Here is a 72,089-nt window from a genome sequence, read left to right on the forward strand (position 1 = left end):
ATATTTTTTATTTTCTTTTCCTTTTTTAGCTAATTATTCTCCCATTCGGGTTCATTTCAACTGTCCTCTCTTATACTGCTGTATTTTTCTTATTATTTTCCATAGTTGATTAGAAAAAAAATTGTATAAGGAGTAGAGAGAAAACAGATAAAAAAGATGCAGGATAAGAACTCATAGAACTGATAAAGAAAATCAAAACAGAGACACAAAAGTTGAAGTCCTATAACTATAAAACTAGTTAGTGTAGAAAAGGTGTCCAATCTCTTTGTATATATTATATGTTGATTCCATGAACTAATTCATGTGCTGAAGACCAACGGGAAGCCACACACACACTTCTATCTATAGCAAATTTAGAGGATATGATGCACCCTTATAGATTGAAGCATTCCTTTCCAGTCACATACACCACACCTCACAAACCACATAGGGCCAAATTGTTTTGATTTTCATTTTAATTCTTATTTCCAAACCCTTGAAAGTGGGCATGAAGAAACTGATCCAACCAACTAGGACAAATTCATCTCTAGCTGGAAAAAATTGACCTTAGAAGAAGCTTTGAATTTCCAAATTGAATTAACTAGGGAAAGCTTTCCCTTGTAGGAAAATAAATGAGAAATTGAAGATTTGAATGAAAATTTGAAAAATACCAGAAGAATCCAGGTTCCAAATTCCATATCTCCTGTGGATAAGATGGTTATAGTGAACTATTGAAATTCATTTGGCTAACCTTCCCTGCTCACCATTTATTTCTTTAGTTACATATCAGCACATTACATATCAATGGCAGGAGGAGGAGATGAACATTGATACTGCATTTTTAATTGTTCTTGCAGTTCACTTTGTTCCTATACATCTCTATTTCATCATAGAGATAAATAATCTTTTGCTCAAGTCAAATATAGAGATACCAATCCATCCCTCCCCCCCATCAATCTTCAAAGAAAGAATGTTGAGACAGAAAATAAAAGTTATTTTTTATTTTGTAGACCAGGATACATAAATAAGCCAAAGTGATTCCAAGGCTCCTAGCCCCAATGACTGAAACCTTACTAGTGCAATTGATAAAATTATTGACTTGACAGTACTTGTTGGAAAAAAAAAATTCCCATTCTGAACGACACCATCTTCTCTTTATTTTCCTGAATCTCCCAGATATTATGAAATCTGGAGCTACCTTCTAAAATGCTTGCTTCATTGAAATTATCAACAGAGAAAATTTGAGTCATTGACAATATTTAGTTTCAATAGGCTAAGCGCATTGTTGAGATATGAAGAACAAAGGTTTTATCTAGTTCCATATAAATAACCATAGAGGACTAGATTTTGTGCAGGGATTGATTTTAGGTACTAGATTCAATGCTTCACCAAATTTTCCATGATATAATTGACTGAAAGATGTAAGGTAATAATCTCAATTGCTAATTCCTTTCCCCCCTTAACAAAAAGCAATTAGCCTCATTTAGGTACAATTTCATAGTGCGATCAATTTCATAGGTCCATTAATATATTGACCATGTTTGTTGTATGAGAGGTCTCTTTTCATTATAAGTATAGTTATCCTTAATTTTTTTTCAAACTGCATTTGATACTATGGCTATATATGTCATTCTTCTATGCACAATTTCTCTGCTGAACTTTAAATGCAAATTTTGACCATATGCCATGTGTTACATTGTATGTCTAGGTGACCATATGTAACATCCCATTTTTCATAAACTAATTTAAAAAGAATTATTATTTATAAATAAATAAAGTTTTAAAAAAATGATCATGTTTTTATAAAGAAATAAATAATGAAAAATAATGGTTTGAAGAAAAAAAAAAGATATTTGATTTATTCATTTGATAAGGAATAAAATAGAGTTTCTTTTTATAAAATATTAAAAATAAATAAATAGACTAATAATAAGTTGTGTGTACCCTAGGTATAAATAGCGATGTTAGGTCAGTTTTAGACTGACGATGTATTTTTTTTCCCTCATTTTCGTTTTCTCTCTTCTCCTCTCCAAAACCCTTTCTTTTTCTCGCAGCCCACAAAACCTATCTCAGAAAAATGATGATCTCACACTCATTCACCGTTGGATTGTCGCAAAATTTGAGTACCAAGTTCGCAACACAATTTCGAGCATTCTCACCGTTGGGAATTGCAAAATCATGTCTGAGCTTAGAGGAAAACCCTTCACATTGTAGCCTTTTATTTTCCCACAGAAACCCAAAACTATCTCGGTAAAACTACGATCCCGGTTTCGTTAACCGTTGGATTTTCATGAAATCTAGATATGTTGTTTGAAATTCAATTGTGCTTTCACCGTTGGGATTTGCGAGATAATATTCGTAGATGGAGAAAAAGGAATCGCATAAAGACAGTACAAGTGGAGGCTTCAATCTCTTATCCGTCTCTATGACGTTCGAGAATTCTATCGGAGCAGTCGGAGGAAAAACTGGAGGAATCTCAGGGAACCGCTAGAGATGCCACTATCATTGTCGGAAGACACGTGAGTCCGCTTTGAGGTAAGGGATGAGTTATTTACAATTAGGAATTAGTGAGAACATGTGTAGGGATCCTTAGAGATATCAATTGGAATGAGTTTTGGGGTGTTTTTGCAATTTTCATTTTATCCTTATAATTATTATAGTGAATTATATATGTTTGACAGACCAATTTTTATGAAATTGATATGCTATTGTGTTGAGCGTGAATCCTATAAATCGAGTACTTTTTCTAATTAATATGAATTGATGAAATAAAGTAAGGAGAAGTTTAGAGAGAGATATTGATTTTGTATTTTCTCTTTTTCTTGTTGTTTAGGATTTTATATATAATTTAAAAAATTAATATCATAATTGAAACTGACCAAAATGTTCATATAATTATTTAGAATTTGTGCATTGAAAGCTTACTTTGAAATTTGTGATTCAATATGTTGTATGCTAGTTTATAGATATAGAGGTAGTTATTTATATTAATAATTTATGTAAATAATATTGTAGAGTGTTATAGTATGATTCCAAAAATTATTAAGTGTTGGAGTTTGAGAATATTATGTTTAAATTTCATGAACATGTGTATGTTGTACCTTATGAATATTATTGGGAATGTTATGAGATGGTTGATGTGACATTATGAGATGTGAAATTGTGAATGAGTTTTGGTTGTGAATAAGTGTGTGATTAACTTTTGATGCGACATTATTTGTGTTTTAAGCTGTGAATTGTACAATAACCCGACCAGTGTTATCTTGAGAAAAGTGTAAATGCGTAGTGTTAAAGAGAAAGTGTAGGTTTCCTATTTAGGAACCAGTGTTAAAGAGAAAGTGTAGGTTCCTATTTAGGAACCAGTGTTAAAGAGAAAGTGTAGGTTCCTATTTAGGAACCAGTGTTAAATTGTAGCGTAATATGTTGTACGTGCTTAAGACACGAGTGTGAGGTCGTGGGTATTGTATAATTCACTAGCAGTGTCTGCGTGCTAAAATGATTTTAGGGGTTGGACCTGAATCAAGAGGGAGAGGCCCTGACGAACTCTTCGGAGTGTAGGCCTTGGGGGTCACCGGGTTTGAGTGCTCCTTTAAGCCTATGCTGATCCCATATGGTTGGAGCATTCTCGCAAAACATCGTGACCCTGACTGGTCTCCCTATGATCTTACTTAGTGAGAGTGACCTGGCAAACCCATTGTGTGGTGTATCTTGTTATGTACTCCTAAGCGCCCTAAGGTGGTTTTTCACTGACATGGTACCACATTGCATGTAGGCTTGAGTCTTAGCATAATTGTCTCATGCGCTTGCTAATTGTTTATTATGAAATTGAGGTGTTATTATGTCTTGATCAGAACGTGTGATTCTTGTGTAATGTGATTAATGATTGAAAAGTGTGATTGATGGATGAAAAGTGAACTTTGAATGACAAAGTGGTGGAATTACGTGAATTACGTGTAAGTAAGTTTTATTTGGTTTATATGATATGTATATCTAGTTGTCTTGTTCTCTATTAGTTAGGAATGTGATAACTCACTCCCAGTTTGTTGTTTGTGTTTGGATCCTGTGATGATCTTGAACTTTGTGTTCGGAGGAGCAGATGACTAGGTGAACTACTTTAAGAAATATTGTGCTTAAGGACGTCGGGACACAACGCTCTGATAAGATGTGACATTGGGATATAAGTTTTTATGTTAATTTTATGACGTTAGTTTATTTTATTTCACCTCACTGATTTAACAAAATATTTTTGTAAATTTTGACGGCCTTATTTTGAGCCGAATATGTTTTTAATGAGTTTTATTTGGTAATTGAAGTGAATGTGAACCTTTTACCCATGTGATTTTGTTTACCAATATATTTTATTTATTGATATATATATCGGGGTAGAGGGTGTCACACCATACATCATTAAAGGAAATGTGAATCCTTGAAGTTTCTTCTTTGAGGACCACATTGTTGTAACATGGAAAGGGGTTTGGCAATAACCCTTTGATAAGTGCAATCATTCCTTTATACCACCCCCTAATCATTGTGTCTGGAATTTGGGGGTAAAATCACAATAAACTGATGTTAACATGGGAATTCTCAGAGAATATATTTTTGTAGTCCTTCAATTTCAAAAATAATCTTTTTTTCTCTTGATCTCCATAAAAATAAATAAGCATCACAATTACCCTAAAATTATTATGAGATTTTTTTCATAAAGAGTGACTAAATAATATTTTTTTAAAATTGAGGGGCAAAAAATAAATTATTTCTTTTTACAGCAAATAAATTTAAATTAGAAAACCAAAAATAAAAATGACTCAAATTAAATTTTAGTAACATGTCATAAAAAAATTGATTGGAACTAATTATGAATAGTTGGTGTTCTTAGACCAAGATACATAAACAAGCCAAAGTGATTCCAAGGCTCCTAGCCCCAATGAGTGAAACCTTACTTCAGAAAAATCAATTTTAGAGTTTGCGTGTATCTCTCCATTGCTTAAGTAGGTCCTCAAACTTCTATCATTGGGTTTTAGTTTGGCATCTTCACAATCCTCTTCCTCTCTGCAAATGTTATTTGACAACAAGAAACCTCATCATAAAAAAACAATTGAATATGATAGATTTATTTTAAGTTATGGGTAGGTATAGGTTTAAGGTGAATTGTGTCTATAATTATAGATATATTTATAAAAATATTGATTTAATAGATAGAATACATGTATTAAGCTTTACCAATTCTTTAAAGTTGCCTAAATAAATTCTTTAAAGTCTGATTAATTATTTTGTTCAACATTAGATTTTTTTGGCTTTATAAATAAATAAAAGAATGGCTTGTTACAAACTTTTTCATCCACTACAAAACGCTGCAGAGATGTGATATTTATAGAAAAAATAATTATTTTATATAAATGAATTTCTTAGCCTAATTATAAATATATGTATATTATTCACCGAAAAAAATATGTATTAAGTTTCTATTTTGTTTTCTATTTTAGAATAAAAATTTATTTAAATTGATACTATTTTTGAATAAAATAATTTTTTATTCAATTTAAATATGCATAAAAAAATACTAACAACCTTAAATTAGAACATATAATGAATTACAGATTGTTAATTTAATATATATGTTTTATACTAATGGGTTTTCACCCTTCTTCTTCACCCCCAACCCTCCACTACTTGTATTTTTCATTAAAAATAATCTTCAAATATATAAAATTATTATAGGTGACAATTTTTCTAATAGCTGTATGCTGACAATTTAAACTTGAAATTAATCTTTAGTTAAATTAAATAATTTGTGTTAATTGATTCATGTGTATGGTTTCATTATTATAATGTCCTTGTTCCAACAAAGGCTATGACAAAGCATTTTAAAAAGCCCGGGTTTACTCAAATCCAAAGCATGACCAAAATAGTTGCCAACTAGGGACTAAATGTAGGAACTGATAGTTTTCTTTATTATGGTTTTTGTTTTAAAATTTATTGATAGTCTAGTTCTTTCTAGTCCAGTCCATTTATTATTGCTACAGAACTAGAAATCCTGAGAAATTATTATGATTCACTTACATACCCAAAAAACAAATCAGTACTGTACTCACATATATCAATGGCATAACAAATTGCTCCAGATCATGTATATTAATTTAAAACAAACTTTTATGGGATTAAGTGGAGAGATAAGTTGGAAACTTAGTGCAATAGTCAAAAGAGTGATAGAAAGTAAACCGAAATTAGTAATTGCTATTGCCAGGTCATTTTGAGGTCCTTCCATTCTGACTTTTGTTTATGTTTAGAAGAAATTCGTTGGTTAAACTATTTCTTTGTGCCTTATAGTTCCTATTTTAAATTTTAGTCATTGCACAAGAAAATTGTGAGTTGTAGTAGCCATATGAGAAAACATTAAGTGCTAGCCTCTACACATGCATAAGAATTATTAGTTTATACTGTGATGAGAAATCGCATCCTGTCATCCATGTCATACAGTACCATACTAATAAGTTCTAGAAAACTCATAGTTATACTCAGTTGTTATGACTTGAACCTAAAAATCAATTTTCTGTTGTAATCACAGGTTCTTGAATTGAATAATTAAGTATATTTGGGACGTCGTGTTCGATTTTTTATTGCTAAAGGAAAGGGTCAATATACCTCCAATACAAGGTAATGTACATATTTAATGAAACTTTGCAATTGCTTTGCCTCTGGTGACTGTTTATCAATCAATTATTAACTATATCAATTTTTTTTATATATGCTAATTATTAAATATAATGGATTTTATAAATAATGATAATAAAAATAGTGTCATCTTTTTTTGTTCATTCAGCATAATCAATATAGGCAACAAAACTAGCAGAATCTACAGCTTCCAAGAGAAGCATTTGAACATGGGAAAGTGCTCCAAAACTAAAACATGTTGAGACCAAGACGCTTCACGTTCAACTAAAACATCAACATTTTTTACCTTTTGTGAGGGTATGCTAGAAGTTAAGCAGCCAATCTTCATTCTTGAAAGTCCCTATATATTATAGGTGCATACGAATTACTACCTGTTTTAGGCCTTCCTTGGTAGCAGAGACCAACTTCTTTCCCTTAAATTCCTTAAGTTGACCAACAGCGTACTCATCAATAGCATCAACCATGTAGAGAACCTCGTACCCCTTCTTCCTAAGCTTTTCAAGGAAGGGGGAATTCTCGACAGCTTTCTTGCTTTCACCAGTAATGTAGTAGATGTCATTTTGTCCTTCCTTCATCCTCGTAACATAGTCCTTGAGGCTGGTCATCTCATCACCACTCTTACTCAAGTCATACTTGAGCAATTTAGCTAGCTTTGTCTTGTTCTGAGAATCCTCATGAATACCAAATTTCAAGTTCTTAGAGAAGCCTTCATAAAACTTGTTATAGTCTTCCTCAAAATGTATGTTGATATCCTTAATAAAATGACATGAATTTGTTTCCTTAAAATAAATTTCTATAGCACCATGTAACTAATATGAAAGTCACAAGAGGTAAAGAATAGTAAAGAGAAGGTTAAAAAGTGGTTGTTGAAATTGAGGTTTTTCATTTACTTCTCTAATGGCCAAAGTTGGGATGTAAAAGTTTCGATTTTTCACTTTCGATCCAACCTCCTGTTTGCAGCATAATTGTTGAACATAATGATAAGAACGCCAAACCAAAAGAATCAGTGCGTGTGTGTGTTGGAGAAAAAATTGAAACAAACTTATCCCACACCAAACCAAAGGTGTTGTCCATTTGATCACATAGTCCTGCGCCTCTATATTCCCTTCCTTTTTATTGTTGTGATCTTCTCTTTCATGCACTCTCACTGATGGGTATGAACATTTCTATATCTGTCAAATAATAAGGGATAATATTATCTAATGCATAGCGACAACATCAAGGCTTTCCTCCATATCAGTACCCATATATACCTTTATAAGTTTGCGACCAGTTCTGCCTCTGGTTTTAGATTCATTTTATGATGGTTTGAAACTTTTCTGATCTTGAGGCCTTGCCACTAACACATTTTTAAAACATTGCATTTGCCCTTGGCACTTTATACATCAATTTTTTTCCTGATGCTTTTCCTCTTCATGCTACATATATGTCTTAACTTGAGAGCCAAGACACAAAGTAGAACAAAAATAAAACTTTGAATGGAAGGGAGCAAAGGTGGTCAATTGATGCAATGATCTATGATCTTTTGCTGATTGACAAGCATATATTATATGATTCCCCATTAATTAACCTTCTTACTGTATTTTTGACATCTAATTTTATTGATATTTGATGGGGACTAAACAAGAGGTTTGGTGAAATAGTGAGAATGGACACTTGAATGAATATCATCAATTTGAGGGATGGTTGATTTTGCTATAAGATAATAATGAAAACACAACAAAATTTACTTGTAAATTAAATTTTTTTGATGCTGTCAGACATTCAATTTCTTCAAATGCTTGTGTACTTTAACATAAAGAGAAAATTGTAATGAAAGGAAACTTTACCTAGAGTGGATTGTTTTCAAGATAAGAGGATTAGGATGGAAACCCGAGTTCTGATCATTAAAAAATCAAAGATTGATTAGGTGCCAAATGTATGTCTAATAAGATCAAAAAGTAGTATATAATTCTGTGTTTAAGGGAATACTTCCAAAAATAAACCTATTTGACATGAAACATGCATGCATGGATGCCACCTTAACTCTCAATCCAATAAACACTTGTTTGCATTAACGGCTAACCTAATTTATTCCAACTACCACACACTAAGTCTTCTTTCTCGAAAAACTTTAAATAAATGATTGAGAAAACAAAAGGGAGCAACTTGTGTGCATATTTGGCAACTAAGATGCTAAAAGTACTATTTATTTTTTCAGGGTGAAAATTTCTGAGATATTTTAATTACCATTTGTTCTTCAAATGGATTAAAGGTTAAAAGATCTTAAAAGTCTTTTCTAATACGTACCATAGATGCTTTGCCTAACTAATTGACTTCCCTAACTACTAAAAGTTGACCAATCAAGTATCTGAACTTTATCAGAATCCTGATGGGTATGTGGCCACACATCATATATACAACTCAAAGAATAAGAGAGGAGTGATCCATATAAAACATTGAAATGATAAAAGATACAATGAAAGTAGGTGAGTGCTCTTTATAAAGCTTTTCTACAATAAGTGAGGAGCTTATCTCTTAAGAACTGGTTAGATACAAGTCAGAAGTGTTTTTGATAGTTTTTCTACTTGAAATATAAAGCTTTTTCAGCAGAAAAATTCTCAAAAAGACTTCTAATTAACCTTGTATCCAAACAGCTATTCTCTAACCATCTAATTTTACTCTTAACACTCTTCTTCTACACCTCCATTTAGGAGGTGAGTCATCATACCTTCGGTGGAACCTCTCTCTTATGACCTGAATACAATAGTGTTTGTTGATTTCCTCTCATCCTTTGATTCCAAGGGTGAAGGATTGGGAAGAATCTCTTTTGAGTGAGGATGGGTTGTAACTTTATTGCTCTAATGTTATCGGTCTAGTTTGAATGAATATATTTTATGTATGGATTATTTTGGTTATTGTTGCGACATTGGAACCGCGGATTCTTGGTGACTTTGATGGGCAAAGGCTTAGGAGTGGTTGAGGTTGAGAATTGCATGCCACTAGTAATAAAATTGTTTAACTTCTTGGCAAGTGGAAACACTTCCAATACTAGATATATATGTGCATGTTATCTCTTTTTCTCCTGCGAGTCCATCATTTGTAGATCATGTATATGCTGTACTTGAGGACCATGGGAATGTTATTCTTGAAGTTGATTTAAAAGGTATAGGATTCCAAATTATTATGTATCAGCTAGTACTGATATTGGCCATAAAACAGACCAATTTGTACGCCAGACTTGGACCATTTTCTGCAAATAATTATCAAATATTATATTGATAAAGTTAAAAAGTTATTTATGACAAAATTCATAAAGAAAATGGTTTATCACATTTTCTTCTCAATGTTCATTAACGCGTCGTCTTTTTTCTTTAGTTCACCCTTTAGCTGGAAAACTTGTTTTCTCACATTTTCTTTCTCAGCCTCATCCCCAAGAAGATAACTTTTCAAGTCATTATATTGAGTTCTAAGTGCTTCTAACTCTGACTGCAACACTCTACCCGCCAACTCTTTTTCATACTCTAGATTCTTCATCCTATTTAGCTCATCAAGTGACCTTTCTGCTTCCTTCTTCAATAAAGCAATTTGACTCACCAGCTCATTGCTTTCCACTGTTCTACTCTATAACTGAGCCTCAGATTCCTCAAGTGATTTATTCATAAGCTCCAACTCATTTCTTAACATTTCTTTTTGTTCTACTTGGTCAGATAGGCATGATATCTCCACTTTAAGCTTTATTAGTTTGTAGACCAAGTCATGATATCCAAGCCATTGTCTCCTACTCGGTCACACCTAGATTAATTAATTATACTTTATTTATTGATGCTTTTTAAATAACTATATAGTTAATTTTTAGTTACAATATTGATTTCTTAATTATTTTAGGTGTATTGATTTCTGAACGTTATGTGTTTGATAGAAGTTGTAAAAAAGTTTTTTAAAAATTGGGGCCGGGGATAATTAAATTGATAAAAGAATTACTTATATTTTGTTTGTTGTGTTTGTATTTCCATAATAAACAGTGTAATGTTATTTAAAATAATTTTATAAAAAATTATTAATAATCGTGTTTTAAAATTGATTTAAAAATAACATTTGAAACAATGATATTTAAAAAAAAAAACAATATTCCTTTTGAATATGCTCATTTAGCTTATACCAAACAAAAGGCAATCTTCCAAAGGATGGGACACAGATTCAATGAACTTCATTTATTTTAATTGTTATAAATAAATTCTTTTAAATTTCAAAGAACCAGACCTATAAGTAATCAGCATAAAAATAAATAATGTACATGCTTGTATAGTGGGTCCTGGGGACTTTTATTTTTATTTTTTTTCTTATCTGTGGGGGACTTATATATATACTTGATGGGGTACAACTCATCATGTTGATAAAATTAAAAATATCATGATTTTTTGTGTTTTGCCTCCCTTATTTTTATAAGAAAAAATATATTCTAGGTTCCTATGATTTTACGTTGATAAAAATATATTCTAGGTTCTTATTAATGAAAAACTATGATCAAGTGTTGAAAATGTGAGAAATTGAATGTGATTTGTATGGAGTAAACTCTAATTTTTTTCGTTAAAATTGTAAGCATTTTTTAACTTAAAAAAATTAGTATTTTATTCCCTACTTTGCAAAATATGATTTAGTTTAGTCTATTTTAGTGTAAAATGACAATAAAAATATACTTGCTTTGTAAAAAATAAAAAAGAATGCATGTGTCAATGTGTCAATGACATAATGACAGACAACAGAGAAAGTTACGGTACTTTTATTAGTCAGCAGCACATAAGAAAGAGCAAACTGGTCATCGGAAACAGGACATGTCAAAATTTTAACTCTTAATATGTAAGGAATGCTTGCTTTGTGATTGTGTGATACCATAACACATTCTAGTCTAAATCTCTGGACATAATCTTCTAATAATAGTAATGATAGTAATATAATTATAATACATTAGTGACCTAAATAGCTAGTTTAAGGTAGATGGGACTCGGGAAAGGCAAAAATGTATAATAGCATAAACAAGGGACCAAAATTACCAGTGTCAAAATTCGCAATAATAGTATCTTCACCATATCTGGCCTTCCTAAACAGTGAATCAGAGGGAATTACCCTATCATTCCCTTCCAGGTCCATGAATTTCCACGAATGAGTAGTGTGTAGTTTTCTTCCTTTTTGTTTTAGTGAATTTTTAACACAAAAAATGAGACACCTGTGCAAAAAGTGAAAAGGAAATCAAACAAACTCACCTAGTGACTCTAATAAAAATTCATAACTTCTTTTCTTAACTTTGATGTTGACCTTGAGCAAAAACTTCTCATTTGAGAGCCTCCTCAACAGTTCTCATTGAGCCTGAGCAAAAATTCACCAACAATGACATTGGATGCGGTGTCCAGTGCTTTAGGATTGTTCTTACTGATAGTTTCTAATCCAAGAAAATCCCAAGAATGTGTTGTGTGAAGTTTATTCATTTTGCTCTCAAATACGGACAATACTGATTCATATTCTGAAACACAATTCAAAACGTCATTCAGAGCCTGATCAAGAAAGTGGTGAATGAATTCCATATAGAATATGCTTATCACTATGAAACTTGAAAATATACGGCTCCAAATTATTGGAGGCTTGGAGCCACCCCATTTAAATCGAGAAGCCTTTCTCAAAATATTGAATTAGTCTTCCATCTATTATTCAAAATGTTTCCTTGGCCAATATAGTGGGAAAGATAAAGACAGAAGGGTATAACACTGGAATAAATACCTGCAAGTTGACTAGCTTGCTCTGGTGTAATCATGGCTGAGAAACCTTGGAAGCTTTTACTATAATGGTGGAGTGCTGCTGCTTTTGCTTCACTGAGGCTAAAAAGTGCAAAGAATTTACAGAGGAAGACTATGTTAGACTACGCTATTCCATTCTGAATAAATCAAGCTTAAAATAACATCATTAGTTATAATGAATTCCATGAGTTTTATCTTAAATTGAGTGACATGCCTTCTAGTAACTGAAGCTAGTATCTCATGGTTTGCTCTGATTACAGATTCTGAATTAGGGTGTGAATGATCTCCCATGTAAACTATATAATGCTACATTAATGCAAATCCCAAAGTTAGTTTTGTTCTATATAAGTAAGTAGTTAGGAGCTGCTAGTAATGTAGCTCATAGGCTGTAGATGCATGCAACTCACATTGATAGCATGCATTAAGTTCAAGTGAATATGCTCCTTACCTTTGGTGTGGATCCATTCACCAAAGTATACCCAATGAACAGAAGGCTGAAAGAGCTCAAAATTTTGGCAAACCTCATGATAAGTTGAAGGGGTCCAAAATAGATGCTAGATGTGGAAATGTTGATTCATTTTTTGGTTGGTGATTCACCTATTTTATAGCATACACGGACCAACTTATATGTCATGTCACACATATAAAAATAATCATTGCCGGCTTTATATGTTTCTGGTTATAACTTAGTGTACATTTGGGATTCTTCAAAAACTTAAATGACATTCACAAGAGGAGATAAGATGAATATATATTTAACGAACTAACATCATTTGGACGAATTATAAACAACAATTATTGGATTGATACTTGTATCATTCACGGCTACCTTATTTGGAACTAATACAAATTTTTCAATATTTTAGACTGCAAAGGATGATGGGTGGTTCCCTTGTCTGAACTTTGAGAGTATGTTATTGGCAACCACAAATTGCATATGCTTATAGACCATAAGCTACAGTGCAATTAAGATTCTTAAAAAAAAAATAAAAAGATAGAAAATATAAGCTATATTTCATTACTAGGTGCTTTGCCAAAAATGTTCCATCCTTAGATTCTTTTGGCATGTTTTGTATCAACAAAGGTTAGTTTTGTTAAAAATATCACTTGGGGGGATTCGAACTCATGACTCTCCCTCCTCCCTTCTCCCCTCTCCAACCACTGGGCCATATCAAACTTTAAAGTTCTAGTATTGTATGCTCATACAGAGACGAATGGTTGAATCCTTCTAATTAATGTGGTTTTTCTTTTTTACACTAGTTCTTTTTCATACTTCATAATTTTCCCTAATTAATCCCTCTGCAAAATATGTAAACAAACCTATTTTGTTTTTTAATATATCTATTTGGCAGATCACCTCCTCACATTTGGAACTGATTGTAACTAGACAGCTTACATGCCATTCACTTCTTCAAATTATCAACTGGCCGTCCCTACGATTCAAGCAATTAGAGGTGGCCAAATTTTTTTTGTTTCCATTGATAATTTCAGACCGTGTCATCATTAGCAATGCCTTCGGTTCTCTTACAAGTCACATCTAATAAAGATGACCTTTCCAAGCATTTTTCGCATATATAAACCACGTTTAGGACAATTTATATGCTTTTCTAGGACTAACTTGAATTGCAAAGTAATATCACATTTGGTTGAACAACCTGCTCAAAACTTGATTTTACAGTTAAACGAATATCTTAATTGGCATCTTTAGGGATGAAATTAGTTTGTCTCTTGCGGCTGGGTGAAGCATAGCAGCTGAAATTGTCAACCCTCACCCCAGCTTGGAATCTGAAAAAACTCAAACCTATAACTATCATAAAATTTGTGACATCTACATTCAAAAAGCCGACCAACATGAGTAACTGGAATCACATATTCACATAAAATTTATTTTTCTGATCATTTCATCAGTCTGTTTTTATACACAAATTATGATTAGTAAAAATATGCATTTCACTTGATCCAATAGCTCTGTAGATTACAAATCATAACATGTTTAAACTAGTGAAGATGGTTGAAGAAAAATTCTGTCAGAATTATCCTTCCTCTCCGAACTCCTTTGTGAATCCCATGTTTAAACTAGGAGGTGGCAGGATCTGTACAGCAAACAAGAACATAAAAACTCTTATTCTCTAATTCTCATTTAGAAAAAGAAGTTATGCAGTCCTACTATCATCAAAATCTGCAGCATCTTGAATACCTTAGAAGCAAGTCCTTTCGCAGCAAGATCCTACATTGTAGTTTGTACTGCACTCTGTTGCTTTGGTCCACATGGGATCCACATATCATCAGGATTCCTAAAGAAAAACATGGCATCTTGGGTTTTGCGAACAGGTTCAAATAAAACATCCTTCACCTGTAGAATAGGTCCAATTACCTTTAACACTAATCCAAATAAAATGATCATTATTCTAACCAGGTATTAAATATAGAAGTCAAACTTACACAGACAGATATATCTAAACCTGAAAACCCCTCTGTCTTGCGAGCCAAATGTTCAAAATCACTTTCAGCCAAGTTATGGGGAGTATCTCCTAGGTGCACCTGTTCAATTTATCAACCAAGAAAAAGACATTGTAAGGCCATTTGCTAGGTTCACAATACACAATAAGACCAATGAACATCATCATGTATATTGCCCATGCCTTGAACATGTGTTGGCGAGTCTTTAAATCAGGTAGGGGTATGTATATACGCTTATCGAAATGCCGTTCCCATTGACTCAATAAAAATAAAAAAAGTAAATAGAACTATTGTCTTCTTACCTGGTCTAGAGCATAAGGTGTATTTGTAGTTGCTAGAACAAGAACTTTCTGATCATTGTGTCCTACACCCTACAATGTAAAGTGGACAAACTACATTATGATTAGGAACAAACACGAAAAAGAAAATTGACACCAAAGCTGTTGGAAACCTTGGATCTTCTGAATTAGGAAAATAAGGATGCATGATAATAGTAAATAGTAATTATTGGGGGAGGGATTGAACAGTTTGTTTTTTGAAAAAAATTACAAGCTACTATGTTCAGCTTAAAGAAAGAAGCTAAATACAGCCGGATTTAAGTCGTTAGTAAAAAAGTTGAGTGCAACTTTCTGTATGACTAAAAACCATCAAACAAGTTACTTTCCAGATTTTTTTACCAGCAAAAAATAGTATAATAATACTATAGCCAAGTATAATAGTCAGGTGATGATGGATGCCCCCCCAAAAAAAATAACTGCAAAATGTTCACACCATTAAAATATTGAATAATTTATGTCAAGAACCACACTTTCTATTTTTTAACAAGATAATTATCTAGGATTTTAAAAACTCTGAAAACCAAAAAATACAAAAAAAGAAGCAAGAATGGAATATAATAGATGTGGATATACAAGGCAATATGCACAATGGTGGAAAACTAAAACAAATTTGCAGCATAAGTCAAGGATAAGAACTGCTTGAATTATAATGTTTAGGTAGTAGGCAAAGGGAGAAAGAGATAATAAAGACAATAATATTCTCAGATTGATATTGTGTGTAAGAAATGATAGATACAATAGTCCTAGGCCTAGCTATAAAAGTATGCACCTCTGTATATGGTTCAGCACTTGTATTATCATAAAATTTGTTTGTCAATTGAGTTAGCAATGTATGATTTTATTTAAATTTTCATCAACTGCTGATAAACGATGTATAATTTGTTGTGCTTCACAGTTGTCTACACATTGTTGTGGTTTTCGTGGCTACAATTTACGAGTTTTGTATTGGACAATTCAGACTTTGTTGGTTAACCCACGAGAAAATTGATAGTATTTGAAGCTTCCATTACCGCAGCCATCTATCTAGGTATGTAAGTTAATAGGAATTTTATTTGGATTGTAAGTTTGTTGTTCCATAAATTACTATTATTGTTCATAACAATATGTGCATTGTGAGTGAACCCTAGTTTCCCGTTTGAGATTCCATACCATGATTAATACGGATAGTTTGGATTAGTTGTGGTATGGATTCTTGAATTGTCCGTTCGGACAGTTTGGGAACTCTCTTTTTTTACTTCATTCATAGTTATAGGTTAAGTATGTTGTGGTATATTTGATTTGATTTTGGTTTATTGCGTATTGCTTTGTTCTCCGAGTGCATACTTGATTGTGGTCAATTTAGGTGACCGCTTTCATTTTGTGTATTTGGAGACCAATGCGGAATGCTGCCAAAATTTCATCAAATTTAGCATAACATACTTAACTTGTACATATGAATGAAGCAAAAAAAGTTTGTTCCTGAATGGGATAGGACCCGACCTTCATATAAAAAAAGTGAGACTTTCATGCATATGCCATAATAGACGCCCTCTTGTAGAACAAGAAACATGAATAGAAGTTAGATTCAAGCACCACGCATAAGCGATGAGTATGAAAAGGGGGTTGAAGATTTCTTGAAGTTTGCACAACAACATGCACCAGCTGTGGGTGGAAAGTATTTCTGCCCGTGCGTAAAATGTGTGAATGGAAGGCGTCAGGCATTAGTTGTCATTAGATCACATCTGATTTGTGATGGCTTCATTCGGAGTTATACAAATTGGATATGGCACGGTGAATTGCCAGAGGTCTCATTACCTGCCGACAATGAGGCGGTACCGTTAGAAACCGGAGATCGAATGGAAGACATGATACGTGATCTTGCGCAAGAGGGATTTTTGGAAGCTCATGCACCCTATTATGAAGATTTGGAAACAGATTCCAAGTTATCGTTGTACTTCGGGTGCACAACTTTCACTCGGTTATCTGCAGTGCTAGCTTTGGTCAACTTGAAGGCTAGATTTGGGTGGAGTGACAAAAGTCTGACTGAGTTGCTTGTCTTATTGAAGAATATGCTTCCCAATGATAACAAGTTACCAAATAGTCACTACGAGGCTAAGAAGATATTATGTCCTGTGGGTCTGGAGTACAAGATGATTCATGCTTGCCATAATGATTGCGTGTTGTACAGAAAAGAGTTTGCCGAATTGCGGAATTGCCCAACATGTGGGGTATCACGATACAAACAAAATGACGGGGAATACACTGATGATGTAGCCACATCCAACCCTCGTCCAACAAAGGTTTGTTGGTACCTTCCAATTATACCAAGGTTTAAGCGATTGTTTGCTACTGCACACGATGCTTCTAACCTTAAATGGCATGCAATTGACAGAATAAATGATGGGTTTCTCCGACATCCAGCTGATTCTCCACAGTGGAAGACAATTGATAACTTGTATCCTGAATTTGGAGCGGAACCAAGAAACCTTCGACTTGGTCTTGCTTCGGATGGCATGAATCCATTTGGTAACTTGTCCATTAATCACAGTTCATGGCCTGTTTTGCTAATGATTTACAACCTTCCTCCTTCGTTATGCATGAAGCGCAAATACATTATGTTGTCTATGATGATATCGGGTCCAAGACAGCCAGGAAACGATATTGATGTGTACCTTACTCCTTTGATTGGAGACATGCGCAAGTTGTGGGTAGACGGGGTTGATGTGTATGATGCAAATCAGGGTAAGACTTTCAGGTTGCATGCGATGATATTTTGCACCATCAATGACTTTCCAGCTTATGGGAATTTGAGTGGATATAGTGTGAAAGGTCACCAGGCTTGTCCAATTTGTGAGCAAAACACAAGTTTCATCCAACTTAAACATGGGAAGAAGACAGTTTATACACGACATCGTAGGTTTTTAAAACATTATCACCCTTATCGACGATTGAAGAAAGCATTTAATGGTAGCCAAGAGACTGAAGAACCCCCAGAACCGTTAGCTCCCCATGAAGTGTATGATCGGGTGAAAGACATCGTAACTGTTTTTGGTAAGACACAACAGAAGGATCATGCTAACAAGAATATTTGGAAGAAAAGGTCAGTGTTCTTTGATCTTCCTTATTGGACCAATCTACATGTTTGGCATTGTCTCGACGTTATGCATGTGGAGAAGAATGTTTGTGATAGTTTACTTGGCACCCTTCTTAACATCAAAGGCAAGACAAAGGATGGTCTAAAATGTCGACATGATTTGGTCAATATGGGTATACGAGAACAGTTACATCCGCAATCACAAGGTCAGCGAACTTATTTGCCCCCAGCATGTTACACAATGTCAACAAAGGAGAAAAAATAATTTTGTCATTGTCTTAAAAATGTGAAAGTCCCACAAGGATACTCTTCCAATATCAAGAGCCTTGTGTCAGTTAATGATTTGAAGTTGGTTGGCTTGAAATCTCATGATTGTCACGTGTTAATGCAACAATTGTTGTCAGTGGTTGTGCGTGGTATTTTGCCTAAAAAGGTAAGGGTTGCGATCAACCGCTTGTGCTTTTTCTTTAATGCAATCTGTCGTAAGGTCATTGACCCAAAACAATTGGATGATTTGGAGAACGAGGCAGCCATTATCCTATGTCAATTAGAAATGTACTTTCCTCCATCGTTTTTTGACATCATGGTTCACTTAATTGTTCATCTTGTACGTGAGATTCGGTTGTGTGGGCCCGTGTTTTTACGATGGATGTATCCAGTTGAACGTTACATGAAGGTGTTGAAAGGATATACAAAAAATCTATATCGACCAGAGGCTAGCATTGTTGAACGATACGTTGTTGAGGAAGCTATTGAGTTTTGTTCACAATATATAGAAATGGCTACACCAGTGGGACTTCCTCAAAGTCGTCATGGCTCCACCATGGAAGGTAGGGGCACACGGGGGTTCAATGTTGTAACCATGGATCGCCAACAGTTGGCACAAGCTCATCTATATGTATTACACAACACAGCTGAGGTAATCCCTTACATAGATGCTCACAAACAACATCTGTGTCGTATTCACCCAAAAATGAACATGATGAGGTTGTTGCAAGAGCACAATAGAACTTTCATATCATGGTTTAGACAAACAATCTTCGCCGATGACAGTGCTTCAGACACATTAAGATTGCTAGTTGTGGGTCTAAATATGAATGTTCCAACTTGGAAGGGATATGATATCAATCAATATTCTTTCTACACAAAGTCCCAGGATGATAAAAGTAGTGTGCAGAATAGCGGGGTCAGTGTTGATGGTCAATCAGAGCACTTTTGTAGTGCTGCTGACAATAATCCCATTGAAGCTTGCATGCCTTACTATGGAGTCATTGAAGAGATTTGGGAGGTTGATTACGGTGAATTTAGAGTACCTCTTTTCAAATGTAAGTGGGTCAATGGAAACACAGGTGTGCGTAAAGACAAAATGGGATTCACTTTAGTAGACCTTAAAAAAGTTGGTTACAAGGACGACCCATTCATAATGGCAGCGCAAGCTCGACAAGTGTTTTATGTAGAAGATCCATGCGACTCTAGATGGGCAGTGGTTTTGCAAGGGAGAACAATTTGTATCGGTCACCATGTTGATGGATCAACACTTGATGTCACTGACATGCTATCTTTCTCCAAAGATATGCCTTCAAGTACTGTTGAACAAGAAGAGGATGATGTATATGCAAATCGTACTGATCATGACGAGGGTTTATGGGAGAACATTCGTACGTAACTATGTAAGCACAACCATATAAGTATTACTTAACATTTCTAACATTTTTCATGCATAAATTGCTAAGTTGTTTTGAAAATCATGCACCCTATTACATCATTGAATTTGACATATTTATTACACTTTTTTTTTTCCACAGGGCCATGGAAACACCACCACCGTCCCCGCCACAATCAGAAAACCCTCCTGAGGTTACTTCGAAAAGGACAAGACAATCCACGAGGCTCAGAAGTTTGACGTTTAGATGCTTAGATGGCCCATGGCCAGTTGTGAACGTGAATCCGGCTACAGGTAGAGGGTCAGGGCCTCATAAAGAGATATTTCACAGTTATTTAGGGGTTGTCGCAAGGGAAAAAGTTCCTATTGTACACACGAATTGGAATGTTGTCCCCGACAATCTAAAGAGCTTAATATGGAAAGATATTTTGGTAAGTAATTCTAAATACACTTGTATTCATGATTTTGTTGTTAAGTTACTTTTAAAGGATTCATTTACATACTGTTACATAACTCCTTTTGTTGTGCAGCGCAAATTTGATATCCCTGAAGGTAAAAATGCAAAAAAAAAAAAAAAGGTGATGTCAACAGTTGCAGCAAGATGGAGGAAATTTAAGTCTTGGTTGACTTCAAAATTTGTCTTTGCTGACAATGAAGGTCAACAAATATCTGATCCTACAGCCAAGTATGGCCTTGATCCAGAAACATAGGCGGAATTTGCAAAAAGCCGCAAAACCCCTAATTGGCAGGTTTGTTTAAGTATTTCTGTATCTACAATAATCGATTCAATTTTTGCTTTCATTGTTTTGTAACATATATATGACTAGTACCAGCTTGTCTTTTTAAGGGTATACGAAAGAAGGCCCAGGAAATTCAAAAATTTAATGACTGCCCACACCTACTGTCTCGTGGGGGGTATGAACTACTTGACAAGAAACTTATGGAGGAGAAGAGCAAGTGTGGACATGAGGAACATTCGTGTACTGAAAGCCCAACACTCAACGTCGACCCACCATCCCCAGTTGCAAGACACATGAAGTGGAAGATCACCAGCACAAAGCGGCATGGCCAAATGACGTATGAAGTGGCACAAGAAATTGCAGACAAAATTGTGAGTTCATATATTTTTTGGTTACTGTCATTGCCAAATAATGGTTAGCTAACCTAGTCAAATTTATTTTATTCAAATTCAACAATTGTATATCCATGCTGGATTCATTACAGGAACAAGCAACATAGGGGAGTTTTGTTCCACATGGGCGACAGGACATACTCAACACGACCCTTGGCCGACCTGAGCATCCAGGCCGTGTTCGCGTCGCAAGGACAGGTGTCACAATAAGCCAATACTTTGGCCAAGCCTCACATGCTTCTAGCACATCGTCACCATCGATCAACCAACAACAATTGGCTGATATCATCGGTGGAATTAAGGATGACATAAGAAAGCAGCTACAAGATGAGATAAGAAAGGAGGTACAGGATGAGATAAGAAAGGAGGTACAACAAGAACACAAGCAGCAACAAGAGGCTTGGATGAGGGCAGTTGAAGAAAAACAGTGGCAAATTTTGGAGATGATGAAGCAAGAGTTAAAAAAATCACTGAAAGTAGAGCTATCTCATATTGCATCACATCAGTCAGCCCCCATTGAGGCGTTAGAAATACAAGCTCTACTTGCGCGTGTTAGCACAAAGGGTAGCTACCCCCATTGATGACGATCTGATGGGCTTGTTCATAGTTGTTGGGCAAAATACTGTGCTTGCGGGCTTGGGAAAAGTGTTTGAGAATTCATCCACCATACATAATGTTCGTTATGAAAATGATGTTGTTAAGGTTCAGGTTGTCAGAACATATATGCCTCACGCTGAGGTCCCTATTCCTACATCAGAGGTTCATTATCTTGAGCAGGCCGTTGGCACATTCGTCGCATGGCCGACACATCTTGTTAGGGAAGTAACTAATGAGGTTAGTTTTTTTCTCTTATGAATCTGTTCTATTTGTTGACATGCTTCTTCATCATGTACACTAACTTCAATTATCATAGGTGGTCGTAGGACTCGATAAGCCTCCATCAAAGTCTGTTGGAGAGCCGAACAGGTTAACATCTGTGGCCACAAATGACCCACTAGGAGAATTGGTTAAGAAGTCATATGTGGTTTACACAAAGCCAATGGATTTGGCATGGGACGGGGCGAAATTCGGGTTACCTAATGCCACAAATGGTTTTTTCATCACACATGCAGATGTGACTGAAATCATTTTAGGTGACAAATGTTTAAACATATCTGTACTGCAGCTGTGGATGATGTAAGTAAATCATATTATTTGACTGGTTGTCATATCTTATTGTCCACTCCATATTTGTCTAAGAATATTGTTGATTGTGTTTAAAACAGGTTTATGAATGATTGGAGTACAAGCATTAGTTTTTCTCCAGTGTACGGTTTCCTTGAGCCCCAGTCTATACGCTGCACAAAGGACACGCGTGAAGAATGATGTTCACATTAAGTTTGCAGTGAACAAGTACTTCGCAACCTTATTCAATTTAGCATTGGTCATTACTTGTAGTTTACTAGTCAAAACATTACATGTTAACTTCGGCTTTTGTTATTGTCAAACTTAGTGCAATGAAGAAAATATGCAGTAATCTCCAAGGCAAGGACAATGCACCTCCACCTCCACCTCAATGGATTGAGGCTAAGGTATGTTGTAATCCCTATTTTTTTGAAAATTTGAAATAAGTCTGATGTTTCAATTGGAATGATCCAGCATTTATTGAGCGCTTATATTGCATGTAGAGCCATGTACAACAAGGAGCATATGAGTGTGGATATTATGTGATGCATTGGATGTGGTGCATCGTTAGTGGCGGTTTGAAAAATGAACTCCACAACGTATGTCCTCTATTAGACTAACAAATGAATTTGTGTAGTATGAAATCATACTTAAATGGTTGATGTACTAACTAAATTTTATTTTCTTCCCCTTGGTAGTATTTTTCTGATGGAACAGCATTAGACACTGACACCATGACGACACTACGCAAGAAATGGGCAGCCTATTTTCTAGAAGTTGGAAAATGGATGTAAATTAGACAAATTTAGATGACATAGGAACATTTATCACCTTTGTAACGTAAAATTTTCATTGCACAAGACACATCATTATGTATGGTCATGACTTTTAATTCGGCATCGTTACATGATTATGTGACTTGTTTACGTTATTAGTGTGCACTGCTTTTGGGTTGCATTTTGTATTGGTCCCAATATAGGATCAGTTTTTTTGTTGTGCAACTCTAATTGTATGCAGGTCAGCGTTTGAAATGTTCCTGCTTGGGTCGTTCAATCCGCCGCAACCTTTTCATACATTGGTCCAAGAAATCATCGGAAAAGCTCCTCAGGTGCTGCAATAATCACCTCTCTCCTTTTTTTTAAATTCAAATTTTATAAGTTTATAATTACAAATAAAAATGCTATGTTATTTTGATATTGTTGATGTATGGTATGCCAAGATGGTAGCCTACTATTGATTATAGATTTTATTTGAATTTGATATTGTTGTTCAATGATTTTCAAAAAAGAAAAAAAGCAAACAGAGGATGGTGAAACTGGTTTGAATTTAAGGTGTTTGATAAATAGAGCGCATCTTTTTTGTTTAACAGTGCTAAATTTTCACACTCAAGATTGAATGGAATACATCGATTCAAAATGTTATCCGGTACTCTAGTCTCAGAATGAAAATGTCCTTTGATGAATGATTTGTTGTACCTTTGTTTTGCATTAAATTCATATTCTTTCTCTAGAGACATTGAAAGGGCTCTTGGATTCTTTTTTTATTTTTTATGTGGTTATTCTTTTGCTAGCAGAACCAGGGGTGTAAGAAGAAGTTGAAGTGATGGAACCCCAGGATGAAGAAGAGATCCATAACTGTTTGATCAAGCTGGTTGCTTTATTGTTCCTTACATTGGGTTATCTTTCTAGTTACTTTCTTTAATGCAACATCAATGCAAGTGAAGGAATTGACTCTATTGTTGATATTTCATTACAGAGAAGTAATCCGGAAAGGCGAAGGGATAAGGTCTACATTGGTTGTGGAGCTGGGTTTGGTGGTGACAAGCCCTTGGCTGCTCTTAAGTTGCTTCAAAGAGTTCAAGAACTAAATTATCTGGTTCTTGAATGCTTGGCCGAGCGAACTCTTGCTGATCGTTATCAAATCATGATGTCTGGTGGTGATGGTTATGATTCTCAGAGTAGGTGTTCCCTGCTCTTGCATTGTTCTAATCTTATTCTTAAGTTTAATTTTTGTAAAAATTTTCTGCAGTTTCTAACTGGATGCATATGCTGCTGCCTCTGGCTTTGGAAAGAGGAACTTGCATAATTACCAATATGGGTGCAAGTAAGAATTTCTAATGCTGCATTATAAACCTGGCAGCAAGTAAAAAAATGCAAATGTGAAAATAGGGATGACTGGGCAAAGAAGTTTCGTCATTGGTGGGATGAATTTAAGTCTACCCTGCAACACTACTAGTTTGGTACAAAACTACTTTGGGCTGATATTAGGATAAGCTCCAGATTATTGTTGAAACTTGTCGGTGGAAAAAGTCTTTCTAGAAGGGAGAGGCAGCAACTCACAAGGACAACAGCTGATATTTTCAGCCTAGTTCCATTTGTTGTATTTATCATAATTCCATTCATGGAGTTATTGTTGCCAGTATTCCTTAAATTATTTCCCAACATGTTGCCTTCCACTTTCCAGGACAAGATGAAAGAACAGGTGATTTTATTGTACTCATCAAACAATACATGCTTGACTACTGGTGTGCTTTATTATCACTCAATTTTGGGAAGGCTTAACTTGTAGGAGGCATTGAAAAGAAGGTTAAATGCAAGAATAGAATATGCCAAGTTTCTTCAAGATACTATAAAAGAAATGGCAAAGGAGATTCAGAACTCACAAAGTGGAGAAATGAAGAAGACAGCAAAAGATCTTGATGAATTTATGAACAAGGTCAGCTGTACTTTTCAAGATATAGTTGTTTTATGTTTTAGACACCCCCTTATATGTGCAATACTTGTATCATTATTTTGTATTTATTATGTTATTAAAATAGGTCAGAACAGGTGCTCGAGTTTCTAACGATGAAATCTTAGGATTTGCCAAATTATTTAATGATGAGCTCACCCTGGATAACATTAGCAGGTTGGTGCTTCTACCATTGCTTATGTTCAACAAGTTGTGCTCTCCAGTTATTAATCTTATATTTTGGGGTTCTGCTACTGTATTAATATGCCTATTTGGTTATGAAAATGGAAAACAGGCCTCTCTTGGTAAATATGTGTAAATATATGGGCATCAACCCATATGGAACTGATGCATATTTGCGTTACATGCTCCGCAAAAGATTACAGGAGTAAGATTCATTTATTCATTTTCCCTTTCTGTTAACTCTGGTTCTTCTCTGGTAATTTTCATTTTATGCTTTATGGTGAAAATTTTCTTTGTATGGTGGTTTAGATAAGGATTTTTGCAATTTCTTAGATTTCTTAAATATTTGTTTCACCAATATCTGGATGTCTGCCTCCTCGTTCACTTCTTGGTTAGTCATAGTGCATGTGTCAATTGAAGAATACATGAGGTTCTTACCTTATCTTATTTTGAGAGGGGGCTAAAAGTAGAACATTATTTCATGATGTTGTACTTTTCTATCATTGAATAGAATTTGGTTAGAGCTGAATCGACAGCTCTGATGGAAGTTCAAATGTTATTGTTGTAGGAGAAAGTTATCTTCTTTGCATGGCTTGTTATGCTAATGTTAAGGGAATAACTCTTGTCGGCATTCAAAGAACTTAGATGGTTATTATGGTCCTTTAGTGTCTTTGACTTTTTTAGAGTATGCATTAGTATATGTTTGGTTTAGAGTTTGATAGAATTGATTTTGTGTGAACTAGTCTTCTGTGCACGACACTCTTAGCCTAATATTAGTACTTGTTTGGTTTAGAGTTTGATAAAATTGACTTTGAATTGTTGAATGTGATTGAGAATTTGAGATATGTATCTAAGTAAATCTGAACCACATATTTACATTGGAACATGTGTGTTTTCATAGAAAAGTGCCAGAATTGATTTTCTAATTTTAAAACAGACATTGCCTTAATATATAAATATAATTGATGTGAGCCAAACAATTTATGTTAGTGCATCCCCTTTATGATCTCTCTCTTTTACATGTTCAATTCTGATTTCGCAGAAACTCTAAATTCTCTGCAAGCAAATCTTTGACCCATCCGCCCCAGTTATAATATCCAATAATCATTGTACCCATCCCCTCAATAAAACCAAGTAAAATATTACTTGTATCACAGTGACATCATAATTAAGACTTGCAAGGCTAGAGCTTGCTTTAGAGCAGTAATAGTTCAGCGACATTGGTTATTTTGGGGTGAAAAAGTTACAAAAGCATCTGATCCGAAATCCAATTGTTTCTATTAGCAGTCTAGAGTTTCAACATTAAGACGTTAGCAATGGAACCCAGCCGCCAATTTGGCATAATGAAGGGGAGGAGGTTGGTAATTCAGTCTATGAGATGTCTATCCACAAGATTTTCCAAATCCTATTTCTCTTTCATTTTAACTGAGAATTAAATGTTTTGACGTTCTACGAAACAAGCGCTACTTACATACCCACAATTGAATCCATTACTTGGGATCCTCTCTCTCTTATGAATTAAGTCATTAACCAGTACCAGAACTCTGTGGCCGTTACTCCTCCTGGAAATGAATCCGTCCCAAGTTTTCAATTCATATAGAATTTATAAGATTCTAGTTAGCACTGAAACATGGATAAAGGTTTTTATTTCTTTTCCCTTAAAAATCTTTATGACTAACTGTTGGAAATAAATGTCATTCAAATGCTTAGTCATGTTCTGGCAGGGATTATGATGGGAAAGTGACACCTGAGGAGGTAGTATCTGTTGCTATGTATCTGAAGGACACTCTGGGCAAAGAAGGAATTCATAAGCTTATCAGCAACCTTTCCAAGGATAGCGGTCAGTTCTTGTGTCATTTTCCTCCTTTATCTCATACTGCGGCAATAGATATCACTAATGAAATGTCACTGATGTGCCCTCTCCAGTTAATGCAGTTAAAAATTTCTAATATAAAAGCACAAAACAGCACCTAATGCAACTTAGGCTTTCCTTTATAGCTTTTTTGTCTTTCCTTTTTTTAGCCTTTTTTACTTTCTTCCTTGCTATAATTATTATGAGCCACGTGACCAACAGCTCCTGAGAAAACACTTGTGTGTGAATGCGCGTAACTATAACTTACATTATAACTAAAAAGAAAGTTGGGTACATTAGTTCAACTCATTGTCAAAGACAGTTTCCCAAGCCATCTTGGGACTTCAATGATAAATTTCTTCACAACTGAAAATGAATCATTCTCTAAACCAAATGAAAGTCAGTCACCTCCGTGATGGTTGTTTGAATTGGACCTTGTGCATATTCTTCCATGTATGTCATAGTTCTTTAATTTTTTTTTACAATTTTATTATTCAATGTTATCTTGATGACTCATCTGCAATACCTAGAGGGGTGTATGGAACTGTGAAATTGTGTAGATAATCCAACATCTTAATTTGAAAGTTATTTCTGTTGCCAGATTGACCACTCTTTTTGCATTTTTTTTTTAGCAATATGGGTGCAAGTAAGAATTTCTAATGTTGCATTATAGATAATCCAACATCACAGACAACTAGTGAAGATAATAGGCTATGCATGGATGGGCTTTGGATTATAAACCTGGTTCTGCACGTGTTTGACCAAAATTCTTAATGTCCAATTTTTATAGCTGAGAATTATAAACCTGTGTCAAATTAACAATCAACGTTCTTCTAATTTGGTGATTTTTGATTAAACCATAATTTTATTTCCAAGGTTTCCCTGAACTTGCTGCTATATCGTCATGTCGCTTTGGATTATCAGATTCTGCACTGCACATTAGAATTTCTATGTTCTTGAAGTTTTCAGTTCAACTGTTATAACACAAACTTGCTATTAATGACTTGGGAAACTCCAATTGTGAATGAAGTTGGAGCAAAAATTTGAAACTGAGTTGTTGAACTTTGAAGAGCTAGTTAGTTGTATTAGTTATCTGCAAATTAGTTCTTTATTTTGGTTTGAATGCTATTTAAAGTAACACATTAATTATGTGACCTTCTCGGTCTAAGGAAGTAACACGTCATAAAGGTTTCTTACATACCTCACGTGTTTCTTTTCATGGGTGAGATAATAAGTAGCAATTGACATATGAAGCCAACAATTTTTTTGTAGATCGATACTGTGTGGGGTATGTAAAATTTTGTATTACTATGATACTTGCATATGTGCTTTTATATTAGTTCACTGGCTCAATGGTACATATATGGAGGGTTTGGTCCTTTCTCATATGCATCCCCCCCCCCCCCAAATATCTTTTATATTAGTCAATACTATTTTTTAATTCGCTTTTATGTTGACTTACTTTTTTATTTTCATCTACATATAGTGCAAAAGTGACCATGGAAGCTGCAAAAGCTGCAATAACAGGTGGCATTTCAGTTGTGAGTATACTTTTGATGTTCTTTTATTTTGAGTCATATGTATATAACTCAGGACATTTTATATGGCCTGTTTTGTCTAATTTTTAAAATTGGTCCTACTAGTTAATTACTTTAAATGCTTTTTGGGCCATATATATGTTAATGGTGTGCTTCTCATCATCTATTTTCTTTTTACATGTAGTTGGAGATTGTGGTGTCGACCTCAGGTGTGTTTGAGGTTGTTTACCTAAATTTGTCTACTTCCTTACTAGTCTTGTTCTTCGATTTATAATTCATATGCTTGGTTCGATCTGTGCAGGTTCTACAACAGCTGGTGAAGGAGCATCCTACAATGGCCCTAGAGGTATGCTTTAATCCTCTAAGTTTCTATCTAGTTTTTCACATGGCATCAATGTTCTTTGTTAGGGTGTATATCAGGTGAACCCGCCAAAAGTTTATGAATCTGGAGAACATATCATTGTCATTGCATTCTCTCAGTTCATTGAATTTTAGGACTGTGTCTGTGTATAGCACATCACCTAATGGACATGCTGATTGACTAACACATAGTTTTGAAATTTTCTGTTTACCATAATCCATATGCTTTTTTGGGTTGCATTTTTAATTGATCATATAATAGTTGAAATTGTAATTATATTCTTGTTTTCTGTAGCATGTTCCCTCAACTCATGAGACTTTTTCACAATTAACCATTATACTGGAGATGTAAGCTGGAGAATTTGTATTGTATTACATAGGTTCAAAATATTTTGTTAAATTTCATTATTTGTACTGTATTACATATAAGCAACGTAACTTCTTGTACTAATTTAACCTGAGTTTATAAATTTTCAAAAAGTAAAAAAAAAAATCTCATATTCTACATCGGTTCAATTATAAACGATGTAGAAAATATCCTCATTCTACATCGGTTAGGCGATAAACGATGTAAAAACCCTTCAAATTCTACATCGGTTGATTGAAGACCGATGTAGAAACCTTTCCATTCATGCCCATTCTACATCAGTTTAGTGATAAACGATGTAGAAAATCTCCTCATGCTACATCGGTTTGACGATAAACGATATAAAAACCTTTTATTTTCTACATCGGTTTATTGATAACCGATGTAGCCACGTTACCATATTTAGTCATTCTACATCGGTTTAACTATAACCGATGTAATAACCTTTCATTTTATACATCGGTTGATTGATAACTGATGTATAAACCTACCCATTCAACATCGGTTTCAGCCTTAGAACTGCTGTAGAAACCTACCCATTCTACATCGGTTGTAGCTGCACAACCGATGTAGAAAAGCCGCCCTTCAAAGATGGTCATAAAACCGATGTTGTGATTCAATGACCCCGGGTTACCACCACGCGTCATAACCGATGTAGAAAGGTCGTTATAATCGATGTAGAAGGCCTTTTTTTCAGTAGTGTAACTAATATAACACACAACCCAATGCAATCCAAAAAGAAATATTGCCACTTCATTACTATTAATAATGGTGAACGACAATAATGTACAGATTAAACTTTATAGTAATATGAAGTGAGTGAATAGATAATTTAGTTCCTGAGATTGTACCCATTTTGTATATTAGTCTCTAATTAAATCCAAAATAGTCTCAATCTTTGTATAAGTGTTGCAAAATATTTCTTCCGTTAAATTTTAAAGTAATGTTATTAGTGAGGTCAATTTTAGTGTCACGTGAACTATTTAACGTCACGTGGACGTGTCTCTTAAAAGATGTCACGTCATTTGATGATAACAAAATGAGTAAATAGATAATTTAGTCTCTGACTTTGTACCCTTGTTACATATCAGTCCCTAACTCAATGAATAATTCAAAATAGTCTTTATCTTTGCATAAGTGTTACAAAATAGTCCTTCTGTTAAATTTTAAAATAACGTTGTTAGTGAGGTCAATTTTAGTGCCACGTGGACTATCCAACGTGGCACTAAAGGATGATGTGGCATGACACGTGAACGTGTCTCTTAAAAATATCACGTCATTTGATGATAACAAAACGAGTAAATAGGAAATTTAGTCTCTGACTTTGTACACCTGTTGCATATTAGTCCCTAACTTAATGAAAAATTCAAAATAGTCTCTATCTTTGCATAAGTGTTGCAAAATAGTCCCTAACTTAAAAGATGTAATATATCTCTAAAAGGTGTAGTTTGAGGGAAATACCTTGACAATTTTCATCAGCATTACTACCACATTAGTAACAACCTGTTGAGAACGGTGTCTCTCTTCCTGACTTGTATCCGTATGTGCATCTAGACAGGCATTGTGGACTTCTTATATCATGTTAGATTTCAACTTAAAATCAATTGGCATTAAGTGAAGTTGTCCATCAGATATATAAGTTGTATCCCAAGAACTGAGACAGACGATGTGGAACTTTCTAATAATGTTAAGAATGTTGTTGTTTCCCGAAACAATCTCCTCTCCAAATTAATTGATCATTCATCGTTGTCATTAGCTCGATGGAGTTTAGCTGAAAGGGAGGGAGAGAAAAATAACAGAAGTGGCATGGAGAGGAAACACATGTTGAAGAAAATACTGATTCAGTGGTCCTTTACGATCCCATCAACTGTTGCTTTTTTGGGTGCGTCGTGATCCTCTTCTGCTGCACTAAGGAAGAATTATTAAACATTTGAATTGTAATTTAATTTTTGCATTTTGTCTTAACGCAAATCAGTATGTTCAGTTGCATACCTTAATCCACACGAACATATTACAGATCGGGACATAACCAAACAAAGGAAAAATCATGCATGTTGCAATCTGACATCAAACCTAGTTATAAACGAAAAAATTCCCAACAATATCAAATACAGAAAAAGATCTTACGTTCACATTGGACACCAAAGATAACAAGAAAAAGGTGAAAATTAAAAAGAAACAAGCGTGAAGAAAAACAAACTGATGAGTTGAAGTGCAATAATCCTTCCTACGCGCAATGGAAGTGGACCACGACATACCCAAAAAAGTACCTGTTGATGGGATCGAAGAGAAGCAACGAATGAGTGTTTTGTTCAGAAGCTGGAGCGGTATCTTAGATGTTTTTGTGTTTCACCCTCTCTCAAGCAGAATTCAAGAAGATGAAAGAGGGTTATGCAACACATGTTTTCCCACATAGGTTTGTAGAAAGCTATGTATATATAGCCCACCAAGGAAATTTAGTTCAATTGGTGTGTGAGTATTGGATTTAATTCCTACCGATCCAAAAAAATATACGTTAAATAACACTTAAATGCATAATAAATGTGGTAAAAAAAAACTTACTCAAAGTATTAAATAATTTTTTAAAATAATTCATTCAATGCATAATGAATATAGTCAAAAAATTTATTCAATCCATAATGGATACAGTGAAAAAATTATTCAATACATAATGAATGTAGTACAAAAACAAGTTAATCAATGCAATAATAAATATAGTAGTAAATTTAATTCAACCCTTTATTCGATGCATAATGAATACAGTAATAATTTATTCAATGCATAATAAATGTAATAATTTTATTCAAAGTATTAAATATTTTATTATAAATAAGTGATTAGTTAATATATATATTTTTTCAAGATAAAAACACGTACTTATAAATAAATGTAACAATATATGCAACTAATCGTTACTTTATACAATAAAGATCTTGAACTTTAAAAACTACAGATAAATAGAATTATATTTTTTTTCAAAAATTCAACAATTAAGAAAAACAGAGGTAATAGTTTTCTTAAATAACTTACACAATGCATAATAAATGTAGTATAAAGAAACTATTCGATGCATAATGAATGGATTAATATTTAATTAAATATTCTATCAAAAATTTATTTAATTAAATAATTTATTTAATGATTTATTAAATACATGGTGAATATAGTAAAATAAATTATTCAAAGTATTAAATATTTTTCTCTAAATAAAAATGCATGCTTATAAATAAATGTAACAATATATGCAAATAATCGATACTTTATATAATAAAGATTTTGAATTTTACAAATAACAGATAAATAATATATAAACACATTTTTTGTTCAAAAACTCGGCAATTAAAAAGGAATAGAGATAATAGTTTTTTAAATAACTTATTAAATGCATAATAAACATTCTAAAAAAATATTCAATGAATAATTAATATAGTAAAAAACTATTCAATGCATAATGAATATAGTCAAATATCCTATTCAATGCATAATGAATAGAGTAATATTTAATTAAATATTGTGTAAAAAAATTGTTTAATGAAATAATTTATTTAATGTTTTATTCGAGCATAGTGAATATAGTAAAATAAATTATTCAAATATTAAAAAATTATTTAATGGTTAATAAAATAATCATATTTAATTGACTACCTTTTCCTACTCTATATATTTACCACTTGCAAACTCTCTCGCTCACTTCTTGTCGTCTTCATCGATGCCCCCACCATTTCTCATCTTTTCCCTACCTAAGAAACATCACCATTTCACTTTTTAAAAAAATTAACTAAAGCTTTTATCTTCAACCTCCATCACCCACCACTCAAAACAACCATTATTGGCCACCAAAGGAAACTTTGGAGCAAACAAGCTCTCCCTATCCTCTTCCTCTCTTCCCACTGGTTATGTAGGTAGCGAGGAGAGTGGGCTTTTGATTTCTACTTGATTTTTTCCTATTGACGGTGGATTATTATGTTATTGATTTACTTGTGTAAATTCTCATTTTATGTTCTCTTTTTTTGTACAAATTCTCATTTCATGCTTGAATCTTAATTCCTTGATGATTGTTATTTGGGCTAAAAATTCGTTGATAAAAACGGGTTGTTGTCTTCTTGATAAGGTCGGAAGTCTCTAAATTATGGAGAAATTTTGCCCTTGTTTTTATATATATGCTAAAAAAAATCATTTTTCCTCGACCATACAAACAGGCTTCCCTTTCAATCCCATACAAAAGTGTTTCCTAGTGGTACGGGCGACGGTGCAAGCAATGGTACCGGCAGCAGTTTCACCATATTTTTTATCCTTTTATTCCCCCTCTATTTCTTCTCTCTCAGTGTACGTCATGTCTTTTATTGTTGGAGTTGGAGACTTAGTGGCGCTGAAAAACTACAAAAAGAGAAGGAATAGTGGTGGTGTCAATCGTTTGCTCTGTATCGCTTTCTTTTTTTTCCTCAATTTTTGTTTCTTTAAAAACTAAAATTGTTAATATTTGATTTTGAATAAATATTGAAACTCTGTACAAATTTGAATGGTGTTCTTTAACTGGGTAATTCATGTCAAATGATATGCATCGTTGTTATGTTAATTTTACTCTCAGCAGTGGTTGATGTATTAATTGTAGGAACATATATACCCATTGGAATGCACCGTAAAAAACCCCATCTTAGAACACTTGTATGAAAATCTCATCACATGTTAAACACCATTTAAGAGAAGAGCTTTGATTTGAAGGTAAGTGCGAGAGAAAGTGCTAAACTTTTTTAATTTTTCTAGGCTTTCTGTTGCTTTTGTCTAATTATGGATTAGCTTTTGATTTTAACGAAGCAAGAGGTACAAAGAGGTGGCGGTGATAGCCTGGTAGACGAGTTGATAAAATAAATAAAAATTGAAAAGTTTTATAAAAAAATTCAAGTGTTAAAACCAGTTTTTTAGTACATTTAAAAAAAAAAACTCTTTTATTTCATTTTATCAACTCTACCAGGCTTCTATCACCATCTCTGTACAACTTGCTTCTAATAGGTGTTGAATTCCAAGAGCTTTAAAAGTTCATCTTTGTTAAAGTCAAAAACTAAACCATAATCAGATAATAGCAATAGAAAGTCTAGAAACATTCAAAAAGTTTAGCACTCTTCTCTCACATTTGCTATCAAATCAAGTGCCTAGCTTCAATGCCTCTTCTCTTACATAGGGTTTAACTTGTGAGATTTTCATGAGTGTTCTAACATGGGTTTTTCTATAAAATCCATTTTAGTTTCCAATGGGTATGTTCCTCCAATTACGTCAACCACTATAGAGAGTAACAATAACATAACAAACGATGCAGAACATTTGAGATGAATTTCCTAATTTAAAGAGCACCATTCAAATTGGCACAAAGTTTCAATCTTAATAAAAAAATCAAATTTGTACAATTTCAGTTTAAGCACTGAAAATGGAAGAATAAAAAATGAGAGAATCTAAGATCTGAAAAAAAAAATGGAAAGGGACAAGTAATGAAGCAAACGACACCACTATTCTCTCTTTTTTTCCAGTTTTCCAGCACCATCAAGTCTCCAACTCCAACAAAAATAAAAGGCTTAGCGTACACCAAGAGAGAAGAAATAGAGTGGGGAAAGAACAAAAAAAGAAAAAAAAAAAAAAACATGACGGTTGCGTCGCCGCCCATACCACTCTCTGAGTTTAGGTGTAGACAAGTCAAATCTAACTGCTCATTCTCTAGCTCGAGCATCTAAATCTTGCTAGTCCACATATCTTTAATAGCATTCCTTGTTGAATTCTAGCTATTATTATTAATGAAAAGATAAGTACCTTGCAGTGAGAAAAAAAAAGAGTGTTAATTATTTAAGGATTGTGTGATCAAATTATGGATTTTGTCCGACTATAAAAATCAAAAGCAAATCAGCAAGATTGAGATGCTTATTCTAGATAAAAAGTTAAATAAGAACTATTTTAATTTAAGTCCATAGAGTTTAATTTCATGCCAGAATTGATATTCTCTTTTTCTTATTCTCTATATAGATTGGAAAAATTCATGTATGTGTGAAAAAAATATCTGGATAATTTTCAAGAAGTATTTATAGAAATTATTTCCTTAAAAATCTTTTGGTTGCCCAAAACGATCCAAATTAACTTCAAAGCTACACGCCATAAATTCAAGTTTGTCTTCTTTCAACAACTATTTGTTCCTCGACAAAGGCTGATGAAATTGACTTTTATCATTTCGATTTCATGTCTTTCAAAGACATTTTGGCTTCATTGAAGGAAGACTTATTGTTAGGTTGGCTTTTTGGAATCTCTTATTTGATTTCGAAGTTTTTTTATGGCTTACTTTTTAAACATTTTACTGGGCATGTTGCGACTGTTTATTGTAGATGTGATTGGCCACGTATTTGAGAAGGACAACATTAAAGAAATTGAGAAACAAGGAAAAAAAGTCTAAATTGGTTTATATATATAGTCCTTCAAGATCTGGAGTAATATTTATTATTGTATGGTTGAATTTTTGTATCTGTAACTTAATTTGATTGAAGTTTAATTCTCCGTGCACCTTATATACATCAAAGGTATGATTCAGTCCATTATACATTCATCTGCCTTATCTTAATTTTCTTAAGTTAAACCTGAACTTATATTGTTTTGCTTAAATGCCTTTTCCGGTTTTGATATTTTATTTTTATTTTCAAAATCTTCAGAAGTGTTTTGTTACGGTTCTTGTCAAAGTTATTGAAGTTGAGAGTGAAAACGGTTGGTGTTACAAATCATGTTTAAAATGTATACAAAAAGTATTTCCAAATTGGAACCAAGTTTTTTTGTGAGAATTGTAAGAGGATGGTGATTGTTAATTGTACCTAGGTTTGTAATTTATTTTAATTATTTATTTTAACAATAGATTTATTGGTTGATTGCATTATGGTTTTTCTAAAATAATTGGTGAATTTTGTAGGCTCAAGTTGCATATATAATGTAACAGATAACACCTGTTTTGCAATATTTATATTGTTTGATCATTTTGTTTAATATTTCATTGGAAAATCAACAAAAGATTTGTTTGAAAAATATATTTATAATTTATTGTTGGTTTAATTACTTATTTGGTTCCTACTTTGTACCGTCTTTATAATTTTAAAGTGGTTTTTTAGCTTCTATAATTTACATTTTAATTCTCTTTTAAGTTGAAAGTGATTTTTGTAGTCTTTATAATTTGTATTTTAATTTCCTTTTAATTTATATAGTTTGAAAGTAATATTTTTAGTCTATATACTTTATATTTTAATTCCCTCCTAGTCTTTCCTATATATCAAAATATGAATAATATTATCAATTACAATTAATTATAAAAATATTAGCAAATAATTCGTAACTAATTTATCACAAGATAATTTATAATAAAAATAGTTAATAATTTATAACTAATTTGTAGCTAATTATATATATATAAGGACTAAAAGGTAATTAAAATATAAATTATAGGGACTAAAAATATCATTTTCAAATTGTAGGAACTAAAAGAGAATTAAAATGTAAATAATATGAATTAAAAAAATCACTTTCAAACTATAACAACTAAAAGATACGAATTGTGAAACTATAAAAACTAAATAAGTAATTTAACCTGTATTCATTCTGTTTGGTCGTAATTTTTGCAGCATCATTGGTTAATATTTTATTAGAAAATCAACAAAAGATTTGCTTGACAAATATATTCATTTATGTTTCATCATGTTGTTCGTAATTTTTTCAGCATCATTGATTACGTTTTAAAGTTTTTCTTCAACGTATTAATTAGAAATCTAAAAAGAAAATTTTCCTACATTGTTGAACTCATTTTTAGATCAAGAATTTATGTTCAAGATTGAGGTCAACAAACGTAATATTCACCAAAAGTGGCAAAGCCTTATTGACAAAAGCCTATCAAATAATAACCAAACCGACCAACAGTTTAAAAGTAAGAATCAGATAACGGTACTTAGTGTTTTGCATATAATTAGATTGATTTTATATTTTCAATAATTTGTTGTTGTTATTATTATTATTGAGATAATTAAACTTTACAAGTGTAGGTTGTCAACCTTGAAGATGAGGCAAACTTGATGGACACTCTTAATCAAATAGCTGAAAAATCATTGGTAATTTGATTAGTTTGATGTAGACTGGGATTGAAGATGGAGATTCAGTAATGAACCTTACCACGTAATGGAAGGGCTGAGTCAACAAAAGAGAGAGAAAATGAGAAGTTAGTTACAAATGGTCCAAGAAATGTGTGTGTGAGGAAAGGCAGCAGAGTGTGCTTGGCCAATAGCAGGCTAAGGGGATTTTGTGTGAAAAGTTGGTTATTAAAGGGAAGGGAAGGGTAATTATTGTGAGGGGTGATGGGTAAACTATGATTTTCTCTCTTTTCCTCTAAATATTTTCTCTCTTTCACCCCTATTTGTCTTTTGCTATTGTACTAGTCCTCTCTCCTACACGGTTGAGAGTGGAATTTGCATTGTCCACAACAATAACACAATACAATTTTAATTCCTTTTTTCCTTTGGTGCATTACAAACCTTACATTTGGTGTTTTTATCATCTTCATGGCAGAGAATACACACCTGAAAGAAAAATTCCAACATTATTGAAAAAAATATGTCGATCTCCAAGAAAAGATGGACCATATGCAACTGGCGAATGAGTCCAAGTTCAATCACATCACGGAAGCATTGATAACTCTATTGCAGTGCCAAACGCCCCCTCCAGGTTATCCCCATGTTGATTCAAACTAACTGAAAGCACCATTCAAGGTGTGCTCCGTTAAGCTGGATTTCCCACGTTTTGGTGGAAAAAATTTACGAGATTGGATTTTTCGAGTAGAACAATTATTTGATTATTATGGAATGTCTGATTATGATCGTTTAACCATTGCTTCGGTTCATCTTGACCAAGATGTGATTCCCTGGTTCCAAATGATGCAAAGGGCTAATCCTTTTTCCTCTTGGCATGTTTTTACAAGAGCCCTCAAGTTGGATTTTAGTCCTTCTGTTTATGAGTGTCCAAGATCCACTTTGTTTAAATTGATGCAAATTGGTACTGTAGGTGAATACTATATGGATTTTACATCCCTTGCTAACATAGTTGACGGTTTGAGCAGTGAAGCTTTGATGGATTGCTTTCTTAGTGGTTTAAAAGCGAACAAATGTAGGGATGTCCGAGCCATGTCCCCTAGTACCCTGGCCAAAGCAGTAGCACTAGCCAAACTGTTTGAGGAAAGGTATGAACCAAGTTCTAAACCCAAATTCTCTAATAGCCAAGCCAAAACCTCAACTACCAACCAACCTTACCAGAAATACACTTACAACCCCGTCAAGACTGATGTTCCAAACCCCAACCCCAAAAACAACCAGCCACCCTTACTACCTTTTGATAGGCTTTTGGCAAAGCCTTATTGCCAAAATCCTATCAAATGATAATCAAACCCAAATTCACCCAAATGATAATCAAACCCAAATCCACCCTTACTACCTTTTGATAGGCTTTTGGCAAAGCCTTATTGCCACAACCCCTGAAATTTGCCATAAAATCATATCAGAAAGGTTTGAAAAGTCTCTTGGATCAATCACTACAAACTCCTAAACAGCAAGCATGGTTGCATAAATCCATTGGTAATGATTTTCGAATTGAATACAAGCCAGGGAAGGATAATGTCACGACTGATGCTCTTTCCCGAGTGTTCTTTATGGCTTGGTCAGAACCACAATTTCAATTGATTGATATATTGAAGAGAGAAATGCTTCATGATGAACAGACACAAGTCATCATGAACGATTGCCAAAATGCTCAGCTACCGGATTATCCATAAAGGTCAAAGATGGGTTATTATTTTGGAAGGGGGGTCATGTTGTAATTGGTAGAACAGTGGCTAGAATTTCGGCCCAATTTTATTGGCCTAAACTCAGACAAGATGTGAAGGAGTTTGTACGAACTTGCACCATTTGTCAGCAAGCCAAGTCGGAGCATGTCGTACTGCTGGTTTATTGCAACCATTACCTATTCCTAACCAGGTATGGGAGGATATCGCTATTGATTTTATCATTGGATTGCCTAACTCTAGTGGATTTACTGTTATTATGGTTGTGATTGATAGATTGACAAAGTATAGTCATTTTGTATCAATGAAGTCTAATTGCACCAGTAAGACTCTCGCTGAAGCTTTTATGTGCCATATAATTAAGTTACATGGTGTTCCCAAGTCCATCGTCTCGGATAGAGATAAAGTGTTTACCAGTAATTTTTGGCAACACCTATTCAAAATACAAGGGACTACCTTAGCTATGAGTTCCGCTTACCACCCTCAAACGGATGGACAATCGGAAGCTCTTAATAAGTGCTTGGAAATGTATTTGCGGTGTTTTACTTTTGATAATCCAAAGGCCTGGGCTAAGTTGTTGGTGTAGGCAGAATTCTGGTACAATACCTCTTTCCACAGTAGTTTAGGAATGACACCTTTTCAGTCCTTGTATGGAAGGGAACCTCCAGCTTTACTTAGATACAATGGTAGCTCTCAAGATCCGCCAGTAGTGCGGGAAGTTTTACATAACATACAAATGCTATTGGACAGGTTGAAAGGGAATTTGATCAAGGCACAAACAGCTATGAAAATTCAGGCGGATAAGAAAAGGCTTGATAGAAAGTTCCAAGTGGAAGATGAAGTGCTAGTAAAACTCCAACCATATAGACAACATTCTCCAGCCCTATGAAGAATCAGAAATTGTCCATGCGTTATTTTAGTCCATTCACGGTGCTTGCATTGAGAAAATTGGCAAAGTGACTTATAAATTGTAGTTTCCTAACACCGCAAAGATTCACCCTGTTTTCCATGTTTCTCAACTCAAACAATTCCAAGGAGCTGCCATAGAGCCTTATGTGCCACTACCACTTACCACATCTAAATTGGGACCCTTATTGGGCCCTACAACAATGCTTGAAACTCGGACCATTGTTAAAGGATCCACTCTAATTCCTCGAGTACTCATTCAATGGAAAGGTTGTAGTACGACAGAGACAACTTGGGAGGATGTTGCAGAAATTCAAGCCAGTTATCCACAATTCAACCTTGAGGACAAGGTTCCTTTTAAAGGGGAAGGCAATGTAATGAACTTGCCAGGTAATGGAAGGGCTGAGTCAACAAAAGAGAGAGAAAATGAGAAATTAGTTACAAATGGTCCAAGAAATGTGTGTGTGAGGGAAGGCAGCAGACTGCACTTGGCCAATAGCAAGCTAAGGGATTTTGTGTGAAAAGTTGGTTATCAAAAGGGAAGGATAATCATTGCGAGGGGGATGATGGGTAAACTATGATTTTCTCTCTCTTCATCTAAATATTTCCTCTGTTTCACCCGTATTTGTCTTTTATTATTGTACTAGTCCTCTCAACTACACTGGTTGAGAGTGGAATTTGCATTGGCCACAGCAATAACACAGTACAATTTTAATTCTTTTTTTCCTTTGCCGCATTACAAATCTTACAGATTCAAATACCAAAGCATTGTTGGCTACTACTGATGTTGAAGAGACTCCAACCAGTAGAATGTGGCAAAATATCATGTGTAGAATTGGAAGACAAATACTATTGTCTACGACTTGGGGAAACTCAAGCCTCTACCACTAAAGATTCAAAGAAGCTTTCAGTTAAGATGGAACCTATAGAATGACTTGTCAAGAGAGTTTTCTTCAAATGACATGTTGAGCAAATTAAATGTCCCTGTAGTAGATGATCTGTCTGTTTTTCGTCTTTTTGGAAGTGTAATTGTGCTTCCAAAATTTTGGCTTTTTCATGGAGACTTATGCATGGGCGAATTCCAACTCGTGATGCATTGGCACAGAGGGCTGTTCAGATTGCTTCAGCCTCATACGTTTTAAGTCTTTTTAAGTAAAAAGTTGACCACACATTATGTATTCTTGACAATTAATGTTTCCTAGCAAGAATGGTTATAAGTAGTTTAGATATAATTATTATTTATTTTTATATAAATTATTATTAGTGTTTCAAAATTCAAATGATTACTATCTAATTTTATTTTTTAAGGGTTTAGATATATTCTCTCCCGTATCAAATATAAGTCAAAAAAAATATAATATATATTAATTAAGAAAATTAGTTAACATATCTAATTTGTACTAATTTTATTTAGAAATTATTTTTTTTAAACTACTCTTCATTAAAATTTGATATAAAAAATAAAATAAGGTCATTAAAAACAATCAATTAAATAAAGAGTATTTTAGAGATATATCATATCATTAAATATGGTGAAATTAGTTGAAATTTATTTATATTTGAGATAATATATATGGATTTTTATTTTATATTTTTGCTTACATCTGAGAAGAGAGAAAAAAATATAAATTTTTCATCTGCTTATAGTAGATTTCATTATCAAAATAGTTACTAATGGATTTTCATTTTCTAACAAGGGATTTCATTGTTTATGACAATAAATATGATTATTTTGTCCATATAAGCTTTTGTATAGTTTAACATTACAATTGTTACATTTGCAATAATAGTCATAAATTTTATGAATAAAATTGATATATGTCAACTTATTACTATAGTTACAAATTGTTTTAGTACGTAGCAAGATAAAGACCAACCTGACTCGTGCGAATGCATATGGGTCAACATCGTGGCTAATTTTTAATTATATTTGGAGTTTTATTGTATAATTCCTCTATCTCTCAAATTAACCTGTAATAAAAAGTGACACATGATACTAAATTTGGGTGTTCAATTTTTTTAATATTTTTAAATTTAAAAATACCATTTTTTTCTCGAATTGATTGTAATTGTACTTGATTTAAATATAATAAAAAAATAATTTCTCAAAATTTAAACATATCCAAATTTAACTTCTCAAAATAAAGTCTAAGCCATACATTTTCCCAAGTGGGTGCAGGTCAAGTCATTCATGACTTTGATGTAGGTCGAAGCAAAAAGTATCCATTCAATTTAAACTTCTAAAATAAGGTCATGCCTTAATCCTAGTGAAGTTTTGGTTTATATGGATTATTTTAGGATTACACCTATCTGGGGCCATGATTGAATTGGGCTAAAAAAGTTCATGTTTTATCTGTACTTAAAATATAGGGTCTAGCTTACATTTCATTTAACTAATTTGGATTAGGTTAGTTCAATCATTGACTCGATGTGGGTCATGAATTATAGTAAGTTGAGTCATAAATTCTAGATTAAATTTGGTTTCTATGAGAATTTTGTGGGCTAAGCCCCAATTGGAGTAAAATAGCTCATATATTAATACATGCTCAAAATTTAAAACTCCAACCCAATATTTTACTAAGCGAGTTTGGATCGCAAGCTCGATGCTGGATTGCAAGTTAAAGGATATAGCAGGTTAGGATATAAAGCCATATTCAATTTGGGCTTCTAAAATGAAGCTTGTGGGGTGAGTGAAAGTCCAATGTGTAAATACTTTTGTAGGCTAAATTTAGATAAGTATGATTGGACCAGGCTATTAAAATTTATTTTGTGCTCAATATTCAAAGCCATTAGCCTACATTTCGTAGAACAAATTTAGGTAGGTCCAGTTGTGGGCTCAATGCATGTTGCAAGTTTTAGTTGCTAAAAAAACTCATATTCAACATGGCTTCTAAAATGAGGCTCGCACTCAATTTGCATATTTTTTTTGTGGGATAAGCCCATATACGACTGAAAGGCCTAAATTTAATTCATACTCAAAATTTAAAGCCAAAACATAACATTTCATCGAGTAGGCTTAGGTCGAGAAAATGTGAGCTTGATTCAAGTAACAAATTATAGTAAGTAGAGTTAAAATTTTCAAATTCAATATGACCTTCTAAAACAAGGTCAAAGCCTAGTGAAAGCTGGATTTGTACAAGCTTTTGAATGTAAAGTTCATATTAGTTCATGATCAAATAAGTTAAAAAGGAACAAATAAGCTATCAGTTCATCGAACGAATTATAGTCAAGCTAAACGAGAACTTGGTGAGTTGCATGCAAAAGTGGGTCAGGAAAAAAAAAGTTGATCAAATTCAATTTATTCATCTAAAATGAGTTTGAACCCTACTGAAAGCTTGGTTTTGTATTTCCTTTTATGGGACAAGTCCAAATTAGATCATGATTAGATTGAGACAAAAAAAAGTATTTAATTGATTCATGCCCACCATTTCCTTTGGTGGATTTGGGTTAATTAGGTTAGTCACTTACTCAATACAGGTTAGGCATCTGCTTGGGGCACCCAATGTTTTTGCTGGGACACCCAACAGATTTTCAAAATGCCAAAAATACCCTTATAAATAGCATGTTTCGTTTTTCATTTCTACAATGCCTTTTTTTTTGTAAAATCTCACTCCCTTGTGTAATTTGCTTCTGTTAGCCTCCTATTTGGAGCATTTGTTGTCTCTGGCGGTGTACGTGTGTTATTTATAAATATACGGTGAAGTTGGATGATTTTTCGTCGTCAGAGAAAAAGACGTGCATAATTTTTTTAAAAAAAACATGTAGATTGCTTATCCGTATGGCCTTACGGATTGTTAATTTGTTTGTCTCATACGAATTGCTGATCCGTAGGGCTTTTTAAAAAAAATAAAATTGTGAATATATTTTTTTTAATTTTTTTTGTAGTGTAATTTTTTTTGTAATAGTTTTAGCAATTTTATAAATATGAATTTTAAATTTTAATTTTTGATAAAAAAATTAAAAAGAAACTCATACGGATTGATGATCGTATGAGTCATACAAATTGTCAATCCATATGAGTTTTTTTTTAAAAAAAAAAATATTATTTTTTAGAAAAAATTAAATAAAAAAAACCTCATACGGATTGATGATCTGTATGAGTCATATGGATTCCATATGACTCATATGGATCATCAATCAGTATGAGATTTTTTTTTTAATTTTTTTATAAATATGGATTTTAAATTTTATTTTTAAAAAATTAAAATTAAAAAAATCATACAGATTGTTGATCCGTATGAAATTCATATGACTCATACAGATCATCAATCTGTACCAATTGTTTTTTTTAAAAAAAAAACTCATACGGATCACCAATCTGTATGAGTCATATGAAACGTCAATCCATATGTGTTATACAGATCATCGATCTGCATTTAAAAAAAAAGGTGAAGGATATTTTAACCCTTCCACCTGTATTACGGGGTGTCCAAAGCAACTGCCTACCGGTTGTGGGATATAATGGGTCAGGGGAAAAAATCCAAATTCAATTAAGCCATTTTAAATTACAGGATTTTTTTGGTTGAACTTAGATCGGACTATGATAGAATTGGGTTAAAAAAAAAGGCTCATTTTGGTTCATGATCCAAAATTAAAAACCCAACTGCTATATTTCACCAAGCAGGTTTGAGAGAGACTTTACCTGTTTTACCACCTCTTGCAAAGTGTGAACGGGAAGCAAAGAAGATTAGGTGTGCGAGGTGGAGTAGAGTGAAGGAAAATTTCAAAAGGAACAAAACAGCCTCTAAAAACTTAAAATTACCAAAAAGCATTTGTTTTATTTATTTCCAAAAGAGATTAAATGGTTTTAAAAAATCATTTAAAAAACATTCGAACCCCATTTATCAAAACAAGGTATATTTTCAAATTTAAGTTCGAAAACAAAAAAAAATAAAATGAAAACTTACGACCACCCCCAAATGGAGCTCCAACTTTCTATTTGTTGATTACATTATGAGTTTTTGTTATTGATTCCTGAATCATTGCTCATATTTGTGTTTTATTCTTGGTTAAGCTTTCTTCATTTTGGGTTTATTCTCCTATACATTGAATTATATTCTAATATTTTTTTTTCTAAAGATTCAAACTTTAAATCATATTGTATTATCTCTTAATTGCATTTTTTTCTAAGATCATATTTTCTTTTTCAAATTTATGAAAATTACTTTGGCAGTAATTTTGCATAACAAAACTAGTCTAATGAACTCTTTTTTTTCCCGTATTTTACTATACTTAATTTCCAAAGTAAATGCCAAAGATCTTTCACGTAGAAAGCTCAACTAGTCTTACTACTATTTTTTTGGTTTAATTATGTTTTTAATTCTTAAAATTTGGAGTGAATCCGGTTTGGTCTCCAATTGTTTTTTTAAATAGTCCATCAAATTTGAAAAAAGAATACAGTTTTAAGTAGTCTCTCAAATTTATAGTTTAGGGACTAAAAATGGTTTTGAAAAAAATCATTTTAGTCTCTCAAATTTTTTGCTTAGGACTAAACATTTTTTTAAAATTTGAGAGACTTAAATATTTTATTTCCAATTTCAATGGATTAAAACCAAATTCACCCCAAATTTCATGGACTAATTAAAAACATAATAAGTCTTTTTTCAATGAAAGCAAACGTCCAATCCAATCATTTTGATAACAATGAGTTTTCTAAAGTTGACACGAATGCTATATCCTTGACAATATTTTCTTGAACATATGTGGTTATATTTAGTTTAGATACAAGTATTAATTATTTTTCTATAATTTATTGTCTGTGTTTCAATGGAAAAAAAAAATTACATTGGTCTACCCATGTGGAATTCTAGTTTCTTGGTCGGGGTACCATGATCATTTAGAAAAAGAACTTGGTGATGAAGTGTCAACAGGAAATCAGGTTTTGTAGAAGAAGCTTGATTTTCAGCTATGTGCCAATTGTTATGGCAATATGTGAAGACAAACATATTATCAGCTACGTTGTTTTTCCAGGAAATATTAATCAATAAGCAAGAAAAAGAGTTTAGCGTCAAAATTACTGGTCAAACATGGAGATATATACCAAATCATTTATTGACATAACTGCATTGTGAGGTACTTTCTTCATAGATTTTAAGAATCATGGAATAGTTGGAAATGGTTGATGCTGAACAGTCCCATTTCCCTCAGTTGATACAGTAATTGTGTTAAACTTTCATTTCTTTCTAAAGCATTAAATATTGAGCCCTTCCATCACGGGAGATTTATTATTTTCCTTCTCATTGAGTGCTGATGATATGGGTTAAATCTGTATATCCCTGTTTGTGCCAGCAAAACCAGCTGCATTATATATACTAACAAACTCAAGGAAACACCAAAAGGTCAAAACCCTTGTCATTTGGTCTAGTGAGTATTACAGTATTAGTATCTCATAACATTCTAGAGAAATTTTGAGAGAAAAAGAAATCAAGACATTGTTCATCATCAACCATTCCCAACAAGTCCAAGGTTCACTTCAAAATAATCCCCTCTCAATGCAGTTACAAAGATAATTTTGTCGTTATTGATCTGTTTTAGTTCTCATATTCAGACTTTAGATCATTAATTCTGAATATAATTTTAGTTTTCTTTTTCATTTTTCAGCATGTGTGTGTGTGTTTGTGTGAAGTATAAATGTAATTTATGTTACATGTATCTTGTGTTGGAAAATAAAATAAAAATGAAGGAAAATAAATACGAAGAAGATGCACAGTCTTGAATTAAATAACAAAATAACAGTAGCAAAATAAATTTAATTGACAACACATAAATAATGCATTATATCATACAATGAGTACAAGGAAAAATTAAATTAAGGGAAAGAATTAAATAGTCTGGGTTGAAGCGCGTAAACGCTATCCTTAGAGAGAAAACGCCCCCACTGCACGGGTAAGAAATTCTGATTGCGCTCCTCTCCCAAGATACGACAACCCGTTGGTTCCAATCGTGTGCAGCGAAAGGATCCCCGAACCTTATGAACACCAATGCTCTTACTCTCAAGAAATAAATTATTTTACAAGAGAAGATATAGAAAATTTTGGGCGAAAAAGATGAGAATGTAGTTCTGTCATCTTTTTAGAAAGGAGGAAAGAGAATATATAGGCATTTTGCAACAACAAAATATGACCATTGGAAATATGACCGTTGAAAAACCAACCTACAGTTGTCACAACAAACATAACAAACTAGTTGAATCATTAAAACAAAATCTTAAGAAAATCTAAAATAAATATTTTATTTTATAAAATGGAATTAATATATATTTATAAATTTTAAATTAAAACACAAATATTTACCAACATTCCCCCACATAATTTAAAATTTTAAAATATATTTTCTAAAAGATAATTTGTATAAAAACATAAGAGAAAGAGCATGTGATATTGTATTTCGGTATAAGGAACCTTCCGGGTTTGAGCCTTATACCTAGTGTTTATGAACTTCCATCCGAGAAAAATGTAGTGACTTGATTGTCTTGAACTACATATTCTTTAACCGGACTTTAGTACACAACCCCTACAATATTGGTGTTCAATTAGGTTTTAATCAGTGGTAGCGCGTTACACGGCCTTGCGCTTGTGTCTTGTTTCGTGAGTGTCACTTAGAGATTAACCCATATCTCACAGTGGCGGCCCCACCACCACACTCACTAGGTGAATCCTCAAAGAGTGAGTTGTGACCCCCACCCCTACAATAATTGTCATCGGATTCATTAAGAGGTATTTTGTTTTTTTACCAAAAATACACATATATAAATACCTCAACCTTAATATTGCCACAATTTATAATACACATCGTCATAGGAATGAGAAATGGAACAGCTCCGTCAAATTTCATTTTGGTGTACTTTAGTCAACAAACAATTTCGTTGTTACCCGTTGAACTCCATTCATGGGATCACCAATCACACGGAGACGGGTGTCCATTGTTGTAACTAAATAATGGGCTTTAATCTCATTTCCCTCGACGACTCAAATACTTGTTGACATGTCAACCTTATTGTAAGCGGATCCGCAATATTATTTTATGACCTGACAAAGTCAAGAGAAATGACACCATGAGAAATCAAATTTCTAATAGACTTATGTCTCACTCTTAAGTGTCTTCTTTTTTCATTAAAATTTTGCTAGTCACTTTAGATATAACAATTTGACTATCACAATGCATTGGAATTGGAGGTATACGCTTATTCAACAATGACAAATTGCATAATACATTTTTAAGAAATTCAACCTCACTAGTAGCAGTATTTAAAGCAATAATTTTTGCTTCCATGTGAAATAATAATTTGTCTAATAGATTTTCATGATACTGCACAACCAGCTAAAGCAAAGATATGACCACTTGTTAATTTTATTTCATCAAAATCAGAACTTCAATTTTGTATCACTAAATTTCTCAATTACTTTCAAATCTACCAAGTGCATGTGCAATATTAGACAGGCCTAGAGAAGTTTGTCAAATGCAACAAAGAACCGATACTTTGAGAATATTTATGTGAAGAAATTCCTTTACTCAAATTTTCTTTAACTTGATGGATAAGAGTCATAAGGAGTAAAAGCATGTTTCGCATCAAAATAATTAAACTTCTTCAATAGCTTTTCAACATAATAAGATTGGGTAAAAGTCATGCCATCATTTTTCTTTATAAGCTTAATTCCCAAAATCACATCTACTTGATCAAGGTCTTTTATGTCAAAGTTTCTTAAACAATAAGGACTTCACATCATTTATGAAATGCATATTACTACCAAATATCAATATGTCATCCAGATTCAAACATAAAATGACACATCCGTTATCATAAAAAAATTTCACATACACACATTTATCACTATCATTAATTTGAAAATCATACGAAAGAATAACTTGATCAAACTTGTGTGTCATTGCTTTGGGGCTTGTTTCAAACCATATAAAGATTTAACAATTTCTTTTTTAAGGAAAAAGATTTTCAAAGAAAGTGATATCTCTAGATTACATAATAGTAACATTATAAATTTTAGTCACTTCTGAATTAACAACTAAGAATCTATAAGTAGTATTATGTAAAAAATATCCAACAAAATACAATTAACATTTTTTTTCAATTTTTCTTTTCTTATTAATAGGGATATTGACCTTTACTAGACACCCCCACACTTTAAGATATTTCAGATTTGGTTCTCTTTTTCTCCATAGCTTATAAAGATTTTTTTTTAAATTTTTTTTTTATAAGGGACTCTATTAAGAATACGACAAACAAAATATAAAGCTTCACCACCAAAGTGTTTATTTTATTGTTTTTATGTTTTATCAATGAGTTATATATAAAGAGACAATCAGTCAACAAGTAACAACAAAATATTTGCAATAATAATAACGTTAAACAATAGAAATTAAAAAACCTAACAACAAATGTCCTGATTTTAAAGACTTGTGTTCACAGGATCATTTGATCAAGTAAAAGATAACTTCCTAAGGCAGGAATGGAAGTAGTGAGATATTTCTAGTTTTTCACATAAACTAATTCTAAAAGCATTTTATCTTAAATAAAAATATAATTGATAAAGAAAATATTTTTCAATAATTTCATACTAATTTAAAATTTCAGGAAATAAAATAATATAATAAAAACATTTTTAATGGAACATAATGCATTGCATTTTCACCCGTAATATTTTTTTAGGATAATCAGAAAAGAACAAAATCATATTCATGATAATCATTTTGATAAGATAGAATGTTACAACAGAGAAGACTATGCAAGAAGAAAGTGAAATCGATTTTCTCTCTAAAACTGTTGGAAAATAAAATAAAAATGAAGGAAAATAAATACGAAGAAGATGCACAGTCTTGAATTAAATAACAAAATAACAGTAGCAAAATAAATTTAATTGACAACACATAAATAATGCATTATATCATACAATGAGTACAAGGAAAAATTAAATTAAGGGAAAGAATTAAATAGCCTGGGTTGAAGCGCGTAAACGTTATCCTTAGAGAGAAAACGCTCCCACTGCACGGGTAAGAAATTCTGATTGCGCTCATCTCCCAAGATACGACAACCCGTTGGTTCCGATCGTGTGCAGCGAAAGGATCCCCGAACCTTATGAACACCGATGTTCTTACTCTCAAGAAATAAATTATTTTATAAGAGAAGATATAGAAAATTTTGGGAGAAAAAGATGAGACTGTAGTTCTGTCATCTTTTTAGAAAGGGGGAAAGATAGTATATAGGCATTTTACAACAACAAAATATGACCGTTGGATATATGACCGTTGGAAAACCAACATACAGTTGTCACAACAAACATAACAAACTAGTTGACTCATTAAAACAAAATCTTAAAAAAATCTAAAATAAATATTTTATTTTATAAAATGGAATTAATATATATTTATAAATTTTAAATTAAAACACAAATATTTACCCACATCTTTGAAACTTCAAAATAGCAGTCATCTAGCTACCTGCTATCCAGCTGTAACATTTTTGGAGTTGAGCACTCTGTCACTTTGAAATTGAGTCTAAATGCATCATAGGAAAAGACTAATTACTACATAGACTTGTGAAAGAGAAGTTTTTTAATATCTACTTGGACTGGACTCATTTTATTGATCACTCTGTTTTCCTTCCTTTTTCCCATTTTATTGTATTGGACTGCACTCAATAATTCTGAAAAGGAACCATTTCCTTCTCCAGGATTCCAATGCTTCACTTCACACGTTGCAATGGTGATGTGTTCTGCAACAATTTCCTCACTTCTCTCGCTTCTCTTTCTCCTTCCAATTCTGCTTTTCTTGATCCATCTACCAATTTTTACTCTTCTATGCTACCATGATTCTTTTCTTGCCTCTTGATCCTTAAAACTTCATCTGCATTTTTGTTTTCTTCTTCAAACATGAAATATTCCTCCAAAATGAAACTAGGGAAAAGTCTCCTAATCTTTTTATAGTTTATTCCCTATATTATAGGCTGCTACTAGTCTGCTAACATAAACCATTGTATTTCATTGACTAATAAATCTAACTAACTAAGGGTATATCTATCATACTTCAATTAGCCTTCTCTGTGTATATAAATGTATAATGGGAAGAATAAATAAGCACTGAACATATTACAAGCAACCTGTGATGAGGATTTTGAGAGGGTCAATGACCACATTTTGTTAATTAGTTTCCAATGGTTGCATAATGAAGCAAAATTAATCATACAGTATTCTTTCAATAGTATTAACTTATCAAATCAAGAGACGTGGACCTGTTCAGATAGCTTTTAAGAGTTTCTCTCCTGAAAATACAGAGCTTTCTCCATTAAAGCTCTTGAAAGTTCTTGTATTATTATAAATAGGGTGAAGAACAACACAAAAAAACATATGAACTGTTTAACTCATCCACCAGTATCTAATACAACACAACACAAAAAAAATTGTTTCCTCTTGTATTATTACAAATAGGATGAAGAACAACAATACACAAACTACACCCTGGGGCATGTTACATAAGTCAATTACTCACATATTAAACTACATAACAATCAGAAGTAGAAACCAATCTTCCCGTACTGTTGTTGGGAGGGAACACAACCTTCAACGGGTAACACTCAAGCTTCAAAGTGTGAACCCTGGTGTGCAAGGAGCCACAAGTGAACCTAACCCTACCAAGCAACGTGACTCCGAAAAGGACAGAACCCCGCCGACGCTGCTCGGTGATTCCCTTGACGACTCCTCTAGGGAACAGCCTGCGGGTGACTGCGAACCGCGCCCGAACCAGGGTGTCGGTCTCGGCCCCGGTCGAGAATGGCAACGGCTCGACCGGGGCAGAGGAGATGATGAGGTCGTCGTCGTCATGGTGGAACGAGAGCGCAAGGTCGAGGCTCTCGTACCGGACCGAGAGCACAACGTTGGGGTTCCCGAGGACGCCCTCAACGTGGAATTTTGCCGTTAACTCCGCGCCGGTGTTGGTTCTTAGGGACGTGACGTTGAGGGACGTTACATGGAAGCACGGGAAGTGGGGTGTGAAAGCCATCCATAAAAACACAGCGACAAGAGAGATCATGGCGCAGTAGCTTATTCGGGAGAGATGGTCTAGGTTGAAGCTGAAGGAGTTTTTCGCCCTCGGCATGGTTGGTGGTGAAGGATGAGAGTTTTGGGTTTGGTACGTAGAAGAAGGTGCCATGGGATTGTACATATAAGAAAGAAAAGGAGAAGAAACATTGGGGGGTGTGAATCAAATGTGGCTCTTCATGGCGGAAATGAGTGTGCCTACTCTTACAGGTAATGCAAACAACGGTTTCTTCTGAAAAGTTCATGAAATTAAGGAGATCTTTGTATACGCGGACAGGTAATGACACAATGCAGATTCTCATGAACGTGAACTTCATGAAATTGGAGCGGATCATCGGTCGGTTTTGGTTGGTTTGGGGCCCAAACAACGTCAGCTGACCTAAATAGAAAATGTCTAGAATGTATTTCTTCCTGTTTGATTCTAAGAAAAAAAATTAACTTCTCACTGGTTAAAAATTAATTAATATATATACTCTGTTGGGATGTTATATATAAGACTCATCTAATTTAGTTTATCATTTTAAAAAAAAAACTATTATTATCATTAATAAATATCTCTCATAATTGTTTGTTAATATATTATTTCTCTTTTTTTAATAAGAAGTATTTTTAATTTAAAAATAATTAATGTAATAAATATTATAAAATGAGTACTCTTATAAAAAAAACAAACATCAATTTAAATTCGAGTATTGTAAATAAGAATGGAGAAACTATTGTTAAATTTTATTCATCTCAAAATAAATTTTCTTTTTAAATTATCATTTATTAGAATTTGATATCAACTATCAAAGAATAAAAAGATGTCATTAAAAATAGAATCTCAATTAGATAAAGAGTATTTTGGAGATGATTTTTTTAAATATTATAAAATTAATTAAAATTTATTTATATTTGTATGATCAAAATATATACAGGAAGAGTAATTCATTTCTTCTTCTTTTTTTGGTACGTACAGAGTAATTGATTTCTAAGTGTATAATATATTATCGGGTGTTGGATATATCGAATGGAGCTATTCGGTTTTTGACTTTCTTTGCTTAGTTATCTATTTGGTCCTAGATTATTTTAAACAATTTAATTTGATCCTAAAATTTTTAAAGGTTGAATATATACTTAAATTCTTAAAAATGAATTAATTTTATCTCCAAATTTTTTTTAAAAAATAATTTAATCTTCAATTTTTTAAAAATAAATCAATTTCATCCCCAAATCATTTTAGATGGTTAAATTTGGTTCTCAAGTTCTTGAAAATTTGGGAACTAAATTTATTTATTTTTAAGAATTTGAGGGTCAAATTAAACCTTTTAAAAATTTGAGGATCAAATTAATTTATTTTTAAAAATTTGAGGATCAAATTGAATCTTTTAAAAATTTAAAAATCAAATTGAACCATTTAAAATAATTTGGAGGTCAAATAGATAATTTACATTCTTTTTTCCTTTATCACCATTATCAAGTACCTAATTATTTAATTATGGAAGAGCTTATCATTAAGCTTTAATTTGTATCTGTTAAACATCCATTTGAACTAATCTCCTTATAAAATCCCATCTAGCCTTTATGAATCACCCACACATTACAAGCCTTCAAACATTATATCGAACCCAAGAAAACAACCATCATGGAATAAAATATTACTATTTGAAAAATGATAAGATGAAGTACAAAAATTAAGACCAATGAAAATAGATTTCTTTAACTTAGAGTAGAGAAGCATTGAACGAAAAAATAAAAAATCAAAGTGAGGGAAATAGGAGCAAGGTACGGTCAAGAAAGGAATTGGAAAAAATAATAAGACAGGTAATTTTGAGTGCGATGAAATCATTAGATGATGAATTATAGGTTAATGAGAAAATGAAATAAAAGGATCATTTATTCTTTAATGGACAATTTTAAGAAAACACCGCATGTGTTAAGAGAGTAAAAGAATGTTACATAGATAACCATGTTAAATTGGATGGGAAATGCCACATGTACTTTTAAAATGAATTGGATGGTAACGAATTGAAACATATAATTGGGACAGGTGATTTTTGTCCCACATACGATACATTCTTGTATTGATACTTTCACAAGACTCTAGCTTTTGGCTAGAAACCAAACTAACTTAATTATGATGATGCTAGAACAGGATATATGAAAGAAAGATGAGGAAAACTGCTAAAAACAAAGTAGCATGCCAAATTAATTTAATTTCTATATAGCTACAAGGCTCAAGCTTGTTTTTATCTAGATCCTCAATCTCCAAACAAGACATCATTACTAAATACAATTTTATACACGAATAACCATTCTCTTCCTCCACATAAGACAAAGGTTGTTTTTAGAAACTATGTTTCTCTACGGTAAACAATCTTGTTAATGTTCTATATGATTACTATTATAAATCAAGTTCTTCCTTCAAATATTTAAACATATACGTATAAAGACTCAAACTTGCTCGGTCACACCAAATGTTGTTGATAACCCGCTTCAAATATATAGCTGACAATCAGCAGGTTTTCCCCTATTGTCCATTGTCCCAGTGGTGGCATTATTATTCTGAAACACAACCTTCAACCCCTCACAAATTGCCACTATCTCTTCAGTCCTCGTGGAAATTGAACCTGACTTAAACATGTTCACGGAAGACACCCTCAAAGTGAAGGTAACGGAGCCGGTACTTCGCTCTTTGACCAAGTCATCCATCGTTGTCTTTTCCAACAAATTTACATTCCCTTGGTTAGACAAACCTGCCACGTTCACATCCATATGATCATTTGTATTCAACACAAACCCAGGCGCATGATTAATTGCCATAACGCCATCCTTGTACGCCACGTCAACCTTGAAGTTGGAAAAATAAGCGACAAGTTTGTCATTCGGGTTGTCAATGCTTATTTTTGTGTCCCATTGACCAGCCAAGGTTGGCGTGGTTGTGAAGTTATTTACATTGAAGGAGACAACCTTGTACACAGGTAGCTCCGGACGTAGCATCAAGGCTAAGACGAGGCTCGAGAGAAAAAAGAACGTGAGGATCATCATAAAACATAATATGAAGCTTCGAATGAATCGGGTACCGGGTGAAGAGGTTTGATAGGTGGGAGGAGGACCATAGTAAGGTGCGTTTTGGGGGTAATGGTAACCGGGCGGGTAACCGGGTGGGTAACCGGGTGGGTATTGGGGGTATGTGTGAGGGTTTTGGTAATACATTGGGTGAGGAGGTGGATGGGTGGGGTGTGTAGTGGTTGGTGGTGGTGGGTCGGTGTGTTGTTCTGAGGATTGGTTAGTCAATGGTGGTGATTCTGTTTGGGAATTACCTTTTTCTTGATTGGACGAAGCCATGTTGATTACCACAAGGTTTTAAATTGTGGTCACAATATTATAGTCTCGTTATGTTCTTTGATACTACAAGAAATTGCGGTTGATATGGTTGCAATAAGATATATATCCTAAAAACTTTGATGTTGCAACTAAAATTGTAGTAGTCCCAAACCTTTTTCTTAAAACTTTGCTTGATGATGGTTTTTGGTTTAATATTTTATCTCTCTCCCAATGATGACGATAGTGAATGGGAGGGAGGGAGGGAGAGGGGAAAGAGAGGCAATATGGTGAAGGGTGATATATGAAGTCTATCTACCCCAAGGAAGAAACAAAGAGAAAGGAGGTTCTTGGTGATGAAAGCAACGGAAGACACAAAATTAGATTGATAGAAATGTGTGAAGACCGTAGGTTTCGTTGTTTCTATATTGTAATGTGTGTAAATATAAAAACGATTAAATTAGATAAATGGGTTAAGTAAAGGAAGCCAAATGTAGTAAGTTGTTGATGGTAATTGCTAAAGTAATTATGTTGTGGGTTTTTAAGATAAAATTTAGTAATTTACTGTCATGATAAAATAATAAAAATGAGTAATAAGTTACAACAACAAGCTTTTTATATGAAAATATATTTAATTATACATAATTTAAAAATAATCTAATTTATGACAGAAGTGTTAAACAGAAATCCCAACTTACCATAAAACAGATATATATACACTATTGAATAAAAATCCCAGCGTATTTAACTAAAGAAAGAAACAAAAATCCCAACTTACCAAAAAAAATATAATTGATATTTAAAATTATTTTTATGAAAGATATGTATAATTAAATGCATATATTACTTACCATTGTTGGTCAATATTATTATTCAATTAATTAACATTTATCTGTTAGTTTTATTTTCTGTAAATATTTTTATCATTTTCAATTGATATTTTAACCAAGTGTGTTGATTAACTAGTGTTGAATTATTTTAGTTTAATCAATAGTCTTAAATTTTAGTTAAATATTTAGGGAAAGAATTTTGTCATCTTTAAAGTTCTATGTGGCCTAAGTGGGGTTAAATTTGTTAATTTTATCCGATTTCTGATTTGTTAACACATTTTTAAATCACAATTTCAATTTTCAATATTATATATATTAATGTTGCTAATATTTTTTATATATTAATGTTGTTAATATTTCGATTTTCATTATTTTAAAACCTGATTGAAAAATGAAATCTCATAAAAACAAATTGATCAGATTTTTAAATAAAGATTAGTATATCTCACCAATATTATGAGTTAAAAAAATATAATTCTCACAACTGATTTTTTTTTTCTTTTTGACAACTCTTTTTCGGCAGTACTCATAACTGATTTTGAATAACCATTTTAATACAAATGCATTCGGATGTCGCGGGATTTGATCTCCATCATCTTTATTTTCGGTAACACCTTCATTTTTATCTAGTGTATGGACTAGGTTATCCCTAAACCCAAGTTAGAAATTAGAGAATTATAATTTTAGAACTATAATGAAAGAACTTTTAAGACCGTGATATGTAATTGGACTTAGGAACATTAGCATAATAATATCCTTTAAGCATGAGAAACATATGAATATTTTATATAACTTAAGATTTAATTAAGTTTTGAGTTTTTCTAAACATTTAAACATATTTTATAATATCCTTTAAGCATGAGAAACATATTTTACTCTCATTTATTTGTATTCATCAATATTAGTCCATGAGAGTGACTAAAAATAGACAAAAATTATTCTTTGAAAAAACTAATATTAATTACTCCCTTTATTTTTATTACAAGACTTAATTACTTAATTCATAATATTAAGAAAAATGGTTAATTTGGTTTATAGCAACAAATTTATCTTAAATTTATAACTTTTTTTAAAACTATCATTGTCATTAATAGTCTTCTCCCTTCTAATTGTTTATCAATGCATTACATCTCTTCTCTTAATTAGGAATATTTCTAGTTTAAAAATAATTAATGTAAGGAATAGTATACACCAGGTCTTATAAGGGAACAAACATCATTTTAAACTTAGATTTTTAAATAGCAACTAAAAATGGTCTACAAAAAATTATGGAGACTAGTTATAGGACTAAAAACTTAATTACATTTTAATTAGTAGAGTGCGCGAGTACAAGTAACTCGTGAATTCAACCCAATTAATTTGATTTGGATTGCAACATTATGAATTTGATATACCCAAAGATGTCAACTTCCAAAGTTTGTTTACTATTGACAAGTTTGAGTTATATAAAAAATTAGTTGAGATTGATAATTCAATTTTGTATCATTTGGTTCACAAATAGTGGGAGATGCTAGGTGCACCCAGCAATATTGCTGGTGCACCCAGCAACTTTTATGAATGGACAATTTTGCCCTTTAATAAAAAATTATAAAAAGCCCCCCCCTCTCCGGAAGAAACTTTTCTGCTGCTGCTCATTCCTTCCGCGAACTGCTTCTTCTTCTCCGCGAACTGCTTCTTCTTCTCCGGCAAGGCAAGCGCGAACGTCGTCTTCTTCTTCTCCGCGAACGAGGTTAGTCTCCCTAACTCCCCTTTGATACAACATTGTTATAGCTTGTAGCAGTGGAACCTTAGGATAGTTACCTTAGGATAGTAACTTTAGGGTAGAAAACGAGAGGAGAGGACGGTAGAAAACGAGAGGAGAGGACGCCGGAAAAAATGGGGAAAAGAGGCTGACGGCGGAGACTTCCGGAAGACCCGTTAGGGGTTCTTCCGGAAGTTCCGGAAGAACCTTTTCCGGAAAGTTTCCGGAAGAAGTGTTCTTCCGGAAGTAACCAAACGTCTTCCGGAAGAACACTTCTTCCGGAAGACTTCCGGAAAACGTCTTCCGGGAACTTTCCGGAAGAAGCGGTTCATCCGGAAGAATTCCGGAAGACGCGCACTTCCGGAAGAAGTTTCAAAGTTCCGGAAGACCTTTCCGGAAGAACCCCTTCTTCCGGAATGTTTCCGGAAGAACCACTTCTTCCGGAAGTGGTTTTTTTTTTTGTGTTTTTTTTTAAAATTTTTTTTAAACAGAAATTGTTTTGTTTTTTTTTAAATGAATTATTTTATTTATTTTGGTTATTTTGTTTTTTAGATTTTATGAAAAATGAAGTTTGGGTTTTTGATGTCATATTTTTTTTATAATTTAAATTGTGTATTTTTACTAAATATTAATTTGTAAATTAATTTTTTTTTATAAAAGTAGTTGTGTTTGTTTTTGTTTATTGTTTTTTTTAAATTAGTGTTTTTTCTTTAAAAATGAAGTTGTCTATTTTTATAATTAAAGTTGTGTGTTTTGGAAGTTTTATAAAAATACTAATTTTTTATAATTAATTAGTTTATTTTATTATAAATGAAGTATTTTATTTACTAAAAAAATTGTGGATGTTTACTAAATAATTTTTTTTTTACATTAGTTTTTTAATTTTTTTTAAAAATTAAGTTGTGGATGTTTAGTAATGAATTATTTTTATATTAGTTGTGTTTTGTTTTTATAAATGAAGTTGTTTATTTATTTTTTAAAAAAATTAACTTGTTGATGTTTACTAAGTAATTTAGTTGTGTTTTTTTTTAGAAATGAAGTTTCTTATTTTTTTTTTAAATTAAGAGTTGGATGTTTACTAATTAATTTTTTTTACATTAGTTGTGTTTTTTTTTTTATAAATGAAGTTGTTTATTTTTTTTTAAAAATTAAGTTGTGGATGTTTAGTAATGAATTATTTTTATATTAGTTGTGTTTTTTTTTTTTTATAAATGAAGTTGTTTAATTTTTTTTTAAAAAAATTAAGTTGTGCATGTTTATTAATAATTTTATTTTACATTAGTTGTTTATTTTTATATAAATGAAGTTGTTTAATTTTTTTTTTAAAATTAGGTCGTGTATGTGTGAAAATAATTTGATTTAAGTTAGTCTTATTTGTTTATAAATAAAGTTGATTTTTTATAAAGAAAATTGTGTATATTTTGACCGAAAAAAATACGTGTTCGACATGATTTACAGATCATGGCCAGAACACGAGGTTTAGGTCGTGCCATAGGTAGAGTTGTAGGCAGAGATAGAGCTGCTGACGAGGATGCTGGCGATGTTCCCGAGAGGCGTAGGCCTACTGCCTCAGCCCGTAGGCTACGCGTTCATCAGATGACTACGGAGGGACGTGATATGGCTGAGGACGTCGCTGACATGACTGATGATGTCCCTGAGCAGCCTACGGAGGCACCTGAGATGCGTGCGGACGCACAGGGTGCTGATAGTGGTGAGGGGTCAGATGGTGATGATGCTGCAGAGGGATTCCCTGGTGGTCCACGTGACCCGTCAGTGCTCACATCATTTGCCGAGCATGTTGCACATGCCGTGTGGAGTGGACAGGTATTTTAATTTGTTAATTATTTGTCATTGTTTATTTATTTGTTTATGATTAATTTTTTTTAATAATTGTATAATTTGTACTTCAAATCAGGAACGTCCTGATTTGAAGTTAGTGTTACATGGGAGGAAGCTGACACTGATTGGGAGGCCAGTGCCTGAGATTGAAGGCCTGGTGGCTGCCACAGGATTAAGTCCACTGATAGATTGTTCAGTTATTACTGGCGATCCTGGACTTATATCCGCATTTGTGGAGAGGTGGCACAGTGAGACTAGCACCTTCCACCTTCCAGTAGGAGAGCTGACGATCACATTGGATGATGTGTCGTCCATTCTACATTTGCCCATCACTGGCGCCTTGCACAGTTTCCACGCTCTTTCTACGGAGGAGGCCAGATTCTTGCTCACGGAGTTGCTGGAAGTGTCTGCGGAGGAGGCCAGAGCCGAGACAGCACTCACACGTGGAGCATATGTACGATTAGGATGGGTTCGTGACATTTATGAGACCAGATGTCAGGCCCGGCGGTGGATTGTCGCAGCTCGCGCTTATTTGCTGCACCTTGTCGGTTGCACTCTTTTTGCTAATAAGAGTGCAACATACGTGCATGTGGTCCACCTTGACGCTTTCCGGGACCTCGCTCATAGTGGTGGTTACGCTTGGGGGGTTGCCGCGCTGGTTCATATGTACGACCAGTTAGATGAGGCTTGTAGGACCACCACCCGACAGCTTGCGGGGTACTTGACGCTAATTCAGGTAAATTTTGTGTTTATTAATATGTTAGGTTCGATTATGATTTAAACATGTTTTTATGTTATGTTAACCTCAATTATTGTGTAGTGCTGGATCTATGAGCACTTCCCTAGTGTGCATCAGTGCGTGACTGACGACACATACCAGGAGACGTCCCCACGTGCTTCCCGGTGGTTGACGTTGAAGGCGCACATGAAGGGCATCACAGGAGCACCCTACAGGGCACGTTGTGATGGTTTGACCGTCACAGATGTGTCCTGGTTGCCGTACACGGAGCATCGGGGTGTTAGGGCGTTTCAGGAGATTTCACCGTTCCAGGGTCAGCTCAGATGGGGTCCTATGATCGTCGCAGTTCGACCGGAGAGGGTGGTACGCCAGTTCGGTTACATCCAGAGCATCCCTCCGCCGCCTGTTAGTGCACGATTGTCACAGGATCAGATAGATGACAGGTGGATGGAGTTTGCGGATCACTTACTACCTGCGGGTCAGCCTTGTTTAGTGCCTGGGCAGGTATCTGCGGATTACATTGAGTGGTTTTTCCGCATATCTCACCCTTTCATGACACCGACCCAAGCAGCTGACCAGCAGAGGGATGCATCAGCTGCAGACCCTGAGGACTACATACAGCCGCCCAGCCCCCAGGTTCCAGTGGCATTTGACCCCCCTCCATATGTGGTAAGATTATTTGCGCGTTTAATGTTTTATGAGTTGTTGTTTATTTTGAATTTCATAATAAATGTTTTTACTGACTTTGACAGAATGATTACGAGGGATATGAGGCGATTGCACAGAGGTTGGAGCGTGTGCTCAACCTTAGGATAGTCACTGCAGGCACAGAGTTATATGACATTATGCAGGACTGCCTGACGATCGCGAGAGGGGGACCCAGTGCTGATGGGACGGTCAGGGCTCGTCAGAGATGCCGCACGGACCATTGATCATTGTATTTATTTTGTTGTGTTGTAGTTGACATGAATATTTGTAATTATTACAGTTTTTGTTTAATATAGTTGACGTGTTTTGCACAGTTTATTATTTTATAATATAGTTTGTTATTCCGATTGTTTGTGGTCCTTAAGCGAAGTTTACGGTTGTTTTAAATTTATTTTTAAAAAAAGGGAACCTAGAATCATGAGTTTTGTTTGTAAGAATTACATAAAAAATAAAAGTTTTTAAAATGATTAATAATTCATAAGTGAACCCTTTTTCCATGTTCAAGTACCCATGTTTGTAAGAATTACATAAATGAACCCTTTTTCCATGTTTGTAAGAATTACATAAAAAACATAAGTTTTTAGAATCATGAGTTTTGTTTGTAAGAATTACATAAATGAATCTTTTTTCCATGTTCAAGTACCCATGTTTGGGATTTTTTTGCGTGGGTGTGCCTGTGCCCTGAGACAATGGAGGGCGGCCATTTCTCATGTTTGGACGTCAAAGAATCCAAAAAAAATAGTCCCGTTCCCCAGTTCCGTCAACTAACACGTCAAAACAAAGCCTCAAAATCCAAAAAAATAGGAAATGAACCCTTTTTCCATGTTCAAGTACCCATGTTTGGGATTTTTTTGCGTGGGTGTGCCTGTGCCCTGAGACAATGGAGGGCGGCCATTTCTCATGTTTGGACGTCAAAGAATCCAAAAAAAATAGTCCCGTTCCCCAGTTCCGTCAACTAACACGTCAAAACAAAGCCTCAAAATCCAAAAAAATAGGAAATGAACCCTTTTTCCATGTTCAAGTACCCATGTTTGGGATTTTTTTGCGTGGGTGTGCCTGTGCCCTGAGACAATGGAGGGCGGCCATTTCTCATGTTTGGACGTCAAAGAATCCAAAAAAAATAGTCCCGTTCCCCAGTTCCGTCAACTAACACGTCAAAACAAAGCCTCAAAATCCAAAAAAATAGGAAATGAACCCTTTTTCCATGTTCAAGTACCCATGTTTGGGATTTTTTTGCGTGGGTGTGCCTGTGCCCTGAGACAATGGAGGGCGGCTATTTCTCATGTTTGGACGTCAAAGAATCCAAAAAAAATAGTCCCGTTCCCCAGTTCCGTCAACTAACACGTCAAAACAAAGCCTCAAAATCCAAAAAAATAGGAAATGAACCCTTTTTCCATGTTCAAGTACCCATGTTTGGGATTTTTTTGCGTGGGTGTGCCTGTGCCCTGAGACAATGGAGGGCGGCCATTTCTCATGTTTGGACGTCAAAGAATCCAAAAAAAATAGTCCCGTTCCCCAGTTCCGTCAACTAACACGTCAAAACAAAGCCTCAAAATCCAAAAAAATAGGAAATGAACCCTTTTAACAATTAAATTTTTGGACCACTGAAACAACGCATTCAACTTTATTATGGGAATTAAACACGACGTAAACATATAAAGGTTACATCAACAAAAAAACAAAAAATTAAACATGACATTCAGTTGTTTAGCGACGTCCCACTGACCTCGTCTTCATTATATTTAGTAAAGACAGCTAAAATTTCTATTGGTCCATATTTTTTCCAGTAGTTAGATTGTACTAACACCTTCAGCAGTTCTTCGTTGGTGATCAGCTCATTTATTTCATATTTTATAACCGTATCTGAATACTCAAACCGAGCTGGTTGGCGGAAAAACAATCGTCTTACCGTTTGTGATTCGTGAATTCCAAGAGGGGGGATCCCTTTAGGTGCAACTTGCTTGATTAAATTCTTCAGTTCATCGATGGTACATGTTGAAGGAATTTGAAATTTCTTAGGATTTTTTCCTGTGAACGCGCAACCAACAAATTTGTTCTGCGGTGGCATGTTCCATTTGCCGTTGTAATACAGGATCGCGTCATGAATACGAGGCATAGTGCGTTCAAGTAAGTTTATTATTCCATTTGGTGTTCTTCCAACGGTGCATAATAACTCAATCGGACCAACACAAGAAAATTGATCATTACACATTAACATTGTGTTGACATCGTCATCATTTATCAATTTGATACACTCAAAGCGAATTTGGTTACCTGTATCGGTGAATGGCTTCCGGTAGTGAATTTCATCCAAAAAATGTTTGTCGGATAGCTGAAGGGTATTGTGTATTCTGGTTTTTAGGCTTGCAAAATCACACCTATTTGGTACTCGAATGGGCACCGGAGTTGAAGTTTGGAAGTAAACCCCAGTATCATTGTGAATAATCGATCCATTTGGATAAATGAAAGCCAACCTTGAGTTGACAATCGTCTGACTGCTAGTTTCTCCTAGAAATGCCATAGTTTGTGTATCAGTTGGGAGATTATTTGAAAGCAAGATAATGTGTGATTTAGTAGCCTAGTCTGCCATATATATAGATGGTTGTGACCGAGCCTTTGTTTAACTTTGTTTACAAAAAAATAGACACGCGTAAATGTGTAGTCAAGTCAGCCAATGTGTTGTCGCTAATGTGTAGTCAAGTCAACCAATGTGTTGTCACGCTCAAAATGTGTACTGAAGTCAACCAATGTGTTGTCACGCTCAAACTGTAACACGCATGCATGTCATTATGTGTTGTCAATTATGACAATGATGTATGCTGTACGCGTAAATGATTTTTGTTGGACCAACACTTTCCTTGCTTAACCAAACGAGTAGTTGATAATATTAATTGGTTAGTGACGGGTTACAACGAATTATATCGCATAATGAATACAAATAAATAAACAATGAATGTTTAGTCTTCATTTAGGTCTACATAGTGTGTTTTGAATGACATCAAGCTTGTGTATTCCTGCATTCTACTAATATATGGAATTGCCCATTGCTTTGCCTGAGAATAACAATTGGTTGACCACAACAGCGCTGGGGGCGGCAACGGACAATGGTCTTTCAAATAAACCTGTTGTACATGAACAAACATTATATCATGCGCTGACCGTGCCAAACGAACAAGCGAAGTCATTGCATAATTGTTACACTAACTATATTCAATGTACCTGAACAAAATGATTTCCAAACACGTGACCGACACATATGATGCGGTGGCCAGAAGAGTCAGGTGGTGGTTGACTTCTAAGAGGGAAAAATGTCATGCTTTGTTGTTGGGACAACGATACAAGGATTACGTTATACCGTGAAGCAATCACATATCCCATGTCTGTTATATCCATCCACTTGTCCACACTAACCTGAATGAACCAAACATACACATGTAAGTAATTTAAACATTGTTATTAAAAAAAAAAAACCTAAAAACATACCTTTGAAAATCCATCAACAAGTAGGGACAACTTTAATTGTTCAAATCTCTCTGTGCCACCGAAGAGGTTCATGTACTCATGCGACCACCTGCCAAGTTCTTTAAGCAATTCATTACGCACTAACGGCCACGAATCTTCCCCCATACCTAATAAAGCGCCAATGGACCGATATCCACAGTTACCGTCCGCTTTCACATCCACAACGTCACGAATGAAACCTTGAAAGAATGACGCAAATTGATCCAACATCGGGATGATCCTTGTTGGCTGACGCGGTTGAGAACATGATGCACTTCGTTTCACTAGAGAGTTGCTGCTTTCAACAGAATGAAAAGCATCAACATACTCCCAGTAAGACGGATCACGCTTTGTGGATGTTTGACTTCTTTTCATCGGTTTCTTCGGTGCACCTTTAGTGTTCACCTTTGATGGAGGAGGGCACATAGAGTTATGATCAGGGTATGCGATTTCTCGAAGTTTACTCTTCAGATTTACTTTGCCAGCCACATCAAGTTCATCAAACCTTTTAGATATGACCTCTATTTCTTCCTTGATGGTGACTTCCGTCTCACATAACCCTTGGTCTGAAAAGCAAAGTCTCCTCCAAAAAAGATGGACTGACTCCAATGGGATGCTGCTAGCAGTATACCTAGAAAGCTCACATGCACAAGGAAGCCCGTGCGTGCTTCTCATCACACAACCACAAGAAGAGAGATTGTTGCCGAGATAACGTAGACGGTCAATCTCAGAAGCAATCTGATTTAAAGCATCCCTCGAAACCATCCCAAGAAGCCTCTTGTATAAGGTTTTTTTATATACATGGCCAACCACATGCGTACTGGTTTCAAAGGATGCTTTAATTTCGACGTGTTGCAGCGTGATCATGTTGTTCATGGCATCCCAAACACTACATAGGTCTCCAACGCTATTTTGTAGTACTCTTTTGAGAGCCCAATGAGCTGATTCAACCCTACATTTAAAATACACAACAAACATGAAAATATACAACAATTAAATACCATTTAATATTAATCGTTACTAACAAATAAAATCAGTTGTTAATACCTGTTTGTTGTTGTGTTGCCTAGGTGCATGACCTTATTCGTCCATGCTGTAATAAATTTTTCCTTGTGGGGGATAATCCATGTGTCGTTAACATAGTCAACGAACATCGGCCAAGGCGAACAAGCAACTTGAAACTTCTGATATGACTCATGGAACTCGTATTCGGACGGACAATCAACCAAAGTACCCCAGTTATCCATTACATAGTCCCACGCATTTTTTTCCCCGATTAAAGATTTGCACTTCGCCTTCACATTCTTATCGATATGAAACCTGCACAACAAATTAGTAGACTCGGGAAACACAGTTTTCACTGCATTCATCAGTGCTAGGTCTCTGTCAGTGACAATAACAAGAGGGAGGCGATCGTGTCTTAAAAATAGGCCTCGAAATCGTTCCAAAGCCCATACAATATTATTAACACGCTCAACCTCCAGATATGCAAACCCAGCAGAGAATGTCATCGCCGTTGGTGTCACTCCAACAAAGTCAAGTAGTGGGAGTCTGTACCTGTTTGTTTTGTAGGTACTGTCTATAAAAAACACTAGATAACATGCATTGCATAACTTTACTGCATCTGGGTGACACCAAAACAGATCACGCACCACAACTTCATCCTTCAATCTATGCCAATGAATGTATTGATCACGTTCGAGAAGCTTCATCAGATGCTGCATTTCGGTATCAGCTCCTCTTATTGAAGAACGATATGCACTTCTTGCATTGTAAATTTGCTTTATCGTGGTGTAACTGTCGGCATTGTGTTCCTTCAACGTTAGCAAGATGTTTTTCGGTTTCACCATCGACTTTGTCATATCAGCAATAATTTTCTTTTCTTCCTTAGTCAATCGCCCGGCGTATGGATGTCCAACTAAGGACTTCGCCAATTCATGATTATGAATCCCACAGATCAACTTCACCATCCAACCTTCCCCTCCACGCACTGGTTTCCCACGAAGCCTGAAGGGACAACCACATTTCCTACTCCCGGTGTCTTTTCTAACGAATTCTTTATTTCTACACTTGTACGTACCACTCCTTTCACACCCAATTAACACAAATGAACTTCTTCCTCTGCTACCGGTCTCTGTGTCAGATCTCATAATCACTGCAACAAATCCATTTTCATGGGCAACTGTTCGAGCCCATTGCAAAACATCATCTCGAGTAGCGAATACCTACAACGCAACCCTAACACATTAATTTTCGTACAAACCATCAATTCAACCAATGACTCAAATTATCTATGATTACCTGAGATGTATTAAAAGCATTTGAACAATCGACATGTCGTTCATTCACTCCACATTCTTCTTGATTATCATAATCATAATCCATATGAACTTCTTGTGACATCGCAAAGTCATACCTCCATTGATCTTCGTCCATCTTAAGGACATATGCATCATACACAAGTACATTCAAATTATCATATAACCACATCCAAAAATTTACTACACCTTAAATAACAAACATATTAATAGGACATATGCATCATACACGACTATATTAAAATTATCACTATATTCTAAATTTATAACTACATTATTTACTTAAACTAAACTTATCACTATAATAAACAACTAATAAAACATTTTTGTACCATTATACATTTAAGTTACCTAAATCATTTAATATTATACCATTATACCTAATTAAATCAATAATCCACAACATATATAAACCAGAAATAAAAAAAAATTATAAAACAGAAATATATATATATATATATATATATATATATATATATATATATATATATATATATATATATATATATATATACCATTATAAAACAAAAAAAATTATAATCCACAATATATATCATTATACCTAATTAAACCAATAATTCATTATTAACTAACAGAAATATATATAAAACAGAAATTAAAAAAATTATAAAACAGAAATTAAAATAAATTAGTAATAATTTAACATTCCGGAAGAAGGTTTTCCGGAAGTTACGAAGGCCAATTCCGGAAGAAGTGCTTCCGGAAACTACTTCCGGAAGACCTTCTTCCGGAATTGGGCTTCTTAACTTCCGGAAGAAGGTCTTCCGGAAGTTACGAAGCCCAATTCCGGAAGAAGTGCTTCCGGAAGTAGTTTCCGGAAGAACTTCTTCCGCAATTGGCCTTCACCACTTCCGGATGAAGGTCTTCCGGAAGTTACGAAGGCCAATTCCGGAAGAAGTGCTTCCGGAAACTATTTCCGGAAGACCTTCTTCCGGAATTGGGCTTCTTAACTTCCGGAAGAAGGTCTTCCGGAAGTTACGAAGCCCAATTCCGAAAGAAGTGCTTCCGGAAGTAGTTTCCGGAAGCACTTCTTCCGGAATTGGCCTTCGTAACTTCCGGAAGACCTTCATCCGGAAGTGGTCATTCCGGACCTTCCTCCTTCTGTGCCTAAAATTTCTTCCGGATACATTTTTTACTGTTTTTCTTCTCTAAAAGCTAACCGGAAAACGAAATAAACGCGTACCTCCGACAAAATAGGAACAACAGCCACTAATAAAACTTCAAATACGGAACACGGGACCACCAAATCTTCAAATACTTCACTTCACGGGACCACCAACAGACTGCTGAAGGGACCACCACCGAAACAACAGCAAACGGAAGAAACAAACAAAGCAAACGGAAGAAGAAACAAAGCAAACGGAAGAAGAAACAAAGAAAGCGCACTAAAACACAGCCTGAAGACGTTAATTTAAAGAAATTTACACAAGGGCAAAATCATCATTACATACGCATTAAAAAAAAAACTAACTTCCGGAAGAAGCTTCTTCCGGAATGTTTCCGGAAGAAGCTTCTTCCGGAAACATTCCGGATGACGTTCTTCCGGAAATTGTCCGTGAGTATTTCCGGAAGACACAAATTAATCTTCCGGAAGAAGATTCTTCCGGAAACTTTCCGGAAAAATTATTTTCGGAAACTTTCCGGAAGAACCTTCTTCCGGAAGAATAATTGCTGAAGGGCAGTTTCGCCACTTCACTGTTTGCTGGGTGCCCCAGCAATAATGCTGGGTGCACGTAGCAACTCCCACAAATAGTTACAGTTTGTTTTGACTTTTCTTTTGTCAATGTCAAAAGGCACTCTAAAAAATATAAATACCAAAAAAGAGGCCAATACAAGAAGCAATGGGGCCAAATAGAAACCCTTAAGGAACAACCAACAACACCAACTATCATCTAAAGCTTAAAAAAGACAAACTATCTCTATTTCTTTCTCGTATAATTGTCCAAAATAAAAGTTGCAACTGAGTACCACCAACAAAAAGAATTATGAGCGCCAAAGTTAGTTAATTTGTTTTTGCACATGTATCACCTTCTTGTAAATATAGGAAACTAAGAATTGCATGTTAGTAATAGGTAAAAGACAATTTTATTCATCTATTAGAAAGCCTCTAGGGCACTAAATCTATACAAGTAAAAGCAACTACAACAAGAGACAAATCACATAATTGTTTATATTGGAATAAGGTTTAATTGAATATTTTATCACCCAACTATCATAATTTTACCATCCTTTTTTTTTTTTGCAAAGAATCATCCAAGTTTTCAACCTTTTGCATATAGTACCAATGTTGATGAGTCACTAAAAACATTTTTGAGAAAATAAAACAACATCGTTTTTGTTGTCAACATAATGGTAAAATAGGCATAAATTGAAATACATGATGGTAAAATGCACAAAAATTGGAAACTGTGATAATAAAATGTGTGAAAAAATGGATTGTAAAATGTGCAAAAACTGAAAACTTGGATGATAAAATTTGCAGGAGGGAAATGTAGATGGTAAAAATTGCAAAATTATGAGTGTTGAGAGGTAAAATGTGCAATTAAGCCTTGAAAAAAATTGTTGAAAAATTTACCACAAATATGATATTGATGATCTTCACTTTATGAAACAAATTATGAAGAGCACAACTTCCAAAGTGAAAGTTTATGTTTGATTTTTTTTTTACATATTTTTATAATATATTAATATTAACTATATTCTTGATTTTACATACCTTTCTCAAATGAGTTTCATATTGGTTAAGTTTTTATTAACATTGTTAAAACATTATATTTAGACTATATGTATATGACGACATTGTTGTTGGTGACTTTTTACCTTTAAAATACAAAAAAAAAAATTACACAAATAATACAATTTTTTTATCTACATTGATGATACAAATCATTGTTCAAGATCAGAAATTGGTTCCTAATGTAAATCATGCAGGTTTTGATGATGTCAAAGAGAATTTGTTTGATAATGAGTGTCATCATCAAAAAGGGGGAGAATGTGGATCATGCATTGTTTTGATGATGTCGAAAAGAAATCACTTGATTATCATCATCAAAAAGGGGGAGAATATGAATGTATGATGATTTTGATGATGCCAACGAAGAATCAAACAAGGATGCTTCAAAGGATAAGCATTTGCTTCAAGATTAATTCAAGATTGCTTCAACAAACAAAGTCTTGTTTCAAGATTCACTAAAGATCAAGCCTTGCCTCAAAACAAAGGGTTTCAAAGTCATGCAAGGCTCTGGTAATCGATTACCAGGAAGTGTAATCAATTACCAGAAGGGAAGAATGAAAAAAAGTTGTTGAAAAGGATTTTGAATTTGAATTTTGAACATGTAATCGATTACCATATGTTTGTAATCGACTACCAGCAACGGAACTCTGAAAATTCAATTTCAAAAGTCATAACCCTTCAAATTATAACTGTGTAATTAATTACACAAACATTGTAATCGATTACCAGTGGAGAGTTTTCAGAAAATCTGCCAACAGTCACATCTTTTGATTGGATTTGTGAATGGCCATCAAAGGCCTATAAATAGGTGACTTGGGCACGAATTTTGAAGAGAGTTTTGCTGGTCCAAAATGTCTTATCCTCTCAAAAGAAAATGAGAGAGATTCCAAGAGAACTTCATTGCCAAATGCTCTCTCAAAAGAAACTCTTGGGCAAACACTTGCAAATCCATTAAGAGTTCATTCATGGACTTCAATTGTGATATCCTTCTCTTAAAGAGAGAAACTTCTTCTTCTTTCTTCTCATTCAATGAGATTGATTAAGGGACCGAGGGTCTCTTAAGTTGTAAGGAATGCTAAACACAAGGGATGGGTTGTCCCTGTGAGGTTCAGACTTTGTAAACGGATTTTTACAAAGGGAGTGGAAAATCTCAAGTGGATTGCTTGAGTATTGGACATAGGCACGGAATTTGCCGAACCAGTATAATACTGTGTTTGTATTCTCTCTTCCCTTATCTTATTTATTTTGTTGCAATCAATTTTGTCTTGTATGTTTAAAGAACATTATTAAATTGATTGTTGCTTCTTCTGCATTCTAAGCATATCCCTCTTAAGTTATTGAGGCCGCTGGTCCAACACCTAAGACAAATTAAAATTGACGACACTTTAGTGATTGCTTTGGTTGAAAGGTGAAGACCTGAATCACACACATTTCACCTTCTAGTTGGTGAATGCACAATCACTTTGGAAAATGTTGTTTTTCAACTGGGTTTATGTGTTGATGGAAAACCAGTTACTAGCCTAACATATTATGATTGGGAACAAATGTGCACAAAATATACAAGTGTTGTTTCCCTAAAGAATACACTAGTGGGATCAACACTAAAACTTAAATGGTTAAAAGAAAATAGGCTACTCTTTCAGCAAAACTCACACAATAACAATTAGCAATTCATTGTAGGACATACATTTTAGGATTGGTTGGTGGGGTCTTGATGTCAGACAAGTCAGGAAACAGAGTTCACCTAATGTATCTACCTCTGTTAGCAGATCTTGTACAGAGTTTCACATGTTTAACACATTTGTATAGAGAAATGTGTAGAATAAGTTATCCATCATCCAAAAAAGTGGAAGGATGTACAATGTTGTTGGAGTCTTGGGCATGGTATTCCATGTCATTCATTCAATCAATGGTCGAGTGTCAACCATCATATCCACTTGCAATTAGGTAAATAAAATTTTTTCACTCAAACAAAGACCATTTTTGGTAAAGTATTTGACACTACCGTATCACATTTTACTAGATGGAGTGATAGAGGAACATGATTTTTTGGAGTCCCGCACGATATGATGTTACAAGGTACAGATCAAGATTCAATAACATACGTAATGGCGAGGTTAAACAATTTATTTTTGTTTTATTTATCAAATGCCAATTATGGTATTTTAAAAATTATTAACCTGGATTATTTTTTCAGTTCCATTGGATACCTTACAGAGGGTTTGAGTCATTTATGTCAAAACATGCATACAAAGATTCCAAAATATAAAGTGCGTGTGTTGCTT

The 72,089-nt window shown here is 33.9% G+C and overlaps 6 protein-coding genes, 1 long non-coding RNA gene and 1 pseudogene across 9 annotated transcripts; 4 read left to right on the plus strand and 4 right to left on the minus strand.

Annotated features, from left to right (window-relative positions):
• Nucleotides 1-6,998: 6,998 nt before the first annotated feature.
• On the minus strand, nucleotides 6,999-11,781 carry LOC114371336 (heat shock protein 82-like). Its single transcript, XM_028328802.1, has 2 exons — nucleotides 11,685-11,781; nucleotides 6,999-7,444 (listed from the first exon to the last, which is right to left on the minus strand). The coding sequence occupies exons 1-2, from the start codon at nucleotides 11,779-11,781 to the stop codon at nucleotides 6,999-7,001; spliced, it is 543 nt and encodes a 180-aa protein (XP_028184603.1).
• A 2,752-nt stretch (nucleotides 11,782-14,533) lies between these two features.
• Nucleotides 14,534-15,132, minus strand: LOC114369479 (protein SUPPRESSOR OF K(+) TRANSPORT GROWTH DEFECT 1-like). The gene is made up of 3 exons (XM_028326711.1): nucleotides 15,065-15,132; nucleotides 14,865-14,963; nucleotides 14,534-14,775 (listed from the first exon to the last, which is right to left on the minus strand). Exons 1-3 carry the CDS (start codon nucleotides 15,071-15,073, stop codon nucleotides 14,650-14,652), a joined length of 234 nt encoding a protein of 77 aa, XP_028182512.1. The 5' UTR covers nucleotides 15,074-15,132; the 3' UTR covers nucleotides 14,534-14,649.
• A 1,923-nt stretch (nucleotides 15,133-17,055) lies between these two features.
• Nucleotides 17,056-20,666, plus strand: LOC114371338. The gene is made up of 5 exons (XM_028328803.1): nucleotides 17,056-18,250; nucleotides 18,698-19,955; nucleotides 20,099-20,387; nucleotides 20,487-20,508; nucleotides 20,614-20,666. Exons 1-5 carry the CDS (start codon nucleotides 17,056-17,058, stop codon nucleotides 20,664-20,666), a joined length of 2,817 nt encoding a protein of 938 aa, XP_028184604.1.
• Nucleotides 20,667-23,747: 3,081 nt separating this feature from the next.
• LOC114372689 lies at nucleotides 23,748-24,394 on the plus strand. The gene is made up of 3 exons (XM_028330378.1): nucleotides 23,748-23,902; nucleotides 24,008-24,209; nucleotides 24,281-24,394. Exons 1-3 carry the CDS (start codon nucleotides 23,855-23,857, stop codon nucleotides 24,367-24,369), a joined length of 339 nt encoding a protein of 112 aa, XP_028186179.1. The 5' UTR covers nucleotides 23,748-23,854; the 3' UTR covers nucleotides 24,370-24,394.
• Nucleotides 24,395-24,655: 261 nt separating this feature from the next.
• On the plus strand, nucleotides 24,656-25,515 carry LOC114369978 (mitochondrial proton/calcium exchanger protein-like). Its single transcript, XM_028327258.1, has 4 exons — nucleotides 24,656-24,733; nucleotides 24,821-24,967; nucleotides 25,071-25,159; nucleotides 25,278-25,515. Exons 1-4 carry the CDS (start codon nucleotides 24,695-24,697, stop codon nucleotides 25,372-25,374), a joined length of 372 nt encoding a protein of 123 aa, XP_028183059.1. The 5' UTR covers nucleotides 24,656-24,694; the 3' UTR covers nucleotides 25,375-25,515.
• Nucleotides 25,516-30,561: 5,046 nt separating this feature from the next.
• On the minus strand, nucleotides 30,562-31,767 carry LOC114369711. 3 transcript variants are annotated; one of them, XR_003657686.1, is made up of 3 exons: nucleotides 31,553-31,767; nucleotides 31,275-31,355; nucleotides 30,562-31,185 (listed from the first exon to the last, which is right to left on the minus strand). It is a non-coding gene; the product is annotated as an uncharacterized LOC114369711 (long non-coding RNA). The 3 variants fall into 3 exon arrangements; XR_003657684.1 differs by having other exon boundaries at nucleotides 31,275-31,767; XR_003657685.1 differs by having other exon boundaries at nucleotides 30,562-31,190; nucleotides 31,275-31,767.
• A 22,462-nt stretch (nucleotides 31,768-54,229) lies between these two features.
• Nucleotides 54,230-55,637, minus strand: LOC114369706. Its single transcript, XM_028326951.1, has one exon. It carries the CDS (start codon nucleotides 55,395-55,397, stop codon nucleotides 54,546-54,548), a length of 852 nt encoding a protein of 283 aa, XP_028182752.1. The 5' UTR covers nucleotides 55,398-55,637; the 3' UTR covers nucleotides 54,230-54,545.
• A 4,579-nt stretch (nucleotides 55,638-60,216) lies between these two features.
• LOC114372124 lies at nucleotides 60,217-60,669 on the plus strand (annotated as a pseudogene).
• Nucleotides 60,670-72,089: the final 11,420 nt, after the last annotated feature.

The sequence above is a fragment of the Glycine soja genome, chromosome 10 (assembly GCF_004193775.1).
Source record: "Glycine soja cultivar W05 chromosome 10, ASM419377v2, whole genome shotgun sequence".
NCBI lineage: Eukaryota > Viridiplantae > Streptophyta > Magnoliopsida > Fabales > Fabaceae > Glycine > Glycine soja.

Bases quoted from the DNA above. Each gene is read 5' to 3' on its own strand.
- LOC114371336 (XM_028328802.1), bottom strand. From the start codon at position 11,781: ATGGACCTGGAAGGGAATGATAGGGTAATTCCCTCTGATTCACTGTTT. The intron at 7,445-11,684 runs GTAATTTTGGTC...ATGGTGCTATAG, and splicing joins TATTGCGAATTTTGACACTG to AAATTTATTTTAAGGAAACA.
- LOC114369479 (XM_028326711.1), bottom strand. The intron at 14,776-14,864 runs GTAAGTTTGACT...CCTATTCTACAG, and splicing joins GTTTAGATATATCTGTCTGT to GTGAAGGATGTTTTATTTGA.
- LOC114371338 (XM_028328803.1), top strand. From the start codon at position 17,056: ATGGAAGACATGATACGTGATCTTGCGCAAGAGGGATTTTTGGAAGCT. The intron at 18,251-18,697 runs GTAAGACACAAC...AATTGTTGTCAG, and splicing joins AGACATCGTAACTGTTTTTG to TGGTTGTGCGTGGTATTTTG. The intron at 20,509-20,613 runs GTAAAAATGCAA...CTGACAATGAAG, and splicing joins CAAATTTGATATCCCTGAAG to GTCAACAAATATCTGATCCT.
- LOC114372689 (XM_028330378.1), top strand. From the start codon at position 23,855: ATGGAACCCCAGGATGAAGAAGAGATCCATAACTGTTTGATCAAGCTG. The intron at 23,903-24,007 runs GTTGCTTTATTG...ATTTCATTACAG, and splicing joins ATAACTGTTTGATCAAGCTG to AGAAGTAATCCGGAAAGGCG. The intron at 24,210-24,280 runs GTAGGTGTTCCC...AATTTTCTGCAG, and splicing joins TGATGGTTATGATTCTCAGA to TTTCTAACTGGATGCATATG.
- LOC114369978 (XM_028327258.1), top strand. From the start codon at position 24,695: ATGTTGCCTTCCACTTTCCAGGACAAGATGAAAGAACAG. The intron at 24,734-24,820 runs GTGATTTTATTG...CTTAACTTGTAG, and splicing joins AGGACAAGATGAAAGAACAG to GAGGCATTGAAAAGAAGGTT. The intron at 25,160-25,277 runs GTTGGTGCTTCT...AATGGAAAACAG, and splicing joins ACCCTGGATAACATTAGCAG to GCCTCTCTTGGTAAATATGT.
- LOC114369706 (XM_028326951.1), bottom strand. From the start codon at position 55,397: ATGGCTTCGTCCAATCAAGAAAAAGGTAATTCCCAAACAGAATCACCA.